Source organism: Acartia tonsa, chromosome 9, assembly GCF_053477335.1.
Source record: "Acartia tonsa isolate MP-2025a chromosome 9, ASM5347733v1, whole genome shotgun sequence".
In the NCBI taxonomy this organism is placed as follows: domain Eukaryota; kingdom Metazoa; phylum Arthropoda; class Copepoda; order Calanoida; family Acartiidae; genus Acartia; species Acartia tonsa.
The window spans coordinates 29,928,429-30,000,517 of NC_137268.1; positions in this window are offsets into that span (position 1 = coordinate 29,928,429).

Sequence of the window (72,089 nt, forward strand, 5' to 3'; positions counted from 1 at the left end):
GGTACCCAAAGTTTTTTAACACGTTCTTTCATTCGTTGAATTTTAAATTTGGGGTACTTTTATTAAATCTTGTTGTGTCAAACTTAGTGTCCAAACTTTTTGATTTAATTTTGTTAATTATCATTAACTTATACTGGTACCCAAAGTTTTATAAGTAAGTTCTTTCATTCGATGGGTTTTAACCTTTTATCAAATCTCAATTGGTTGTTTCAAACTAGCAGTAACCAAACTTTTTAACCAATACTTTTAATTTACAGAGAGGTTAATTTTGTTTATCATAATTGGGGATTTCCATCAATATTTCGCCCATTTTCTTATCCCATTACTCTAAACATTTAATACTTTACATAATAAGATAGACATTAACATCTTAATATATTGATTTATATTCCTATTAGCCCATTACTACATCCATGAAAATAAATTTGTTTAGAAATAGTATATCTTACTATCACAGAATATATAATTTAATCATTTATTTCTTTCAATGGGCGAAGTTATTCTTTATGACTTTTCTATATGTAAGTCTATCGGTCTATAGGTTTAACAAGAAGGGATAAGACAATCGACAAATTGATGCACATTTCTGAACATTATAAACAAAGTTAAAATTATGTTATAAAGTTTGATTCTGTTGGTTTTAACCAACCAATCAAAATTTGAAATGATTCCAAGGACTATAATTCTTAGGGACAGGGTAGTTGATATATTCTCCAGCTGAATAACCTAAAACCTTCATTATAAAACTCATTTGCTCAGTCGTTTTTGAGATCTTACCAGACAATTCCCTGCAAACATATTGCAGAGTTTCAAAGAAATAGTATATTCCATTTAAAATGGCGTTTTGGATATAATTTTTTGTTTTAGTTTAACAATAATAAATAATTTAATTCATATGTATAATATGTAATAATACAAAATATACATATATTAAACACACAGCTATACCTCCCCCCCCCCCCATTATTACAGGGTGTCACAAAAATATTATTTTTCTTCCTAAGTCTTACCCTCATCCAATATCATTAAAATCAATTTAGATTAGCCTTACTGTAATTTCTATATGATGATACTAGCGGTTACGCCTCTAGCATCAAGGGCTCTGTATTCAAAGAGACAGAGAGGGGCTAGAAAAATAACTTAAACCCATCCCAAGACTTATATGTGAAAATTGAATGGTCTAAAATCATTAAAGTAACTATTTGAAGTTTACATAAAAAAGATAATCCAATTGGTTCAGAAGTTATTAAGATCTAAGCTTCAGACAAAAAAAAACTTACTACTTTATTTTACAGGATATAGAATTTTTTTATCCAAAAATATTGTTGTTTATATCATCGTATATGAAATAAATTTTTAAAAATTCAGAATATCTTGGTTTTCTGTATGCCCCAACACTGCATAGAGCCCTAACTTACGAGTCCTATCCCAACCGGGATCTAGAAAAGTACTACCATGTACTCGACTTACCTAACCTAAGATAAAACACCTTTACGATTGCTTATACGAGCCCCTTAACAAATTATTTTTTAAAATTACAGTATACTAGTTAGCTTGTAGTTGCTGCGCTTTGATACAAATTTTTCCAATAATAACTAAGAAATACGTATTTTGATTTTCCATAAAACATTTAAAATGGAATACCCTGTATCCCCCCCCCCCCTCACTCCTGGCGGTGGGGTGTGTGTACCAGCATGAAGTTTTACGGATGTCAATCAAATCAACGAATAACTCTACCCCTCTGAGTTAAGGGGTTTTTCAAATACTACAAAAAAAGATTAGCCATAAAACTTATTAGGTTTTGATTGGATTAAGTAAGGGTTAGGTTAGGTGAGGCAAAGTAAGGCGTTAAGGTTGATCAATCTAGGAAGAGAGGTAACAATTGACTGTAAATTATACTAGTCCCCAAAGTTTTATAAACACATTCCCTCATTCTTTAGCTTAAAGATATTGAAGACTTTTATGCAAACAGAATATTGATTTTAATCTAGAGAGAGCTAGGGTAATTTGTTTAATATAATGAAGGGTGTACGCCAATTTATCGTCAATTGTCTTATCCCTTAGGGCCACTATTAGCATCATATTTGTTAAGAAACAGACTTTTCAAGTTTTAACTTTACATGATAAGTTTAAAATCATTAATGTAGTATGCTTGATTCTTAATATCTCTGAAACAGCCGAAATGCTAGAATAATATATACGTTGACAAGAAAGAACACTTTATAAGATCACGAATCCCTCTTTAATGCTCAATGTTTTTCAAATTCTACATTTCTACAAGAACACAGGGATTTATTCTTCAGAAAAATTATACCCTTTCCTCCAAATTGCCTAGTTAAACAAAGAAACACCCGAACCCCTTTCAATAAATGAAAATATAAAAAAGGGGGGAGGGAGTTTTTGTTCAGAGCTGGATCTTTAAATCATTTCAATGGTGCGCCAAATCGGGGTGAGCCAACTTTCCACCAATTAGAGCACAGCATTTTACAAAATGCCGCGCTGTGATTAGCTAAAATTCGGCGAACCCCGATTTGGCGCACTATAGAAATGATTGAAAGATCCAGCTTAGGTCTTTTTAGGTTGGGTTATATTTGGTATTGGACGTCGCAGGAATAGGTTCTGCAGAGTTCGGGCAAGCATGTATAGGCCCCGCAGGGTTAGGGCAAATAAATATTAACACTTTAAAGAGACATACATTTGTTAGCATTAAAAGCAAAAATTATCATTCAAATTTCAAGATGATAGAAAACGGACGTTCTGTTAATGATTATAAAGATGCTTTGCCATTTAGATTGTACCTTATTGTTACAAAACGCATCATGCAAAGTTTGCTATGAATAGGAAGATAGTAGAAAATTAAAGAGACAACATCCCTTTATAGTCTGAAAAATAATCAAATAGGGGGGGGGGGGCATAAAGCATAGATAATAAGAAAGACATATATATTAGATTATTAACATACGAGTGCCTAAGCCACTATCCTCAAGGGACTCTACTCTTAGAAAGGGGTTTGGTAAGCTCCCCCCTCCCCCCCTACAATTGATATTTTTACAGAAATTGGCGTTGAAAAAAAGCCCCCTAAAAAATAATTTTGTTTTACTTTTTCTATTTAAGAATCAGATTTAAAATATATAGAGTTGACTTATCCCACTCATTACCTTCTTGGGGATCGATCCTTATATTTGAGGCTAAAGACATAAGAACTAAAGTTTTTTGTGTTAGTGTTTTCCTTAGGTTAGGTTAAATTAGGTTATATAAGGTATAGTATAGTCCTCCATTATTAGGGCACCACAAAGTTAGGCCCCTCGGAGGAGTAAGGCATAAAGTATAAAATGTTAGATCATTTGTCCATTAGGTCTTTCCATTATTTCAATTATCAATTAGGTCTTTGTCCCCACGCCGGATTTAATAAAGAATGTAAATTTAAATTTGAACAAAATTGGTCAAAAGTGTTCTGTCTACTTCAATTTAAAGCATATTTTTCAACTTTTTGAAATATAAATGTTCAAAATCTAGCGCAGATACTCTACAATTAAGATATAAACGTCCGTTCAACAGTCTGTACGTCTGATTAAGACAGAAATGCAGACATACAACCAAACACACAGACAAAAGCAGCCCAAAACAGACGACCAGATTGACATACTGTTATTTTCTCTACTACTTCATTTTATGTAAAAATTACTTTTTTTAATAATATTTTAATTCACAAATTAAGTTTAAGAAAAGCTTCTCTAGTTGTTTTAAAAATTGATTAAAAGTCAGATTATTGTTATAGAGCTAAAAACTATGTGTGTGTGTGTGTGTGTGTGTGTGTAGATATAGGTGTGTGTTGGATAACTTAACAACTGAAAAAAATACGATAAATTTTTTTTATCTTTTATGTCTACTAGCGGCTTCGTCCTTAGTCTCTAGTGGGGGAGAAGGATATAATGATATTGATGTCCTAACCATTTAAGTATAAGCTTGAAACCAATTGTAAGCTTCCCTAGACAAAACAGAACAATCGGTCTAGCGGATCTTAAACCTTAATGAATTATATCTAACAATATCGAAAATATATATTAAATACATATATATGATAATGAGCCAGAATCGTTTAAAATTTAACCTGCTACTTCAATGCTTAGCTCATGGCATCACAACTAAGAGTAGGGGGGAATATCTTGCCCATAAACAAGTACATCTTTCATAGAAAGACAATCTAGATAAATTGAATCATAGAAAATTTACCCTTCCTGTTAATATAAATTGTTTGTGGAAAAATGTGAAAAATACTAGTCTTAAACCAACCAAGAATTAATTAAAGTACCCAAAGTTTTGTGCCAACTAATGAGATAATGTGTTTGTGAAATATATTGTAATTTACAGCTCAAAGTCCTCTTCCTTCCCGGGGAAAAGCACAATTATGGTATTTTGAACGTTGCTACTTTTCCTGTTACCATTATGTGGGGATTTATGTCAAATTTTGTGACATCCTATGAATAATCAGTTTAAACAATGTCATCACCGGATAAAGGATATATAATCTAAATAAGATATGATAATTTTTCTTTTTGATTATATAAAAACAAGGATGACAACATCCATAAAAGCGAAGCACTGAAACTGTAGGACAAACGGACATTAATACTTATATAGTGTCAGAACTGAATAATCCTATAATATAAAGTAATAAGCTTTTTTTTGTCTGTAGAGAAGGATTTGGCTAACCGCTGAACTGATATGGTTCTACTTTACAGTGAAGCCTCTTATAGACTCTGAGATGGTTTTAAGCTTTTTAATTTTAAAAAAAATCTGGGTATGGTTTTAGTCTATTTTTCTGCTCTTTGATTATAGAACCCCTAGATGCTAGGGGCGTAGCCGCTAGTCTATAATACAAAGTAGAACGATGTCTGTCTGTCCGTCTGACCGTCTGTCTGTCCGTCTGTCTGTCTGTCCCTTAAGATCTCGGTAACCACTGAACCGATCGGATTCTACTCTTCAGGGTATCTACCTATTGGTCCTGTGGTGGTTTTAAGCTATTTTCTCGGGGGGTGGGACACCCCCAACCCCCCCAAAAACCAAAAAATCCCCCCCCATTTTTTTTTTTTTTTTTTTTTTTTTTTTTTTTTTTAAGGAGTTTCCATGGTCCTTTATGGTCTCTCGCAATATTTTTTTTTTATCACCTCTTGGGCAAAGCCCCTAGAGGCTAGGGGCGAAGCCGCTAGTGTATTAAAAAGCATAATAAAAACTTCTACCTCAGTTTTTGTCATATAATAAAGAAGTTTCTGGAAACTTACACATGATGCAATATTAGCTTTTTATGTATTAAAAGTATGACAAAAACTTATTCATTGGCTTTTGCTTGTATAATTAAATTGTTTCTAAGAACATTCTAGTCAGAATATAAATGTATAAGAGTTGAAGCAAAATTGTAAGTGTAAATTTGTTGAAAAACTGCTTGATACAGGATAATGTTTATGGACATACTTACATTTTTAGGACTTAATTATAGAGTTGCTTTGCTTGAAACATTATACTTTGTTGTCCCAGGAATAAACATACCAAAAATCAGATCAATCGGATGATTAGATCACAAAAAAATTTGTTGTTAAAAAAGTAAAAAATTTCAATGTGTTTAAAATGGACGTTGCTACGCCTTCTAAATCGTACCTAAAGGGTGTTTAAAAAAAACAATCGTTTCACTCTTTTCAATATAAACCTTACAGTTTTGGTCAAAAACTAACAAAAAATGACCCAAACCATGTCCAAGCAATGACAATGAGAAAACACTTTTGAATTTTGATTTCTACTCATCTTTCCTGCAACCAATATATACTTTGACAAAACAGTACAGTTTTTGAAAAATCTAGAATTTAACAAAAACACAATGCTTAAAACATTAATTGCTTCTTCTTTTTGGGCAAAGGGGTTTACAAAAAATCAGATACAAATTTTAGCAGATAACTCACTTGTAACTTTGTTCGATTTACTTGAACACAGAATAATAGGAGATAGAATTATGCTTTTACCGACTATTCGTTCTGACATTCATACTTTAATACAAGATAGTAGACTAGTTAAAAAACTTCAATCTTATGTAGAAGTAATAAGTAGTAAACAAAATATATTATGCCTAGATACAATTGACCAAAAGAAATTAAGTAAGATAAGATTACCTCTTATAAATGTTAATGATTTTAAGCCTTCCATTTTATCATTGCATTTTAAATGGTTGCAGAGAGAAAAATACGATCAACATGCCCCAAGTATTAAAACAAGGAAAAGAGATGGTCTTTATTTTCCAGATATTGAAAGTTTTGAAAACAGTTTTAAAAAAGTAATGTCATTACCTTTAATTTTGCATTATAAATCTTTCTTAGTAGAACAGCTTATTAGAACCCTTGTAAGCAGAAAAAAGTTAATGCATTTTGGCTTACTTGACAATGCTATTTGTCCAAAATGCAATGCAGAATCAACAACCAAACATGGGATTTTTTATTGCTATTTTGCTAAGTATTTTATTCATGCATTGGCACTATTTCTAGACCAAAAATATAATGATGGGAATCCAGAATTCATTTTTTTTAAAAGAAAACTTTTTCCTTTTTAACATCATTTATCCTCAATTCAATGATAAAGATTTTCTTCAAATTTCAACAATCATTTTAGTAGCCAAAGACAGAGCATTGAAATCTAGCAAGGACGAAGCTATAAAAAAATGGACTGTTAATAATTGCTACTCTCAAACTCTTTTTGTTGCCCAATTTGCCATAAAAATTTTAGAAAAAACTTCTTCATTTATTAACATTGCATCTGAATTTTTGAATTTTCTTTTACAATATAAAGATAATATTACTTACTTTCAAACCTAAAAATGTTTTTTTTTCCAATGAAGTAAAATTTTAACTATTAATACAAACAAAATATTAAACATATTGTTTCATTAATGCGAAATATTTTACTGTATTTTTATTATAAAAAAAATCCAAAAATATTATAGTTTATTTCATGTTCTATGTAATTATATTGAAATAAATTAATTTATAAATTAAATTAAACAGCTCGAGTCCTAGCCATTGTGGAAATTTTTCTCTACGTGGAGAGTGCATATTTTATTACAAATTAAGACAGTTTTGACTTTTAAAAAAAAGAATAAACTGTCTAAAGTACTTGAAATCTTGTAGATAGACCCCTTAATGTTTAGATTTTTTGATGGGGTATATAAAGACCTTTCTATAGACGCCTTAACCAGATTTCTGACTCAATGCTTGCAAAATTGGCATCAAAAAGACAGACCAATCAAACATTGAGACATGACTGCTCTGTCTTAAAAAAAAAGAACAAATTGTCTTAAGTACTCAAAATTTTGTAAATAGAACCCATAATGTTTAGAATTTTTGATAGGACATGTAAATATTTTTTTATAGACACCTTAATCAGGTTTCTAACACAATCTGAGCCATTTTGACATCAAAAAGAAAGATATGTCAAACATCAAGAACTAGAGAGACTTGTCATGTCTAAATGATTGATGGGTTAGTCTTTTTCATGCCAAATTGGCTAGGATTGAGTTAGAAAGCTGGTTAAGGTGTCTATAGAAAGGTCTTTACATGCTCCATCAAAGATTCTAAGCATTATGGGGTCTAACTACAAGATTTTAAGTACTTAAGACGATTTGTTGTATTCTAATCTCCATGTAAGGAAAAATTCTCCACAAGGACTAGGACTCGATCTGTAGTGCTCAGGAGATGTGAGTAGAAATCAAAATACAATAGTTCTTTCTCATTGTCATTGCTTGGACATGATTTAGGTCATTTTTTGTTAGTTTTTGACCAAAACTGTAAGGTTTAAATTGAAAAGAGTGAAGCGATTGGTTTTTTTAAACACCCTTTAACTACTAAAGGAATCAACATGCAAAGTTTGAAAGTGATAGAACAATTCTAACATGCCTAAATTAACTAAAAAAGCTATCGGTTTGTGACGGACGTACAGACGGACGGACGTACGGACCGACCCTAATTATAGAAAAGCTTCGCTTTTAAAAATACATTTTTTAGTATCGCTTAGGAACCGATTAATATCCACTGGATTAGAGAGGGAGGAGACATTGTACTCTAATTTATGCTGGAACCTACGTTCTCTTAATCGTTGGCTCAAAAACTTTGATGATTTTTTAAGTGTCTAAGAGTAGTACAAACTAAAAGTGTTCATACTTTTTTGCCAATAATTTAAAGGAATAATTTTGTATATCATAAATCAAGTTTTGATCAGAGAATCCAAAGTAAATAAAACATGTGCTCATGAACATAGGGTACCAGTAAAATTTACAGTCCAATAATCCCACCCCTCCCTCTCTGTTTTGAGCTTCTGGCCACATTTATTTTCAGAAAACTTATTCATTACCCCTGGAACAAAGTAAACGAAAGAAAACTGACTGGTGAAAATAGCTAAATAAAAGTAAGGTGTTTTTATAATTGAGGTTCATTTTTGTCACATGATATTGAAGTTAGTTGTCCACGGTTAGGAAATTTAGTAATTTAACGGTAATTTTAGATAATAGTTTTCTTTTTTGTGGACAATTTCTAAATACAATACATGTGTTTTCTGCATGGTCAAGAACTGGCTATATGAAGCTTCTACATTGGATCTTCTGCAGTTGACGGTAAAATATTGCTGGTAAGCAATATTTTCAAAAGATCTATGAATTTTAAAGGCTGCTAGCTGCCAAACGGCTGAACGTACAGATTATACCCGCACATCATTTTAAGCGGCATAAGAAGGCCTACAAATAATCTGGAATTGTTAAGATCCAATTATGCACAGGGAAAGCTTCACTGAAGAAAAAACGCGGAAAATAGGTCTTTTTCGCGCATTTCTCTGCACTGCGAGATAATTATGCATTCTGGATTCATGGCTATTCCAGATTATTTGTAGGCCTTCTTATGCCGCTTAAAACAGTGTGCGGGCATTATCTGTACGTTCAGCCGTTTGGCAGCTAGCAGCCTTTAAAATTAATAGATTTTTGGAAATATTGCTTACCAGCAATATTTTACCGTGAAATGCAGTAGATCAAAATAAAGAACTCAAACTGTTCAGTGGTCAGCAATATCTTAACGGACAGACAAAAACTCTTACTGTAATATAATAGGATTCCATTTTAAACAATAATTTGCGTAAAAAAATAATCCTTTTTTAATTTTGCTTTTTTGCTAAAAATGTTAGGCAATTTTTTACTGTATTGTACAAATACTAGATGAAAAAAAATTTAAAGGGTTTCAAACATTTATTTATAATTTTTATCATGCTTAAGGTCTTTTGTTTTTCCTTCCTACCCTCCCCCTGCAAAATTTTCCCCTTTTGACATCTATCATATGTAATCTTATTAGGAGTAGTGTTGCTACTCTATACTTTACTTTTACTGTAAGTTAGATAATTTTTGAAAAATATTAATGGGTATAGAACTGAAAATAAATATTTAAAAAAAAAATAAGCTAGGCCTTCAGTTCAAGACAGTGACGTGCACAGGGTTTGCTTGGAGGGCCTAAGTGAAAAGGGAAGGGCAAGAAATCCAAATTTGGCTTTAAGGTGGGTGTTTAAACCCTACTACACAACTATTACAAAACTATTAAAATTAAATCTTATCATGTTCTAAATAGATCACCGGCTCTCATTGTCCTGTGTTTTTCATTAAAAATTTTGGATTTGTTCCTGCTTTCTTTACTATTTTATGTAGCAACCTTTGTCTGTATGTAATCTCTTTTTTAGATCATAGATCAACTAATCTACATATATCAGAGTTTCAAAACATAATATTTATTTAAACCTTTATTTGCTTGTTGTTGCTGCGCTACTTATGAACACAATTGTTCTTGTTTTTAAAACATTTAGAATTAAAATTAGCATAGCTAACTATGCATTATAAATAATAATCCACCCTTATTTAAATTATTTTAATATTCATAAGTTTTTTTTGCATTTAAATAATATTATAACAAGGATGACAACATCTCTAAAAGCGAAGCAAACATTGATAAGTGTACATTAATAATGCATTTAATATTCAACAATATCTTGAAGCTACTTGAACACATATTACAAGATGCTTAATATGGACATGAGGGTGGGTTCATATCGGAATTAGACAAAACGGGGATATGCAACAGATAAAATTAACCTTAAAAACATTTCTGACCGAAAATGAATTTTAAAAAATTTACTTTTAGAACACGACCACTTAAAAATATAATTCAATACTTATTAGTATGCAAAGACGACATTCAAAAAATTTTGAATCAGAACTATGGCTTCATGGTGCTCCCTGGAAAGGCCTTGAGGAGCTGAATCAGGAACTTTTGTCCGTTTCAAAATATCTCGTTCCTAGCCTTAGAAATCACTAAAAAAAAACAAAAATTTTTAAGGTTTATTGAGAATTGTCCAATTTGTAGAGGTTTTTTAGATTTTCTCAGGCCAGGAACGAGATTTTTTGAAACGGACAAAAGTTCCTGACTCAGCTCCTCAAGGCATTTCCAGGGAGCACCATGAAGCCATAGTTCTGATTCAATAAATTTTTGACTCCCATTTACAAATAGCTATACAATTGAATTTTTGGTCGTCAGCGGTTTTAAGACTTAGGATAAATTTTAAATCATCCAGAGGTGTATTATATCTATATAAATTGAGTGCAGATCTCGCTTTGGCCTCAGAAAAAAATGTCCAAAATCGACCCACCCTAATGAACATACTTTCATTTTTATACTTAATTTTAAAGACGCTCAGCTCATAACATTATTAAGAGTTTAGAACATCGCTTTTATGGATGTTGTTATCCTTGTTTTTAAAAAATGAATAGGATGAATGTAATGTAATGTAGCTTTTCTAAAAGTTTAAAACTAATGTATATACCTTTATATTAAGAATACAATATGTCTTAATTAATTTTATTTTTTGGCAGAAAATTTGGGTTTAAAATAGTTTTACAGACTGACTTATAACGAAATATGGATGATAGCATTCATAAAAGCAAACATCTAATGAAAATTAACAATTCTAGAGTGTCAGATCTTAATAAGCAGAATATAAATGTATGAGTCTAGACATCATATTTTAGGGCTAGATTATAGAGATGCTTTGCTTAAAATAAAATTTTACTCTTTTGTTCTAGTAATTAATGTTTCAAAATCTAATGAATAGAATAATATTTTATTTATAAAAAATCAGCTTGCTTAAAAGGACGTACTGAATTTCTGCTTCGCTAAATCGTACCTTACTCTTACAAATATCATCATGCAAAATTTAAAATCAATAGGACAATTTTAACATGCCTAAATCAACGATAGCTGCTATTGACCAGCAAGGATTTACCAACGGACTGACTTTAATTTTAGAAAATCTTAATTTTGATAGAAATTTGAAATCTGCTATATTGGATTTGAGATAAAGTAAATAAAATGTTAAAACTGGAAACCATTGAGATTTAGAGAAAGGATATCATTGCAACAATACAGTATTGCTCCTCTTAACTATTTTAGTAGCTAGTGGAGGTGTTGGGTACCCCCCCCCCCCCCCACATTATTTTTTTTGGGTGGTGGGGTCGGGGGTTATTTCTATTTTTTATTTTTTTCTCATTTTTTTCATGCTTAAAACTTAACCTAGACATTAACAACGAAATTTTCCTGAAAATTTAAAACAATCATTTAAGCTGTTTACGAGTCATTATTAGACAAGAACAAAACACACATTAACCTATACATCTCAGGGATATTAAGGAATAAGACAATGGACGATACATTGATATTCATCCCCAATGATAATACTACAAGATTACACCTTTTGTAGATTGAAATAATTGGTTAAAAAGTTTGAATACTAGGAGTTTTGAAGAGGACAATCAAAATTCAATTAAATTTGTAAGCTCATTAATAAGTTATCATGTAGTTATAAAACTTATGTAAAACTAATTTGGTTAGGCTAAAACAAAAGGTAAGGCCCCGCAGGGCTAAGGACTATTACATACTTATATCTATTGAATTGGAATTCCATGTGTTAGGAATTCCAATGGAACAGAAATTTTCAAATATAAATAAGAAAATACGTTTATTAGGCACAGGGGAGTGGTAGAAGAAAAAATAACAATGTAAAATAAAGGGGGGGGGGGGGGTATAGTGTATTTAAAGAAACTTTTTTCTTCAAAGGTTTAAAGAGTTGTAGTTTATCCATCCAAGTTAATTTTGCTAGGGGGTTGGATAAACCCCCTACATACACCCCCCCCCCCCCACCACTTCTGCATGCCTCTGGTTAAAATATTTAAGGTTTTGGTTAGAGCGACTTGGCTTGCAACTGCAAAATAACTAGTCGCGAAGGTTTTGAGTTCGAACCATAGCCCCCAAATCCTAATAAACATTTGACTAAAATATAAATGTCGTGTATTCAAGGGTTCGTTGTCCGCATTTGTGAGGATGATATAGAAAACCCTTCTTATCCCTATATGAAAGAAACATTCTGTTAGTCTTTCCGTCTCTCTGATAGTCTGTAGATTAAGATCTTGCTAACTGCTGGATCGTTAAGGCATTTATTAACAGTAAAGATTAATATAGGTCCCAGGATGGGTACCACCACCTTCCAAAAAAAATAGCTCTTTCAAAAACATTGTTCCCCTCCCCCCCTTAACAAAAGGTTTAAGAAATTGTAGGAGTCAACCTTTTTCCACCACCCCTATTTAAAGAGCCCCTTGAATAAGGGCGCAACCGCTAGTCATAAATAAAAATGCATGACACCTCACTGATCAGAGTGTAATAAAATTTTACAATCTTGAAGAATTCTTTTTTTTTAAATGTTCGAATTAGATATGGGAGTTTATTTCATCATTTGTAGAAGTGAAAATAGGACAATTTAATAAAGCATAGCAACCTTATAATCTAAATATATTTTCGAAAAGTGAAAAGGAAGAATATATTTTTTGTAAAGATTCCTCGGATCAAGAAGCATTATTTCTATGGGAATTTGTATTTTTAAATGCTGTTAGAGATTGCTTCCTGCAACTAAAAAGCAATTGCTGTATATTTTTTACAATATGTTTGTCCGTCAATTTGTCTGCAGTTAGTTAAAAATATATATAGTTAAAATTCAATTATAAAGCAAAATGTCACAATAAAGCAGAGTCTCTTTTGAAAAAAAAGAACACATCAATTTTTTTAACCTTGGTACTAATTTACACCCCCCCCCCCCTTTCTCATCTTAAATGGTAGCATATTTTCAACCAGTATGTTTCTTCAAAACAACTTAACATATTTAAAGGAAAACTAGGGGAGAAAGCGACAAATAGGCTGTTTATTATACTAGTCCCCAAAGTTTTTAATAAAGTTTTCTTAACATATTAGGGTACTTTTAATGAATTTTGTTTAGTTGGTTCATTAGGTTAAGTGTTCAAACGTTTCAACCACTAATTGAAATATACAGAAGGTGTATTGTTATCATTGGGGATGTACATTAATTTATCGGTCATTGTCTTTTCCCTTTATATCCCTATGGAAACAGCCAAAGAGACCCCCTTTATCATTATTATTTTTTTCTTGAGAGGGGTGAAGAGTGATTAATTGAAAACTAGCAAATGTTCCAACAAACGCATATATTACCACCCCCATACTTTTTTTAGCATGATTGCGTGCACGTAAATGTCACCTCTAGGCGCGTGATTTTGACCCTTGGAATGACGCAGGTATCGCGTCACATTGCTGCATTCCTAGGCGTCAAAACTTTTTTAAAAAATAGTAGCAAAGCTACTCTACATGTGTTATATGTTGTTGGTATGTATGTCTGTCTGTATTATACTGTTTTCCACACAAGATGAAATTTAGCTTATTGAAAAATATTTTTCTTTTTATTTCATTTTTTTGTCTCTATTCTCAACCGCCTCCACTAAATGGCTAAAAACCTATTTTTATAATTATCAAAATTTTCAAACGATTGCCACAGCCACTTACGAAATCTTAATTGCCATAAAAACATATCGAAATCCTATTACTTTATCAAATAAATTCATATTCTTTAAGTTTTCGTTAGAATGTTTCTCCTTCGAAAATAATTCTACTTGTTTTAAATATAATCCTTTAAAAAATCTACAAAATGCATTGAAGCAAGGACAAAAATAATTATAAGTAGCGCAACGCTATACCTTTTTAAAATGTAGTAAAATAGTAAATTGTTGTATAGAAAACCTTATCATAAGGTAACTGGATGTCTGTCTGTTTACCGCTGGATATCGCTTCTTAGATCCTAGGAAGGTTTATATCTATTTTTGGGGAGGTTTCAACCACCCTCCCAAGAAAAATCACCCCTAGAAAAAAATAACCCCTACCATTTTTTTTACTTTTCTTTGCAAAAAGTAAAAAAACATTGCAAAAAAACAAGCAAGCAAGAATTAAGAAATTAACATTATAAGTATTGTAAATAAATAACTTAACATGGCATATGTGCTAGATGATTTATATACTTTTGTGATATACAGACAATCATAATGATAGAGTAGCTCCGCTACTAAAAAAGATAAAAATCAAAAAAGAATTCATTAAGGTATTTCCAAAATTGTATACTAACCCTCTGAACTAGTGTTTCTTTAAATTAGGCAAAAATATGAAAATACTAAAAAAAAATATATTATACAAATATTCTATTTTGAACCAACCAATCAAGATTGAATAAATGTACCCAAAGATTCTTAGCCAACGAATGAGAAAGCACTTTTATTAAATGATTTTATGTTTTTTTTCTTCAAGATGTGACTTAATCTGGGAGGGTACACTCCGCAAAAATGATTTTATCCCAGACCTTTAAGAAGCTTCACTGTAAAGAAGAACAAAATCGATCCAGCGTTATGCATGATCCTTCGGTACAGACATCCTGTTACTTACTTTTAATAAAGGACTGTAACCTTCATGTCTTTATTATACTTTTCCTGAAGGCACTCTACGATTGCATGACCTTTGTCTGAAAGTTATTTTCTGTAAGGAGGGAGAGGACATTAGTCCCCAAAGTTTTCTTATCGTTGGTTTAACAACCTTGTGGACTTTTATTGAATTTAGATTAGTTGGTTCATTAGGTTGAGTTTTCAAATGTTTTAAAAACTAATTGTTGAATTGTAAGTTAACTTGTCACCCTTGGACCTATGGTTGTATTTTGACACGTGGAATGCGCTGCCACTGCACTCAGGAATATAGGGATAAGCCAATGGTAGATAAATTATTATTTACCCCTATTTATGATCAACAAATTATACCATTTTTGTAGATTGTCCTTAAGTTTTAGTACACGAACGTATTTTGGGGACCAAAATAATTCAATGTTATCTTTGTCCCTGGCTACTAATGCACAATGCTATGTAGGGATAAGATAATGGCAGATAAATTTTTGTTTGAACCCATTTATGATCAACAAATTTTACTCTTATTTAGTTTGTACTACTAAATCAAGATTTATTAAAAGTCCTCAAAGTTGTTATACTTTTGAGAACCATAATTTATAGTCCAATGTTTCCTTTTTCCCTGAGAGCCAAGACAGGTTATAGTTATTTCTCGTATCGTATTATAAACGGCTTTCCGCGGATATAGAATGTACAAATATAAGATTAAAACTAGTTTTTTTTAGCCCCGTGGTGCCGAAGGCTAAAAAAACTAGTTTTAATCTTATGATTGTACATTTCTATATTCGTAGAAAACTGGATATAATACGATGCTAGACATAGTTTTTTCGTATGGATGAGAACCGGTTCCTATCCACCGGATTCGAATGAATACGAGAAAATCTTTTCTCGTATTCATTCGAAATCGGTGGATTAGAACCGGTTCTCATCCATACGAAAAAATCTATATCCGCGGAAAGCCGTTTATAATACGATGCGAGAAATAACTATTCTCGTATTCATTCGAAACCGGTTGATTAGAACCGGTTCTCATCCATATGAAAAAACTATGTCAAGCATCGTATTATATCCAGTTTTCTACGAATATAGCAATGTACAATCATTCTGTATCTGCGGAAAACTGTTTATAATACGATGCGAGAAATAACTATTATGCCGAACCTAACAACGGCCCAGTGCTATAACAAGCTCTAATCGTATTCCCGTTTTCGAGATATTACTGGACATGGACGGACAAATATAAAAATTCTATGGTACTCAAGTTATTTCAATGTGATCATCTAAAGTGGATTTATTATTACTTGGATCTTAGGTCAAAGTGTTACTTTAATAAAGTGAAACTTGTAGCTGGCTAAAATAACGATTCCTCCATCCAATTATTTTACCCCTTCCTCTTCTTTCCTGCTGGATGAACGAACTGATTAATAAATGATATCCATGTTAGCAACCTAAATTGACGCCAATATTTATCATTTCATAATATCCATAATTTCCATTTAAATCTATCTAAGTTAATTTAAATTCCAGAAATTTGAATAAAATTTTAAAAATAATGTAAAGATGTTTTATATTTTTGCTTTTCCCTTATTTGGTAGAAATATTAAAAAATAAGAATATTATATATGTATATTTTTTATCAGTATTATTATTGCATATATTCATAAATATTTGTAGTAGAATAGCTACTCTAGGAATATAACTATGTCCGTCTGTCCGTACGTCTGTATGTCAGAAACACTTTGAGATAATATTATCATTACTAGGGATGGAGGGGACATTAAACTGTTTATTACACTAGTCCCCAACGTTTTATTATAACGTTTTCTTATTAGCTGGCTTCACAACTTTGGGGACTTTCATTCAATTTTTATTGGTTGGTTAATTAAGTTGAGTGTACAAACGCCTCAACCACTAATTGTAATCTAAAGAAGGGGTAATTTTGTATATAATCATTGGTGTTGTACATCAATTTTTTGGCCTTTGTCTTATCCCTTTATGAAGATAGATGTCTAAAGGCTTTCCAAATGTTTACTATATTCTTACTTTGACTGTACGTCCGCTAGATACAATATGAAGTTAATAGAAGATCTAAGATAGAAATAGAAATTTCTCGGTAGCTATTAAAGATAGATGTCTGAAATTTCTTATGAAGATTACCATGACTGTTAAGCATCTACTCACATTTGTTTTATTTACATATATGAGTATCGTTACTTATGGATGTTGTCATCCTTGTTTTATCATGATAGCATATATTTATATATTTTTTACTAAATATTCTATTAACGTTGTGTATAATGTTTTTACCAAAGAGATAAAAAGAATTATGTTAAAATAGCTAAATCTATGGAGGGTTAATTCATATTGCTAGTCTAAATGATTATTAAAGACAAAGTGTATTATCTTTTTCTTCTGCATATTATTGTAAAATGTTATATTATAATTCACGTTTCAATGGAGGAAAAGTTTGAGTACAACATTTCGATAAAAAGTAAGCTATGGTACAATATTTTTTAAACCGTGATGTACTAATGACTTCAGGATAGTAAAAAGTGAGACAAAAATTATGATAGGAATGCCTTAGCAAATGTTTATTCACTTATGTGGGACTTTTAGATAAATGTCATGCAATCTACAGAAAATGTAGTTTTGTTAATCGTAATTTGGGGTGTAAATTTTACCTCGATTTACCATCCATTGTCTTATCCCTTAAGATCCCTGTATAGTTTAGACAAAGAAGTAGTATGAGTTTTTACGAATTAGCGTTTTTTTATTGCAAAATAAAAATACAAAATTATTTGTTACACTGAATAATGTATGTGTGCAATGTATGACTGTGTGTGTGTGTGTGTGTGTGTGTGTGTGTGTGTGTGTGTGTGTGTGTGTGTGTGTGTATCATCAGTGTTCAATCAAATATTTGACAGGCTCTATCTTTATCAGCAGCTCAGATACCAGCTTACCATCCTCTTCAGGTTAGGTACATGTTTGGTCTTCTGTGGTTTGGATTAGTGAATGTACTTTCAGTTTGTTGAATAGGTAAAACTTTTGTATAATTTCTCAAATCAACAATTGCACTGTGTTTCATAAAATATTCAGGTTTATTTTTCTGAAACTTTATATTTTGATACTGACTACTGAACCTATTAAGTTCTCCATTTTATGGAAGCTTCACATAGGTCAATATCTAATACAAATAAATCAAATCATGTACCCAACTACATCAGTTTACCTTTTCAATCTAATACAATATATTTAAAAGTTTTTCAACCTATTTTTTAAAAAAATTCTAAGACAGGAAGATATATTTTGATTTTAGCAATCACTTTCAATTCATTTTGTCTCTTGTAGAAATTCAAACATGTACCTAACTACATAAGCTTACTAACCTAATATTTCTAATACACAGAAATCTATATATGTGCCTAACTGTATGAGCTTACTAACCTAATATTTCTAATACTCAGAAATCTATACATGTACCCAACTGTATGAGCTTACTAATCTAATCTTTCTAATACACAGAAATCTATACATGTGCCTAACTGTATGAGCTTACTAATCTAATCTTTCTAATACACAGAAATCTATACATGTGCCTAACTGTATGAGCTTACCAACCTAGTTCAGGAAATTATTTACAATATTAACATCCACAATACAGGGAAATTTATTCTCAAGATTATTCAATAGGGACCTAAGATATATGTTTATTAAACTAGTTCCCAAGTTTTGTGAGATAACAGTTTCTTATTCGTTGGCTTAACAAATTTGGGGACTTTTATTGAATTTTGATTAGTATGTTAAGTGTCCAAACGTTTCAACCACCAATTGTAATCTAGAGCAGGGGTAATTTGCATTATAGGGTAAAATTAGCTATAAAGTATACATTTATTTCAGCGACAGATTATATATTATGATGAGCTATACTGAAAGGGAGAACCGTATAGGTTCAGCGGTTAGAGAGATCCTGTAGTACATTCAGACAGAAACAGATCTTGTTACCTTTGTAGCGGAACAAAAATAAAAATCACCCATGTGACGTCATAAAAATGAGGGAGATGATAGGAGAAGTGTGAACGAAAACCCATAAAAGAGATGGATAATCCTTCATTTTTATGACGTCATAAGGCAGATTTTTTGAGACACTTTGTCCAGCTTCGTTACGTTAATAAAAGGATTAAAAGGAATATCCATCCCTAGATTGAAAAATTATCAGTAATTAACATATCCCTGTAACCAGGTTAATAATGAGCAAAATTCAGGGATCTTAAGGGATAAGACAATGAACTATGAATTAATTTACATCCTCAATTATCATAATTATTATTACCTCCTATTGGTGTAAAAGTAGGTTTGTACCAACTAATAAAAAAATTAAAGTCTCTAAAGTTAGCAAGCCTTTGCATGAAGAAAACGAGCTTACGAAAATTTGGATTCCAGTATAATTTATCCCTCCCTCCCTCGCAAAATAGAATGAATGACCATGAGTTTAATGGAATTTTGAATAAATTAGGTAAAAAGACAGGGATGTATATCTTCTCCTGTTGTTATACTTGGTCGTTTTATTGATTTTATTGATATTCGTGTAAAGTTGTCTGTAATACGATAAATATATGATGTTTAGGTATGAATGAGAACCGGTTTTAATCCAGCGGATATTAATCGGCTTCGAAGCCATCTTGGAAAAAAATATATAGTCTTATGTTGATTATGATAAAAGATCTAAAGTTTATTAGGAAATATTTACCCCTTTGATTAAGAAACTGGCCATATAGCCCCAAAATTGTGCCCTGCTGGCTTTTATAGGGTTAATTGAGCCAGTTTAAGGCAATATGATTTCAGGGAGGGAGGGAATCCTTGGACTTTAAATTATATTGGTACCAAAAGTTTTATAATTCGTTGGTCTAAAAACTTTGGTGACTTTAGTGTTCAATTCTAATATAATAATTATAATCTACAGAAGAAGTAACTTTGGTATTAAAATTTTAGGTTTTTACATCTATTTTAGTACCATTGTCTTATCCTTTAAGATCCTTGGGCTTATTATTCGACATTCTTTAAATTTACTCATTATTCGAATACTATATGCGAGTTCATGGTCAATCAAAAACTCAATATTCTCAAGAATACCTATTATTCATTTTTCATATACGATTTAAAATGTGTTCTGTCTGCAATGCAGTGCAGAATTTTGCGGGAATGCATAAAGAGTAATGTACTTTGTTATCATACATACTTATTTACTTACTCTGGCCCAGTTTGGGGGTTGAATTTTGGAATTATAGAATATCAAAAAAAATTAAGGGGGTTAATCAAACTTTACCCCCCTCCCCCCCATTCCTCTTGGACGTCCCTGGTCATGGGCCAAGAAAACAAGATTTAATCCTATGATTTACGTTTTATTTTTCATGGAAAACTAAGGAGGGAGATGACATTGGTCTGTTTATTACACTAGTCTCTAAAATTATAAAATAACATTTTCTTAGTGGTTGGCTTAACAACTTTAGGGACCTTTGTTACACTTTGATTGGTTGGTTCATTAAGTTAAGTGTCTAAATTTATCAACCACTAATTGCAATATACAGAAAGGGTAATATTGTATATAATCATTAGATATAAATCTATCACAATTGTCTTATGACTTTAGATCCCTGAGGAAAACTGTCGCTAATGTGATTTGGTTTAGAACAACCATATTGGAAAGAGATATTAGTGCGATTCTGAAACTGCCCTTTACCCTAGTTTGAAGCAATGTATGCAAATTAAATTTCTTGATTCATATTATAAGCATAATTATCAATTTATGTTAAACTAGCGGTTGCGCCCCTAGAGGCTACGAGATTCAAGTTAACATATGAGAGGGCTTGATATTACGACTACTTTAAAAATTTCTAGATAGTTAGTTGGATATCGAGATATATACAAATAAAGAGAAAGATTATAAGATATTAATAAAAAGATTGTTAGAAAAATAGATAGAAAGATAGATAGAAAGATAGATAGAAAGATTGATAGAAAAAAAGATAGAAAGATAGATAGAAAGATAGATAGAAAGATAGATAGAAATATAGATAGAAAGATAGATAGAAAGATTGATAGAAAAATAGATAGAAAGATAGATAGAAAGATAGATAGAAAGATAGATAAAAAGATAGATAGAAAGATTGATAGAAAGATAGATAAAAAGATAGAAAGATAGATAGAAAGATTGATTAGAAGATAGATGGAAATATAGAAAGATTGATAGAAAAATAGATAGAAAGATAGACAGAAAGATAAATAAACAAAAAGATAGAAAGACACAAACATAGATATATGTATAAATAGATATACTGATAGCTTAAAATATAAGTAAATAGTTGGATAGATATAGTAAAACATTTTTATATAGCTTTATATACAACTTTAAGTGTAACAGTAAGAGACAACAAGCTTAACCATTAGGTTTTTAGTCGGATTCTTAAACTGTTTTATTTTATATTACCAGTTTACTATTTATAATTAACTTTTACGTTCTTATGCTGTTATCATAGACAACTTTAAGCGTAACAATAAGAGAAAACAAGATTTTAAGAATCTGACTTATCTATAAAATGTTTAAAAAATCAATATTTTAAGTTTTAGGCTTTGTGGATAGCATTCAGTTGACTTCTAAAACCATTAGGGACATTTAAGAATTGGACCGATTTGTAATAAAAATAAAAGAATAAATCTAATTAATGTATTGGACTTATTAAAAATTATTAAGAACTTTTAATAATCTAACGGATATTTTTGGTTTTAGAAATTGTGGATAGTAGAGTAGCGTCCAGTTGATATAGAAATTATGAAGGACTTTTAAGAATCGAACCAACTTGTAAATAGTTAACAGAATAAATTTAATTATAATATGCAACTTTGAGGACTGTAAAGGAGGAGCATTATCGGAGTCAAAAGGAAAGACCTTTAAGAATCTGACTAATAAAAAAATTTGATTATGAAATTTTTAAGTATTGGACTTTGTGGATAGAAGAGGAAGCGTCCTGCTGGCTTTAAAACAATTTTTCATTTCTTTAACCAGACACTTAGCTACGTACATTTTATACTTCATATTTCTTTTAAAATACTAGCGGATGCGCTCCTAGCATAAAACCAGTCATATATAAAAAGATTAGATAGCTTAAAACCATCCGGGACCTATAGGAAGTTTGCACAAAATGAAGAACTCAATCTTAAGCTACAGACAAAAAAACTTTACTACTAGTACTTTATAAGACAAAAAAACTGTAGGGTTTTCCTATTTTTGTTCATCCCAATATATTTATTCTCGATAACCACTGAACCGATTGAGTTCTTCAATCAAGGGAAGCTTTACATTGGTCAAAGAGTGGATATAGGATATACGTGAATATATATTAACAGGGGAAAGTTTGTCGTCAATTGAGCTTAATAATATGGACATTATTTATTGGTCAGAAGGAGGAGAGGGGATGGTATACAATTAAAGAGGGTAGATTGAGAGGGGGTTTATCGTTCGTTTAGCCAGCTGTTATCACCACATTATCAGAGTGAATGAAATTCTGGTGAAACATCCAATTAATAATATATATTGATTGTAGTAGGACAACTAAATCACGTAAAAAGTTAATGTCAAGACGGACCGACCCTAGTTGCAGAAAAGCTTCGCTAATAAACAGCAGTTTACGTTAATGATTGCACAGCAAAAAATTCCTTCTTGATTTTTCCACCTTAATCTTTTCTACTTGATTGAAACATCACTGTAAATAACAAGGATGAAAAAAATCAAGGATAACAGCTGTTCTTTGTAAGCCTGTCTTACTGGTTTTACAAAAAGATCGCCTATAAAATTTATTTTGATTGCTTTCATTTGGCTGTAAACTATTCTGGCAACCAAAGTTATAGAAACATGATATTTTATTCGTGGGCTAAACTTTGAAAGTTTTAATTAAATCTTGATTGAGCTTATCAAATTAGCAGTGTTAATTTTTTTTCACCAATTATTTAATCTACCGAAGGGGTTGTTGTGTTTATCATAATATGGGTTGTGTATTAGTTTATCACCTTATGATTTTGGTAATGCAACCCTTAGAAAAGCTTTGCTTTAAAAAAATTCTTAGTTAAGATCTTCAAGTTATCCAGTATTCCAACTGAGAAATAATAATTCTTCATTTTTACCAGATGCGTTCCATTTATCATAAACTCTTGTAAATTTAAAATTATACTGGTACTCAAAGTTTTTATAACATGGCCTCTCATTCGTTATCAAAGAAACTTTGGGTACTTTTTATTAGATCATGACTGGTTGTTTCAAAATCATAGTGTCTAATCTTTTAAACCAATAGTTAAATCTCCAAAACTAATAACTTTGTTTAATATTATTCTTCATTTTTACCAGAGATGATCCATTTATCATAAATTCGCGTAAATTATACTGGTACCCAAACTTTTTATGGTACTTTTTCTCATTTGATATATGTATAGAAACTTTGGGTACTTTTATTAAATTGATACTGGTTCTTTCAAAATACCAGTGTCCAAACTTTTCAACCAATAGTTGTATTCTAAAAAAAGGGATAATTTTGTTTAAATATATAATCATTGGGATGCCTTAAACCTTTAACTTTTAGATACTAAATATTTCAGACAATTATCACTTTAAATGATTAAACATTTTTTTAAAGTTCCAAATATATTTAGATAAGCCTGTCTATAGTCCAAGAGCATTCTATGTACTCTTACCATGATTATCAACCGCCAGACATAACAGCATGGTTAATGGCTAGGGTTAAATATCGGATGATATTCGAATAAAAAAATTACATAACATCTATAATTAAAGCATTACAAAAGTAGCGTGTTAAATAGAACCCAGATTGACTGGTAGATATGTTCGAACGAATGAAAATTCGAACTATCATTACTTTAGATCGCTAAAAACACTGTTAGATTTTTATAAAATCTATGTACCATGGTAAGGAAAGGAATATTCGATTTTACATTGTTCTGGTACCCAGAACTTTATAAATACTGACTCTAATTCGTTGGCTCTTAAACTTTATTTTCCTTTACGCTTTTTTGACACCTTTTACTCCACCAATTACAAAACTTGGTATTTTTGTTCTACCGACCCTATACAAGATGTCAACGTAACTCTATTCTCATAGTGGTAATGAAGATGTAAATTTGGTCAATTAATCATCTCTTTTGTCAACCCTAATGCGCCTGTGTCAAATTTTTAACCTTTGTCGTCAGGAGTAAGGGATGGTTGTTCATTATCTTTATCATATTCATTCGAATCCGGTGGATAAGAACCGGTTCTCATCCATTCGAAAAAAACTATGTCTAGCATCGAATTATATCCAGCTTTCTACGAATATAAAAATGTACAATCATAAGAATAAAACCAGTTTTTTAGCCCGTGCCTTCGGCACCTTTGTATAAAAAAAAAACTAGTTTTAATCTTATGATTGTACATTCAATATCCGCGGAAAGCTGTTTATAATACGATGCGAGAAGTAACTATTATCGCATTGGGTCTTTGCATAAGAGTTTCTTGTTGAATATCTCCCCCCCCCCCCCCCCACCCTCCCTCAGGTTAGTTAGATTTATTCAGTTGGTCTGTAATGTGCACGTACTTTTACTTTTACCTTTAAAGGGATAGTTGCATGAAGTGCATTTCAGAAAAATTATTTCAAGCTAAAGTTACAATTATACCATCTCAAACATATATAATTTTGTATTACAATAAATAACGAATAATTAAGACTAAAATTATTCGTCATGCTGTTTTTATTAAAATAGCCAGCTATATAAATTGCATATATCACAAAAAATAAGATTTTTAAGACCTGATATTTTTAAAATTACCTGGTAGAAAATTAAAATTCTTTGAAATATATGTCCTGTAAATGTAGTTGAAACCATGGAACAGGAAAAATTTTGCAGTTTACTAAATTCAAGTTTAAATGCATTTCGTGAACTACCCCGGCCCTTATAATATCTCAACCTTATTTATCATATTATTCTTTAAACCTTTAAACAACCTTTGTCTTAATGTCCTAGCAAGAGGTACAAAAAATTCCTTATTTGCCAAGTATCTTCCTGGTCATTTTCCTATAAATCATACATTCTCATTTTTATTGGCCCAAAACCTTTAGGAAATTTAATTCAATCATGATTATTTGGTGCAAAGTATTCCACCAATAATTTCAATCTAAAAAAGGGTAATTTTGTTGATCATGAATGGGATGTGGGTTTATATCAATTTATCATCCAGTGTCTTATCCCTTAGGATCCATGCATCTAACACATAATCTAATCATCCACTACAAGATTTACTCCAAAAATATTCGTATTGCTATACCTATACCTATTTCTTGATTTTTATTTATCTTGTAATGTCCGCATGTAAATATGTAGATTTAAACAAATTACAGTAAGTATTTTCAAAAAGAATAAATATATTATTACTTGGATGTTACACTAGATTTTCATGTACTTTGATAAAGTAATACTTGCAGCTGGCTAAACCATCCTATATCCATTATGTAGATGTAGACAAATTAGAAAACACATTTATAAAAAGCTAATTTTCTGACAGGGATCTTAAGGGATAAGACAATGGAAGATAAATTGATGTATAGCATTACTTTTTTGAAATATAATACTATTGGTTGAAAAGTTAGAAACTGCTGAGTCTGACAAAAAAAAATAATTAAGATTCCAAAATTTTTTGCATTTTTGTTTTTCATGGTATCTATAATCAAATTATTTCAATAAAATTAATTAAAAATATAAAATCTCAATAATAAATGAGAAAATTTTAAAAATTTAGAATTTGAATTCTTTAAAATCTTGATTAAAAGTTAGAAGCTAATTAAGTCAAATTTTCTTATAATAAAATCAATTTTAAATTAACCCTACACTAGAGAGGTAAAGAGGGGGGGGGGAGTATTTAATTAACCCCCTGTCAGAATTAAGGTGTTGCATACACCTTCCTGCACTCCTTTGACAACGGTTTACACCCCCCCTAAAAGAGCCATTAAATTTATGAAGGTTGCATCAATTCACCAATCATATGAAAATCCTGTGCACGCCACTACCAAATGGTACCCAAAGTTTTATAACCAATATATGTTGTTTCATGTTTAAAAAAACTTTTACTGAATATTGACTAGTTGGTTGCAAACTGTCAACTATAATTCTAATTGGGGTTAGCCATTAATTCATTATCCATTGCCATATCCCTTAAAATCACTGGTAATAGGATAATAGTTATTTCTCGTATCGTATTATAAACGGCTTTCCGCGGATAAAGAATGTACAATTATAAGATTAAAACTAGTTTTTTAGCCCCGAGGTGCCGGAGGCACCGGCTAAAAAAACTGGTTTTAATCTTATGATTGTACATTTCTATATTCGTAGAAAACTGGATATAATACGATGCTAGACAGAGTTTTTTCGTATTCATGAGAACCGGTTCCTATCCACCGGATTCAAATGAATACGAAAAAATGTATTACATTAATATACCACCCCCCACCCCAAAGAAAAAAGTTTTTTTATATAAACGACGGTTCATAAAAGGACCGAAAAAGTTAATTATACAGTAGGCTTCAATTTAACTAAAATTATAAAATAAAAAGATTTTTTGCCCTTTTTTACACCTTTAAAGAATGTCATTCATTTGAGGGTATAAAAGATCTTGTTAAATTATAAAATGACCTAAAGTGAGAAAAAGAATTTATAAAATAACAGGATGTATGTCTTTCTATTTGTATGTCTATTAATATATCTTAAAAGACCTACAAAATTTTATGATAATTCAGTATTGGTATTGGTATTGTATTTTCTGATTATACAATAAGATTAAGCTAGTAAAGATGGCTGACGTCATAATCTGAGTCAGCCACTTTTACTAGCTTTCAATAAGATGATCGAATTTATTCAAATATTGTTGTCTTGTTATTGCTGCCCTTTATATGAACATAATTGTCCTCGTTACATAGGTCACTTTTTATAGGGGGGGGGGGGAATTTTTGCCCTAAGCAAATTACATTTCTTTGCCCATTCAAATTAAATGTTTGAGCTACTGTCAAAATTTACTGGACATTTTGGAATTTTGAAAGACAAAATGTTTCATACTAAAGTAAGTGGGGGTTTGTGTGTCCGTTATTACCTCGATTAATATATCCATTTTTTCAACAATTTACTAACAGAAGTTTCAGTTAGTTCTTTGAATGGTTTTAAGCTATTTTATTTAAGATTTAAGATCATGGATGGTTAGATGATAGGGGTGCAACCGCTTGTTTACTATAAAATACTGGAGGTTTGTGTGTAGCTTGACAGCGAAGCAAAAATAAAAAAAAAAAATAAGGAGACGGACAGACAAATTAAGTTTGCAATTGAAAATTTTCATTGGTTTTCAGTGAATCTTATATAGGCTGCACATTATACTGGTCCCTAAAATTTTATATTCTTATCAAACATGTTCTCTCATTCATTTGGGTTTGATTGGATTGTACAAACCATCAGTGTTAAAACTTTCTCACCAATAATTTCAATCTTAGTTTAATATCTATATATCGTCCATTGTACTATCCCCAAAGATCAATGATTTTAGGGAAAGGCAATTTCTTTAAAAAAGATAGAATTGAATATAAATTTAATTTAATTCAAGGCGCTATGTAAACTTACTGAAAATAGTGGATAGCATCGTATCACAAACAATTTTCTATGAATAAAAACTCTAAAGTAAATACCAGTTTTATTAGCCAGGGCCTTCGGGCCCTGGGAGCTAACAATATTTTAATTTTTCATTTAAGTATCCTTGGAAAGCTGTCTATAATACGATACACTATTTTTATTTCCATCTAAATTCTAAAGTGTTGGTTGGTCAATGTTCATGTCTTGATTATAATTGGGTGTTCTTGCAAGTCCACTGAAAATTATGGTCCCTAAAGTTTTGTTATAACGTCTTCTTATTCGTTTGCTTAAAAACTTTGGGGACTTTTATTGAAGTTTTCATTTTGTTCATCGTCCAAAAGTTTTGACTATTAATTATAATCTACAGAAAAGGTTATTTTGTGTGTCATCATTGAGGATGTATATCAATTTATTGGCTATTGACTTATCCCTTTAAATCCACGAGGTTAGTCCGACATTGATATGTAAGTGCGTGTTAGAATTACCCTATTTTGTCTCAACAATGCATTTTCATTCCAAATGCAGTTAGGTACAATTTAGATTAGGTTAGGTTGAAAAGGGCTTTAATAGTCAGTGGTTAAACTGTTGGTTCAATATTTTAAATCATTTTAGCTCATATTCTTTCCGTAAAGGGAAGGGGACATTGGACTGTAAATTATACTGGTACCCACAAAATTTTATAAATCCGTTCCTCACTATTTGTTCTAAAAACTTAAATTTTTATCTTGATTAGTTTTCTAAAACTAGGAGTGTCCAAACTTGTATGATCATTTGCTATTTTTTGCGGACATGAGGGGGCACCTATATAATTGTGTCCGTAATAGCACCTTTTAACCAGCTAATGTCTTTGTAAAATGGACCTTTTAGCTGATAATTTGCCCCCTCCCCCTTCATCTTTACCCACATTCTTAAAAGGAATGTGTGTGTGTGTGTGTTGTTTTCTTTCATTTGGTTTTTGATAGATAAATTTAATTTGAGTAGGGAAACAAAGCTACGGATGGAATCGCCTTAGCTTCTTTGGACTTTACCCCCACGGGATGGTGGATCCTCCCCCCCCCCCCAAAAAAAAAAAAATAATCATTTTGCCTTCCACTTCTGGCCATGACATCATCAAATGACTATTATTATGACGACTTCTTATCAGTATGGCACAGAATCGGTTTTAATCCAGCGAAAGTTTATCTGATTCGAAGCCCTACTCTACTCGAATGGCTGTTTATTGCATAACATTGAAGACAGTTTTTCCGCAGATATCAAGGTAAAAATTATGAGATTAATTTCACAAGGGACCGAAGGACCAGGTTTACAAAACTGGTATTGATTTTTTGAGTTTTATATCAACATTCGTGAAAAGTAGTACGATGCTATACATGATTTTTCAGTATTGTCGAGAACCAGTTCTAATTCAGCGGATATTAATCGGTTTCGAATCCATACTGGAAAGAAAAAAAGCAGCCTATAGTGACTTATAAAAATGACGTCATAGAATACCAATGAACAATAATGGGAATATCCATAAGTAGCAAAGTTCAAAATATTTTTGGTTAGACAAATTTACTTTTATAGCAGATGATAAGTTGTCATAAACAAAATAGAGTTAATATGAAATCACATTTACCAATAGTGTTACAGACTGATTGATGGACGGACAGACAAAGTGAATTATGAAAAAGCTTCGCATTGAAAAATAAGAGCGGAAAGGGGTATCAAAATAATGGTAGGAAAAGTAGAATAAAAAACAATGCATCATATGTTATTATATGCATTCATTTCATTAGAGTGTTTCTTCAAATACGCAAATTTTAAATTTAAAAACAGCGTCAGTTATAGCGTGCCTTCAGATCCTAAGAGATATGGCAATGGACATCACATTGATGTAAAATGTACATTGAACAATTGATCTAAACTTTTTAATTCTGTCTTATACTTGAGGTACTAGAACCCATTCAAATTTTCCTTTTTTTGGCTAATTTTAAAGACTATGGGGACCAAGGAAAAAAATGCCACGAAAAAAAATATTCGCAAAGCAGAACATAGTCAAATACTACATCAGCAGACTGTTTGAATAAAATTCAAAACAAGTTTATTTTGGTTTGTAAACAAAATAGTTTTATGTCTAAGTATGAACCTAGTAAAAGTGTCTGACTCTGATTATGACGTAAAAAAATAGCCTATGAGAGGCCAGTATACACTGTAATTGATCAATGGTAAAATTTATAGTGGGCTCTCATTGGCTAATTTTTTTACGTCATAATCAGAGTCAGACACTTTACTAGGTTCTCATAGTATGGATGGGATAAAATCTAAATTGTAAGGAAATACTACTTAATCATTTCATTATGCAATCTGAAATCTAGTCTGTCTCATCCGTGGCATGAGCCTAGATTCAAACCTTACCTCCCGACATCTAGAAAATTGGCGCAAATTTGCATGGATTTCATACCTATACAACCTTATATACAAGTAACAGAATGTTTTCTGTATGTATATTTGAACCTAAATATTTGGATATGACTTTCCATTATAGTGAAGCTTCAAATAGGTTCCAGAAAGGTTCCCAAAAAATTTTTTTGGATGGTGTATACACCCTCTTGAGATGAATCTACCATAACAAAATCTACTATCCTTAAATATTTTTAACAGCCCCCCCCCCCTTCCTTTTTAGAATCGTTCTTCTATATCACAAAATAGCTTAAAACCACTGCAGGACCAGTAGACATATCCACTAAATTTTTCACTTTCAAAATTGTAGTCCTTGATAGAAAGGAAATTTACCAACATTGTATTATGTTGATTTTTTTTTCATTCAAAGGAGCGAAGCTACTCTATAAGAAGGCAATTACGGACGTCCTTTTCTTCGTGAAAGCAAGCAACATAAAGTGCATTTATCATCTTTGTTACTTGACGAATATAAAAAAATTAATAGTCGTACTCCGTGATTTATTGGTATCAATTACAAAAAATGGTCATCTTTTCTTCACATAAAATGATGATAGATTTTTATTGCTTCGCTTTTCTAAGCATAATCATTTAAATTTTATATTTCTCTTTTTTTTGTTTATTTGATTTCTTCTTTTTCAATCCTTTTAATTCATTACATTTTTTTAGAAATAAGGGTGGGTGTTGGTCCCCTCCCCCTTTGAAAGACCTGTACAATACTTCCCGAAAATAGTCTACGAGATCTTAATCAACATACATAGAATTTCTTAATCTAATATACATTATAATAATTATCAATATTTAGTTCTGATCATTTAAAAACATGTTTACAATTCTTGCTTTATTTTAACCGGGGAGGGAGGGGACATTAGGCTGTTTATTGTAATAGTCCCCTAAGTTTTATAAGGCGATTTTCTTATAAGTTCGTTTAACAACTTTGGGAACTTTCATTGAATATTGATTGGTTGGTTCATTAAGTGTCCAAACGTTTTAACCACTAATTGTATTCTACAGAAGATGCAATTTTGTGTATCATCATGGGGGATGTATGTACATTGTACATCAATTTATCGACCATTGTCTAATCCCTTTAGATTCCTGATTTTAACTCTTTTTATTATTAAAATTCTTTCCATCTATCTAAATTTTGATATCTATCTATCTATGAATCGAACAGCTTTTTGACGCGCACAGTTTTTTTTTCTTTCTCCCTCATTCCCTTTTTTCTCTATATCTTTCTCTCTCTCTCTCTCTCTTTCTCTCGTTGGCGGCAAATTTGGCGCGCACACCTATCTCGAATGGACTACAGGCTTTAAATCTTTTTATAAACATTAAAGTAAACAATAGATGGGAAAGGGTTTTAATAACTGTATAAAACCCACCTCGTGGACCCTGGGCCGACTTTCTATTGGGTCGCCAACACTGGATCCAGGTAGTTAAATGGATTATTTATTTATATGTATATACTTATACATTTATTGCATGAACTACTACCAGTGAGCCTATTATAAAAAGTTTTTTTGTAGGTAGCAAAGGATCTCGCTAACTGCTAAACTGATATGGCCTGCTTTTACATTGAAGCTTCTTGTAGGTTCAGGGAAGATTTTTAACCTAAAATTTACTTACACAGCGCTATTTATAAATATGATTTTCCTTGTTTTTCTTTTTGTGGAATTTATATATATATTTCAATTTTTGGTTCAGAGCAATGGTGTTTTCAAGGTATTGCCACTAACCGCCAATTTATTTTAATGTGTGGTGTGTGTGTGTGTGGGTGTGACGTCAGAAGTTGTTGTTTTGGCGCAAATATATCAAATTTTTCTGTAAAACTTTTAAGGCAGTTATTATATTAACATAAAACTATAGTCACAATGACAGAATATGTTGTCAAAATGAATTATAAAAAGTAGTAGGATGTCTATCTGTGTGTGTGTCTATCTGTCTTTGTGTACTGAAGGATCTCGCTAACTGCTGAACCGATATGATAAACCTTTACAGTAAAAAAATCACTTTGATGTTACTCCTCTGATGAGGAGTAGACAGGTGGACTTTGCTGACAGCTCTGACTTGTTCACTTCCAGGTAGTTGAACCTCGGACCGGCTCCATCGCGACAACTTGAACTGAACAGAAAAGAAACTGTGATGACAATTCCTGCTGGAGGCTTATCAATCAATCAATCCTATATAGTAAAGCTTCTCATAGGTGCTAGGAAGTTTATAATTATTTTGTGGAATGGTACCTTCATCCTTCCAAGACAAATTGTACCTAGAACATTTTTTTTATTCTACGGCTATTATCTAAGGCATGTTACAATAAAATGCTCAGGCAACAGTTACGGCTTCAAGACAAAGTTTGTGCTATCAAAAGGTTGGTTAAGTGTTGTAAGTAAAGTTGATTATTCATTTTCGTTTAAGCTCGAACCTAAATACGGTTAAATAGGTCAGTAAATATTTAAAATATCAAAACTTTAAATGTTACCAAAATTGCATTTTATTCAGAGGGGAGAGAGGGGACATTTTTATATATCCGTTATCTTGTTCATTGTGCAAAACTTTTGGGGCTTTGAATGGTTCCAAACTTAACAACCAGTAGTTGTTATCTAGAGAAGGGTTAAATATCAATAATCATAACTGGTAATGTATATCAATTTATCGTCTATTGTCTTATCCCTTAAGATCCCTGGTCAAATATGGCATTTCATTACATAACTTAAACCACTTAAAATGTATAAAGGGGGGCGGGGTAAGGTGGCATTTTAATGGGAAAGTGATTTCAAAAGAGAAACTCCATGGTTTCGATCTATTTTCGGTAAATTTTGTTTTATACACGTTTTCTCATTCGTTAAATTAAAGACTTGGAGGTGACATTAGGCCATAGATTATGCTGGTACCCAAAGTTTTTAAACGTGTTCTCTCATTCCCACTCATCGGGTAATATTATTAAATCTTGATTGAGCTGTAAAAACTACAGTTTTCAAACTCATAGTTTTAATTTACAGAAGAGCATATTTTGTTTATCATCATTGGGGAATTAAATTTCTATTTAACAATCGTCCAGTGTCATAGCCCTGAAGATCCCCCCTAGTGTCCTCTTAAGCATCTCAGCAACCATATATATAAGTGGGCGGGGTTTAGGCCATTTCAATCCATTTGTTAATCTAACAGGTGGCTACAAATGACGTACTAACAAAACTGTAAAACGTAAAAATTTACCGTTCATTTAAGTTTACAAGAATATTTACTTAACAATCTTAGGATGAAATTAAAATAGCTTAAAACCATCCCGGGGTAATGACATGTTTACAAATCATTGTTTACATCAATCATGTTTACAATCAATGGCATATTTACAAATCAATTTGTTTAATAGTTTGTGAGATCTCAAACAGAAAACATAAAAACTAGGGATCAAAAGGGATAAGACAATGCACAATTAAACGATACACATCCCCAATGATGATAAATAAAATCATCCCTTCTGTTGATTAAGTCATTGATTGAAATGTTTAGACACTACTAAATTGGAACCAGTCAATCAAAGTTTTTAAGCCAAACAATAAGAAAATGTACTTCGAGTACCATTGTGATTTTCAGTCAATTGTCCCCCCCCCCCCTCCCTGTAAACTTTACTAGACAAACTTTATGAATAGAAACTTTGTTTGCAATTTATTTCATTAGCTAATAAAAAAAAATGTTGTAATGCATGAAGAAATATTTTAAGAGGCTCAAATGGGCAACAATTAGATTGAGCAGTGTCAGGGATAAGACATTGGATGTATATACCCCCAATTAAAATAAACAAAATTACTCATTCTGTTAATTGTAGAAAAGTTTAAAGTTTGGACACTGCTAGTTTGTTTAACCAAATAATGATATGAGCAAACAATTAAATTCAAGTACAATTTTTATTTTCTGATCTTTTCCATCAATAATTAAATCTACAGAACTTATAATTTTGTAAGACACTCATTTTGCCTAAAACAACCTTTTTAAAAATGTGTGGGTGGGGGGGGGGGGGGTCCTAACGTCATTTGGTGGGAAAAACATTCAATTTAATAAATCTTTCAAATCTTAAATTCTTTTATGACACCTCTTTAAATGTTAATTGAACAAGGATAATTGTGATAAAAACTAGCGCAACTAGTATTATAGATATATATAAATCATTGAGGGAGGTGACATAGGACAGTAATTTATAGTGGTACCCAAAGTTTTCAAACACGTTCTATAATCAATTTGTGTAAATCTTGATTGGTCGGTTTAGAATCACAGTGTCTAAAGTCCAAACTTTTCCGCAAATAATAACAAGAATTGCAATATTTTGTTTATTATGGCGGAGCATTTTGTTTCAATCATGATTACTTTGGCTGGAGGAAAGTTTATGCATAAATTAGGTTTTCTACAGGGGCAACATACCTTCTTCATCTAAATTGTTGTTATAACTTATTCTTTGTTAAAGCGAAGCTTATTTCAAAAGCTTTTGATCCGTTCATATTTCCGCCACTAACGGATAGGTCTTACGTTAATTTAAGAATATTTGAATTGTTCTATCGATTTCGAACTTGGTAATGTGATTTATGTAACAGTTCTGTACGCTTTAGTACGCGTAGCAACTCTATAATCGTTACTAGAATGTCCGTACGTCCATTTAAGACATGTCGATTGTTTCAGAGCTATGGATGTTGTAATCCTTAAATTAATCTTCCTTAAGCAGAGAGAAGTATCGTAATTAAACCGACATCTTGTATATAATAGTTATTTATCGCATCGTTTTATAGACAGCTTTCTGCGGATTGTAAAATATAAAAAAAAAATTGCATTAATTACAGCTTTGTTGCCCGGGACTTAGGCTTCTCGGCTATTCATTGTTAATATTTATTTTACTATTCATGGAAAGTTATCTATAAAAGGTATGATACATTGTTTTTCAGTATGGCTCTGAACCGGTTCTAATCCAGGCGATGTTAATCGGTTTTACAGCTTCACTGGAAATATATTTTAAATATATGTTAAAGAATTTGAAAGACCTTGAATTCAGGGATCTTAAGGGATAAGACATTAGACGATCAATTAATGTACATCCCCATTGATAATAAACAAAAGTAAACCCCATTAATGTGGTTGGTTAAATAGTTTTGATACATACAATCAAACCAACGAATGAACGAACATACTTGTAAAACTTAAGGTACCAGTATAATTTACAGTCCCATGTACCATCCATCCCTCTGGTTTTAATAGAAAGTTATAAAAGAATTTAGTGTCTAATTTAATACCTAAAACGTGGTGTGTGTTCACATTCGCAAAAAGAATGAGTTTTCATCATGAAAAACAAAAACCAGGGAGGTAGGGGACAATGGACTGTAAAATAATCTGCTCCGAAAAGTTTTACAAACGCGTTCTCACATTCATTGGTTTAAATTTTCTTCAAATTAAATTGGGTTTTACATTTTACAAACAAGCATTGTTAAAACTTTAAAAAAAATATTACTTTTCTAAAGAAGGGGAAATCAGTTTTGTTTTTCAAAATTGGGGGTGTACAATGTGCATTAATCTATCTGCTATTGTTTTATCCCCCAAGATCCCTAAAGTAATGCTAAAGGTACGTGTAAGTTCGTACTATAGTGATAATTCAATTATGTGATAAATTTGGGATGTGTATTTACACCAAATCTAATAACCAAAACGTAACTGTTTGATCCCAAACATGGAGTACCACAGGGATCTATTCTGGTACTATTATAAATGTGCGCAAGTGTATGCACCCTTGATCTAATACCCAAAACATAACTCTTTAATCCAAAACACCTATTCTTAAGGGAAAGATATAAGTATTCAATAAAATGTAGCCAGAGGCAGAGATAAAGGGAACATTGGGCTGTTTATTACACTAGTCTCAAAATATTTATAATAACGTTTTCTTATTCGTTGGCTTAACAACTTTTTTATTGAATTTAATTGGTTGGTATATCAGCCATTGTCTCATCCATTTCACTCCCTAGAATAATATCTCTATAAAAAACTAAATCCCTTAATACTCTCCTTATTACCAATTTTTGGGCAACCAACCCGCCCACACCCTTGAACAAGGGCTAAAAATACCCCAAAAAAATATTTTTTAAATAAGATTTCCCTGTCCCCCCTTAATACCTAAAACATAACTTTTTATAATCCAAAATACCTATTTTAAATATTTTTTATTAAAATAAGGATATTTAAGTTGAGAAAAAAATTAATTTTGATATTTTTTATTTCTTGTATGTGTATTATACATATTTTGTTTAAAAGATTCGTCATAAAAAATAATAATGAAATTGATCTACTATTACTTGAGTGTTGCAACAGATTTTCATGTACTCTGATAAAAGGATGCTCGCAGCTGGGTAAATCAACAATCCACCCCCTTTACCGCAACTTTGGTACCTGATTGGTTATTTTCAAACTGTTTAACTAATAATTTTAATCTGCAGAAAGATAATTTGGTTTATCATCATAGGGGATATATGTCAATTTATCGTCCATTGTCTTATCCCTTAATATCCCTGATGTCAACAGTAAAACAGAGTTTTTACTCAGGATAACCAGGTCAGAAATATCCAACAATCCAAGTAACTATCCTTTTTTTCACCGCGCCCAAGTCAAAAAGCCAAAGAGATTAACATTTTTTTCAATGAAACTTAATCTAACCACTAATTTGATTGGTATTCGTTTATATGTGCTAGTGCTTGGATAAGGGATCTTAAGGGATAAGACAATGGACAATAAATTGATGTCCACCCCTTCTGTGGATCAAAGTCATTGTTTTAAAAGATTGGATTCGTCAAGTTTGTACAACCAAATCACTATTAAGTTTCGAAGCCAACGAATGAAAAAACAAATTTGTAAGTATTTTATCATTTGTTGTCATAATTTCTACGGCCATTTTTCGCCAAAACTCAAAACTACCCGAGACCAAGGGACATACGAACTTTATGATAAAGATTATAGAGTTGTCACGCTTTCAAGATGCAAAGTTTGAAATCTATAAGACTATTCTAACATACCTAGATTTACGAGGATATCCATCCGTTCTTGGCCTAATTGTAGAAAAGATTCTCTGTGAAAAAAATATTTAAGAGGGTTCGTTAATATCAAGGGATAAAATCAATGATTAAATTCTAAAGGGTTATTCCATCATTCAGATTTTTAATTTTTTTTAATCGAATCTTTTTATTGTTATAAGTATTTATATACTAGGCTTTCCTAAAAAACAATAGCCAAATGAAATGATTAATCTTTTACAGGGCTCGGCAGCCGCTATTTAGTGCAAATTGACAGTTTATAATCGTGATAAATTTTAGCCGAAACTTCAGACTAAAGATATTAGTTAGCAGCAGCAAAATTTGTTTTACGACATCAGCCGCCAAAATCACAACTGCGCACCCTACCGCAAAATTCAGTAATTAAGCCACAGTCAAAAAAAAGTGCTGATACAGAACTTCTTTAACAGACAGATAGACATCTTGCCTCTTTAATATAAGAAAGAAAAATCTACGAGTTAGATTAAGTAAAAGAATAGAGGGGGCATGAGCTTTAAGTAACTCTGTCCACTGGGCGGAGGACCCTATCCCGATTTGTATTGGGCCTTTGAAATTTTTTAAAGTTTCTGAGCGTCCCTTTGACTAAAGGGTGAGAAAATGAATGACCTTTAAGAATTTCTTTTATAGGAAATATGTAAGTTTAAATCCTTAAGGTTTAGAAATAATAGCACTATTCTATCATAAATAACATATTACAAAGAATAGTTTCTATTAGAATCCAATAATCATAGACAATTAACCATTTGATTGCACGATCTTTGTCTAAAGGTTTTCCTTTAACAAACTTTTCTTATAACTCTTACTTTTGATTTTTTAACGTTTTTTGTATGAAGGGGCTTTGACTAGGAATTTAACTGCCTAACCTCTAAAGCGTGAAGAAAATTTACGGAATAACCCATGCGGGAGACACAATCCCAGTTTGTGTAGCAAACCTTGCTTAACCTAACCAAACAGAATACAAATTATAAAAGGGATAAGACAATGGAGATGAAATCATGTACACATCCATCATTATCATAAACGAAAACAGATTAAAACTATGGGTGGAAAAGTTTGGACCATAACCTAATTAGTATTTCATAAAAGTGACTAAAAATTTTTAAGTATAAAACTTTGGGTACTGGTATAATTTGCTGTCAAATGTTCTCTCCCTCCTTGAATACGGAATATTAAGCTTGGTTTGTCTATCGTCAAATCAATGAATTTTGCCCAATTCCAACTTTTTTTTCAACTTTATGTTAAAAAAATCTTGAATAAGGTGGACGGGGGGGGGGGGCCCGGGGGGGGGGGAGAAAAAATTTGACCTTAATTTGTAAAATTTCATTGAAAGTTGTAGTTAAATGAAAAAAGGATAAAAAGCCTTAAGATTTTCTATATAAGGGATGTTTAAAATATTTTGTATTGCTTTTGTTATAGTTTTTATGTTTTCTATTAAGTTTTAGTACATTTTTTGGCTTTATATCTTTTTAGTTTCTAGTACATTCCCAATGATGACAAGCAAATTTACCCTCTTTAGAATGAATTGGTTTTAAAGAGTGTACACTGTAAGTTTGGTCCAACCAATCAAGTTATAATTCAGTACTCAACGTTTTTAAGCCAACAATTGAGAGAATGTGTTAAAAAAAACTTAGGGTACCAACCAGTATCATTTGAGTCCTTATTGAAATTATTGCTGTATATCTGACCTAAAAAAACTCTTTCTATATAAAACTTTAATGTAAATAATTTCTTTAAGAATATTGTTTAAGAATCTTTGCTGCGATACTTATGAACGTAATTGTCTTTGTATGGTTATCATCAAGGAGGGAGGGGACATTGGATTGTAAATTATAATGGTACTCAAATTCATTTAATACGCTAACATATTTGGTTCCAGGACAAACGCAGGAGTCCCAAACGTCGGAGTGGACAAACACAGGAGTGTTAGAATATTAATTTAAGTAAGTATTTCTATACAGGTTAGGTTAGGTTATGATATGAATATACAAATAAGCTCCCCGCAGGGGTGAGGCAGCTAAACAACCTAAAATATGGTTTAAAATAGTCTAGGTTAGGTTAAATGTCCACCCCTGCGTTTGTCCACTCTGACGTTTGGGACTCCTGCGTTTGTCGTAGGACCACATATTTAACCTAAAAACTTGTTAAGAATAATTTTCATTTTTAACCTTCAGACGTTGAAATTTTGTGTATCATAATTGGGAAAGGTTTATATAAATTCGTTATTTATTGTCTTATCCCTTTAGGTCCCTGGTTATGATGGACCTATACATTAGAGAGAGAGAGGAGATAATGGGCATTTTATTACACTAGTCACCAAAGTTTTATAATAATGCTTTCTTATTCGTTAGCTTAACAACTTTGGGGACTTTAGTGAATTTTAATTAGTTGATTTATAAAGTTAAGTGTTTAAACGTTTCAACCACTAATTTTAATATCTAAAAGGGGTAATTTTGTGTTTTATCATTGGGGATGTACATCAGTTTATCGTGCATTGTCTTATCCCTTTAGAACCATGCCTATACATAGTTTAAAATGATGATTTTATAATATGTATGATGAACGCGTGGCTTATTGAAATATAATCATTACATTAAGATGATTAGATATCTGAATCATGTATTACATACCATTTAGGTTCTTACATTCAAGCAAAATCTCAGCATTATTAGTAGTTTCACTTATAGTGACTTTTAAGCACTAACTCCCCTTAATTTTGGATAAGATGAAAATAAGGGAGTAGATGGGGTAGTTTTTCGTTTGTTTGTTTTTTATTTTAGATCAGGTTAGGTTAGGTTAGGTTATAATGGGACTCTTAGAATAAGTATTTTAGTGGTTATTTGCCCTTTTAATTTTAAAACTTGCATAAATTTTCGGTACAATTGATTCATGTACTTTAACATTCTTATGATTGTTCTACCCCACCTCTAAAATAGCCTAAAACCTATCCAAGACAATCGACCCAGCTGTTTTACAGATCTTATTTATGTAGCATTGTTTGCACACAAGTGATCAATCAGTGGGAATAAGATTCCACATTTTAAATTGCATACCTTGCCCTGTTATTACCAGGGAAAATAATAGATAAGACAATGGAAGATAGATCCTTCATGATGATAAACAAAATTACCCCTTATTAGATTAGAATTATTTAATTCGCTGCTTGTTTAAACCAACCAGTCAAGATTTATTCAAAGTACCCAAAGTTTTTTTGTTGAAGCTTATGAGAAATTAGGGATCTTTAGGTATAAGACAATGGACTATATATTGATGAACAAACATCTCCAATGATAAAATCATTCTGGAATATTGCATGTGACCATCCTGAGAAGTATAAAAAGCTTCCTTGTAAAGAAGATCCCAATCGGTAGAATCACAGAGACATCATTAATCTCCTATAAAAGATTATCTTTTTATTTTTCGTTAAAGTTAATTAATTTAATAATTTAATGTGAGTCCATGAGTTTTTTGTTTGTGTGTCATTTTAATTCTTTTTTTTTTGTAAATGTGTTGTTTTTTAAGTTTTGCCACCTATAGATGTTGTCATTCTTGTTTATCCTTTAAACTTCTTTATATCAATTATTTTAAAAGATTTTAATTCAACGTAGCCTAAAAAATTAAATTTAAAAAAAGATATTTGCTGCAATTGAATTTAAATTGAAATCATGGGCAGGTATGTCCAAAATTAAATTTTGTATGTATCTTAAGGCAAAATATATTATTAGATTTTAAATATATTGTAAGAAAAAAATAAATATGTTTTTTTTGTTTTCGTTTCTTTACTTATTATTTATATTTCTCTCTCTTATTTTTCTTTGCTATCCTGTCTTTCTCTTTCTCTCACTCTCTCTCTATCTATATTTCTGTCTTTCTATCTCTTTCTCCCTCTCTCTCTCTCTTTCTAGTTTTCATACTTTTCAGTGTTCTAGCTTTTTACATCTTTATCTCTCTCTGTTCCTTTCTTTATATCTCTTTTTCCTATTTATCTAACTTTCTTTGTCTCACTTTTTCTATCTCTCTTATCCTTCTCTAACTTTCTCTCTCTCTCTATCTCCCCTTTTCTCTTCCTATTTATCTCTAAATCTCGCTTTCTACTCTATATTCATCCAACTATATCTCTTTCTATCTATATATTCTATTAATCTATTATTCATCTCTCTTTCTCTATCTATCTATATATATATATATAAATATATATCTTTCTTTTCCTCTTTCGCCATTAATCTCTCTATCTATTTCATTCTCTATTAGTTTTAACTAACTTTTTCTAACTTTTTTGGACATTGTCATCCTTGTTGAGATATCTAAATTTCTAAAAAGAAAATCTATCTATCATTTTTATATCCAACGCAGGAAGTTAAGGAATATAGGGTCTCAAATCAATCTAATTCCTTTTTCCAGTATGGCTTCGAACCGATTAATATCAGCTGGATTAGAACCGGATCACAGTCATTCTGAAAAATCAAGCTTAGCATCGTATTACAGACAACTGTCCACGAATATTGAAATAAAAATCATAAAACTATTTCTCGGGATTAACAAAACTGGATTTAATCTAATAATTTTTCGTTTTAATATCCGCGGAAAGCTGTCTATAATATGATGCAATGAATAACTATTTTCTTTTAATTAAGCTTCCTCACATTGAGGGGAGATAATATTTACTTACATTGTCTCATCCCTGCACTGCTAGATAGCCGCAAAAGATTTGTCTAAAAGTTAGAAAAATGCCAATAATATTTTTAGATAAATCAAAATAATAGATTTAAAACCATTGTTGTATAGAATGCTGATAATTAGCAAATAAGGTTCTATATGTCAATATGGAAAAAATTGGTTTCCAAATGCAAAATATCTCTATAAGTGTCTACTTCCCTCACTTACCCCTTTGTTATAGTAATATACCGCTATTAGAGTATAGTATATTCTATTATATAGGTCCTTATAGTAGATGTTATTAGACTATATATTAGATAACATCCAAATCCGTGTATTCAACTGAAATCTTTCTTTCCTCCTACTAGAGGTTGCGCTAATAGCATCTAGAAGCTATGTATTCGAAAGAGTAAGGAAAGAAACCTAAAACTAAACCTATAAATAATAATTTAATAGCCTAAAACCATCAAGGTACCTATAACCAGCTTCTATAAAATGGAGAACTCTATCGGTTTATTAGTTATTCAAATGTTTAAATAAAGACTAAAAAACATTACTTTCTTGTTTTTTCAAATTAAAATTATATGAAAAACGTAAAAAATAGTAATTTATTGTCAATATTAACAAAAAAATATGCTGTTTTCATCAGAAATGATGAGTGGAGAGGGGGTGTCTCGCCCTCTTTAAAAATTCTATTATTTGGATGTGTAAAATATTTATGAATTAATATATTTTCATTCAACCTATCAATACGCCGAGTTTATTAGGGTGAGAGGAGACATTGGTAAATTATAATGGTACCCATTATTTTATGATAAAATTTGAGGGCTTTATTGTCCAATTTTCTAATTTTTATCTACAGAATTGGGAAATAATCTAAAGCAATCCCAAAAATTAAATGTGGTAAAATCATTTATGATAATGCTTTTGTTATGTTATTTGTTTATGTTACTCATCATTGGTATGTTGTGCATGTGACAATGAATGGATGGAAAGCCAGAGCAGTTCATACATTCATAGGTCTTCATGTTTAAATATTAATTGATGGCCTGATATAAGTGAGTTCTGTTTTGTCTTCTGGTAATTGTAGCAGAGTGCACATTATCAGTTGGACATAAGAGCTCTCTAACTAATATCAGGTTAGCCCTCTTATTAATTCATATGCATTTATTATTATAATCAAATATATAATTTGCACTTAAGAAAGGTCATAACGTTATTATTTAAAGTAGTAAGGCTACTCTATAACTATATTACTAGTCGTTGGTAAAATAGGACTAAGGGTCGATTTTGCACATAAAATATAATTATAATAGCCTAAAACCATTCCCAAAAATGGAAAACTCATTTGGTTGATCAGTGGATAGCGAGATCTTAACGGACAAAAAAAACAAAAAAAAACCTTACTACTTTCTAATAAACTCGCCCCTTATGATTAAAAATACAAATGATATAAATTTATCACTCCGCTGTTCATATATGCCCTGCATATATGTACAGTGAGGAATTTCAATTTATTGTAGTAAACTAAAGTGGCTATTAATGGATATATTATCACTTGAATGCTGCTCCAGATTTTCAGTTACTCTGATAAAGTGATGCTGGCAGCTGTCTAAATAAGGATAACTCCCATCCACCCCCTCTATCCTTTCCCTTCCTTTCTACTGGATGAATGGCCAATAAATGAGGTCCACATTAGCAAGATATTTGTCAAAGAATATAATATCCACGTATGTTATATATCCATTGGCTAATATCAGGGATCTTAAGGGATAAGATAATGGACGATAAATTGATATACATTTCCAATAATAATAAACAAGAGTAACCCTTCTGTAGAATTAAATTTTTTGACACTGCTAGTTTTGAACTAAGCAATCAAAGTTCAGTAAAAGTACCCAAAGTTTCTTAGCCAACAAATAAGACAACGTTTTTATAAAACGTTGGGATACTGATATACGAAGGCACACTTAAACCAGGGAATGAGGGATGTGACTTTGTACTTAAAATTATACTGGTACCCTAAGTTTCACATAATTTTTTTTCCAATTAAAAAAATGTTGGCTACTTATTGATTGGTTGGTTCTAACAAAAAGTGTCCAAATTTTACGACTTAGAAATTCAGTCTACAGTAGGGATAATTTTGTTAATTATAATTTGGAGTGTAGACAAAATTATCATGCACTGTTTCATAACATAGTATCCCTTAATATATTTTGGCGGGTGACCCCCCCTCCCCGCCTAACCTCCAATGACTTTTTGATCAATTAAACTGTTTTCAATTTAAATTCCACACTGCTTAAGAAACATATAACCTATGTATGTTGTTTGCCCTTTAGGGGAAGCTACATTCCTATCATTTCATAGACACAGACTTTTATTATCATTTTATATTATTATCTTAATACTTATTCGTTGGCTTAATATCTTTGGTGGCTTTTATCAAATTTTGATTGGTTTGTTCATTAAGTTGCTTGTTTAAACGTTGCAACCACTAAGTAATTTTGTGTATTATCATTTGGGATGTACATCATATTATCAGCCATTGTCTTATCCTTTTAGGTTCCTCATATAAGTTATACTGGCCCCCAAAGTTTTATAAACACGTTTTCTTATTTGTTGACTTGAAATAGTTTGGGAACCTTAATGTTTATACAAACTTCCAGTGTCCAAACTTTTCCACTAATGGTTTTAATCTATAGAATAATAATTCAGTTTATCATCATTGGGGATGTAAATCCATTTATCGTAAATTTTCTTATCCCTTATGTTAAGATCCCTAATGTTTAATCTTTGAAAACTTATCCATATCTTAATTCAATTCATTTACATAAAAATTTTAATCTAGATAGCATAGATACTCTACATCTCTCTTAATAAATAAGTCTGTTAGTAAGTTAAAAAAAAGTTAAAAACGAAGTTGAATTGCAAAAAATATTTTGGCATACATTCTGTGCTCAAACTTTTTCCTCAATAAATTTAATCTACAACAAGGATAATTTTGTGTATCATAACTAAGGATGTACATCAATTTATCATCCATTGTCTTATTCCTTAAGATCCCTGTAGATTTTTATTTTAATTCAAAGATTTCTTATCCCTTGACCTTTGTTAAAAAATCACAACATTTTTTGTTGCTGGTGGGACAGGCCAAATGACAAAATGGCTTGTCCCTGACACGCCCACCTTCTCAACCTAAATGACAGCATGACGGACGGACGGACAGACAGATGACAAAGGGCAAAAAGTGACAGAAAGGTAGCTCCCGTAGCCCTAGGGTGGGTTAGTCAGATACAGGAAGAGGGAATTATGCTCTGAAGAAATAAATCACTATAAAAATTATGCCAACAAAAGTAGGTAGTTATAATATTGTTATGTTGATAGCATGTCAGCCATGATAACTTTCATTTAATACAAAATAGTCGACTTAAATATTTCTAAAAATTACTTGTTGCGATAATATGTGAGCTACGGCCATTATTTGATAAATCATATGGTCGTCAGATACATTATTTACCTCCTACTCCAAGTGCAAAACTCTACCTTTGATAGCTTAAATATGCATGTTGTCAAACTTCTTTTTATAAATTATAATACGACTGAATGTTAAAGGTTTTAAAGGGTTAATTTCAACGATTAATGTATGACCAATACTAAGCCAACCGTTAAAATGGTGGCCATTTATAAGACCCTATAGACACATTTTACCACCTATTTAAGATTATCAGAATATATTGCTCTGTCTTAAAGTTTAAGAAAGTAAAAAAGTAGCAAAAAATGGCTATACTCAAAAAACGCCTATCTCAGAAAACGCCTATCTCAAAAAACGCCCATCTCAGAAAACGCCTATCTCAAAAAACGCCCATCTCAGAATACGCCTATCTCAAAAAACGCCTTTTTCATAAAATGCCTACTACATTTTTAAAAATTGTCTTGTAGTAAAACATGTCAGTTTAAGAAGGTATTGTGAATAGTGTACAATATGTACATTATAAATCTTCTTATTGAAATATCTATCCCTGAAGTATAATGTCACTCTTGTACATTCCTTAGGCACTTTTTATTTTTTTAAGCATTTTGAGCAACAACATACTAAAGGTTTGCCTTTTGAAAATTGATCTTTATTTTTTATATCTACTGCAAACAACCAAGTTTACTTTTCAGATATTACAATAATATGAACAACTATTAGCTGTATAAAGCATACTTCTCATTTATCTTCTTTATCATTTGACCTTATATCATGAATTAACAGAATATCAAGTTGAAATATTGTAAACATGACTAAACCTAGTAAATTTGTTAAGAGATATTCATAAAGATAATGTGGAATTTGGGTTGGGTGAATTTCAAAATAGGGTTGTGAAATTTGGGTAGGGTGTAAGGAAAGGATAAATAGTTTGGAAAACACAAAATTTTGTTATAGTTTTTATTATGCTTAAAAGAAATTTTAGATTCATGTTATATAATTATTAACATACACAAATAATATACAAATTATTTATTGAGTATAATATGCTTTAATATTATCAGAATTATAAAGCTGTTCCTAAAAAAAAAAAGATTTGTTTAGAATAATTATTATAAATTATAAAGCAATTTAACATTTTTTTAGATTTTACTTTCCATAGTTGATGAATTTTGGGGAAAAAATAGGGTGAGGTTATTTTTATGTCTTATCCCTATATTCCATCATATTTTTATTAGATTCAAAAATGATGTACTTTTGAATAACCTTTAATAATCAAACCCTTTCCTCTAATAAGTTCTCCCTCCAATAATTTTCTCCCATCCCCCATTTACATTTATTTAAACCTTCCCTATTCTCTTAATATAGCAGCTACTCTTTAGTTTACCATTTCATCCTTCTTTTTACATAGTATATTGACTGGTTGATTTGGTAACTGTTTATTTGTGTTTTAAATAAGAGATCATGAATGACAAGTATTTTATTATTCTATTAAATGCTAGTTATAAATTAGGCTTTATTTTTTTTTAATGTAGTGATTTTATGAAAAAGGCGTTTTTTGAGATAGGCGTTTTCTGAGATGGGCGTTTTTTGAGATAGGCGTTTTTTGAGATGGGCGTTTTTTGAGATGGGCGTTTTTTGAGATAGGCGTTTTCTGAGATAGGCGTTTTTTGAGATGACCCCAAAAAATGTATTAAATATGTTAAATAATGAATGAACAGCGAGTCTACTCTTAAATCTACTCCTTTTGGTATGTTTGTCGGTCTATCTATCTATATATCTATTTATCTATCTATATTTCTAATTTTATGATTCATACTCTTAATAGTCTGTCTAATTAGTGCATATGTTGGTACATATAAACTTTATTATGTAACAAGGATGACAACATCCATAAAAGCGAAGCACTGAAACGGTAGGACAAACGGACATTAACACTTGTATAGTATCTGAACTGAAAAATCAGAACATAAATGTATAAATGTCGAATCAAAATTGTAGAAAAAACTGCTTAAAAACTGGACATACTTACATTTTGGACTTGATTATAGAGTTGCTTCGCTTATAATATTGTTCTTTGTTGTCCCAGGAATCAATATACCAAAAATCAGATCAAACGGATAATTAAAACACTTGAAAATTTGTTGTTAAAAAAGTAGAAAAATCAACATGTTTAAAATGGACGTACGGACATTCTGGTAATGATTATAGAGTTGCTACGCTTTCTAAATCGTACCCAACTACTACAGGAATCATCATGCAAAGTTTGAAATCGATAGGACAATTCTAACATGCCTAAATTAACGAATAAAAGCTATCTATCTCGGACGGACGGACGTACGGACGGACGTACGGACGGACCGACCCTAATTATAGAAAAGCTTCGCTTTTAAAAATGTCAGTAATTTTGAACATTATTATTACACATATTCACCAACTGTTATACTTTTAAGATATTTTTAGTAGGAGGTTCACTAAGTTCTTTAGTTTATTTACATGGATGGTAAGGGATAAGACAATAGCGATAATTTCAATGATGATACACAAAATTAACCCTTTTGAAGATTATGATTAGTAATTGGAATGTTTAGATAGAACCAATCAATCAAAATTCAATAAAAGTACCCGAAGTTTTAAGGCTAACGAATAAGAAAACGTTATTTTAAAAACTTTGGGAACTAGTGAAATATAGAGCCCAATGTCCCCTCCCCCCCCCCCCCACCTTCCTTGCTCATTCTTCTTTTTCAAAGCTAGAAATTTATTTTCCCGTTAGAACAAGGAAACGAAAATAACAGCCTAAAACCTTCCCAGTATTAATTAACGAAGCTTCCCTGTTAACTAAATAATTTTCAAATCAGCCATTTAAGGGATCATAAAGAACACAGATAGACATAATCGTCATGTTTTGCAATAATTTGCATTGGAAAATAAATGCAAATTTTTTTGCACATTTGCATAAAAAAGTATTATTTGCGACAAACGACAATTTTTTGCTCTTTTTTATTTCCTCTTTTCGCTCTCTCTTCCTCTCTCTCACTCTATCTATCTATCTCATTTGCTTACTCTCTCTATCTTATCTCTATCTATCTCTATCTTTCCCTCTCTCTCTCTGTCTATCTCTTTCTCGATTAAAAAATACTAACCTCTTTCTTTTATTGTCATTCATATATTCTTCTTTTTCTCCCTCTCTCCTTCTTTCTCAGTTTTTAAAATTCTCTCTTTTTCTCTCTCTCTTTCTCTATTCCTCCCTCTCCCTTACCTACCCTTTAATTTTTAAAATTAAGAAAAAGTAAAACCGACATTTTTTTGTATATGTGCATTATGCTTCTAACATTTCATTGGTTTACACCGCGGTTTTGCCATTAGGCAAAAAAAGTAATAGGTAGTTAACAAAGGGTGGTGGTGGGCTTGGCATAGAGGGGGGGGGGTGGTGTTGCAACATTTCGTGACGAACCCTAATTACTAAACAAAATTTTCACCCCCCCCCCCTCTAACTTCGCTAATAAACACCTTTTTTTGTAAATTAACCCCTTTTTTTGTTTGTTCGAATAAATTTCTTTTTTCTCTCACCTATCCTAATTTCTAATGGAGTTTTTACTACAAAATTGTGTAACTTCTTCCCCTTCCCTCTATTCTTCCAAAAGGTTTCATAATAAAAATCATAAGGGTTAAAAAAAACTATCTTACCTCCATCATTTTTGCCATAATAAAAATTTGAAAGCCCCACTGGGAATTTAGAATGGATATAGCAAATAATTCGTAAATTTAGGTTGTTCATATGGACTTCATTTATTGGTCACCTTGTTCATTCACTGGAAGGAGGGGATGATGTAGAAGGCGGTTCATTTGACTGCCAAACCCCCCCCCCCCCACCCTATGCAAAGTTTATGAACTGATTCTGCCATTTAAAGCTTTAAGATGAAACATTAATTGGGGTGTAGAAATTAGGAATGTCAAATCTTTTCCACCATTGATTTTAATTTTTGTAACTTAGTGTATCTTATTTGGGGGTAGATTGATTCATCGTTCATTGTTATATCCCTTAATTAAAACCTCTGTTTCTTTTTACCACATTTATTGAAGTGTAACTCTTTTTAATATCTAATTTCCGACATACAAGAAAAAAAAACAGATATAAAAATCTGGACATATTTTGAAAACTTTTTTATGTTCAGTTCGTCATTAATTTAGACAAATTTGAATTGTTCTATCGGCTCTAAACTTAACATGATTCATGTTGCAATTAGGTACAATCTAAAAAGCGTAGCAACTCCTTAATAATTAATACCAGAAACCCAGTATTTGAATATTTATAAAATAATGTTTTTTTAGTTTTTTGATAAACTTTTTGGTAAAATATATTCATCCTATTCACTTAATTTGATTTTAGAGACATTAGAATTTTAGTTACTACTAACATCATAAGTGATCTAATTAAAAGCATCTATTATAAAGAAAAAAGGGTCTACTTAAAAAGTAAGACTATACTTAAATTAAGTGAACCCCTCACTCCCAACCCCCCTCTAAAGAAACAAATTTTTTGCCCCGTTTTCGGTCCCCAATCTTATTGTCTTTTGCAGGGAAACAAGGATGACAACATCCATAAGTAGCGAAGCTCAAAAACTATGAATAGACATGTGGAAAAAAATATCTATAGAATATGTCATAAAAACCTTCAATAATAAAAATCACGAAACCTTTTAAAATATTGTATTGAAAACCGTTAAAATCTATAATTCGATTTAGCACCCCAACCAATAGTAAGTCTTTATTAAACTTGGTCAAAATATTTAGAATGTTGACTTAATTAATCACTAAAAAGTCCAATTGTTTATCTTGAACAGGAGTTGAGAAAATCACAAAAAACTTGAAAAACTAGGAATCGATCTAGCACCCCGACCAATAAGGGTATCTTTATAAAACTTAATGGAAATACGTAGAGTGTAAACTTATTCAATCCCTGAAAATCTCAACTGTCTATCCTGTAGTGTATAGGGATTGAAAAAATCATGAAAACTTAAAAATCTAGGAATCGATCTAGCACCCCCAACCAATGAAGCCATCTTAATAAAACTTAATGGAAATATGTAATATGTAAATTTATTTAATCCCTGAAAATTCCAGGTATTTAACTTGAACGGGAATCGAGAAAATTACAAAAACGTAAAAATCTAGGAATCGATCTAGCACCCCAATTAACAGACAGACGGACAAAACAGTGTATAGATTAGATGAGCATATGTCATAGGAGTTTTCACTAAAAATTTCAGCTGTCTATCTTTAATAGGAGCCGAGAAAATCACGTTTCCCCCACAGCGTTATGGACGGACTGACGGTCAAAGTGAATTATAGAGTAGATTCGCTACTAAAAAGATAATGTACATTAAATTGATATACATACATCCCTAATTATAATAAAACAACTTACCCCTTCTCTAGGACTATAGTAATTATTGCAAAAATTTTGATTCTGCTAGTTTGAACCAATTAATCTTTTTAAAAAGTAATAGTATCCATATATTTTAAAACAAAATTTATTTATAGGACTTTGGTCCCCATTAAAATCTACAGTCCTATGTCACCCTCCTTCATATAAAGAAAAAGTCTTTAACTCAATGATAGTTTTAGTTTATAGTATTTTTCAAAACATACTCAAAATCTTAAACGATGGGTGATTTCGTAGAGAAATGTTACTGTTTTCAATATTTTCAAAATACTAAAATAACCCTAACAATATACAAATTTCCCTATATATTCAAACGACAGGAAATTGAGACTTCACACCTTTGTTAACATTTTCATACGGATAGAAGGGGTCAACTTATGCTAGATTTGGGATGTATTTGTAAGATACTACATATGTTCACATATCTTTACGGTCAAACATTGTCAGAAAATCATAAAAATTCCGGAAAATATTATCATGCGAAGAAGGTTTATGGCCTCACTAGAATTTTATGACTTGGAATAATAAAGGTTTGGTGAATAGATTTTTTTTCTATCATCACGCAATCTCGTAGCAAGATTATCAAGATAGTTAATCTTAGTTCTTATTGCTAATTTCGCTTGTTTTTTTTATTTTCATTTTGGCAGCATTTCATGCTTAATAAACCAACCAATCACAATTAAAGAAAAAAAGTCTCCAAAGTTGTTATTGCTAATTTATCTTGCTTTTTTATCTAGCGGCAACTTTTGACCTTTCCAGTTACTTTATGTTCTGTTGTGTTTGTCAGTTCAAATAAAGAAATAGGATTTTGTAGATTTATTAATTATGTATTATTTTTTAAAAATGTTATGTAACCCCCCCCCCCCCCCCCAATCATATTTCTTAAAATATCTTATACGTGAGTCACACACAAAGTAGAGAAACAGGTGCATATATATTGTTAATGAATTCTGGCGTGGGGGGGGGGGGGGGGTTTACAATGATGCATCAGATTCAGAAGTAGCTATTTATTTATCTAATATACCAACCAAAGGTTTTTTTTATAATATCTATATGTGATACTTAATTTTTCAAAATATTGCTTGACTTTGATGTATCAATGATCAGAAATAGCTATTTATTTATCTAATATACCAAACAAAATTTTTTTTTATAATATCTATATCAGTTACTTAAGTTCTCAAATTTAAAATATAGCTTGAATTTTCTAAAGAATAATTCTTACAACATTTCTGTACGAACACCTTGGCTGACCGTAATATCATGTTACCAGTTACTTACCACCACCCCCCCCCCCCCCATATTCCGAGGGTTAATCCCCATAAATCATACATTTAAATAAATACAGGAGACTTTATAATAATAATACTCGAGTCCCCTCCCTCCTCTTTACTACTTTAGTAATATAAATAAAGACATCTTCTTAGCTTTAACTTTACCAATTCCGAGCCTAACCAAGGAGAGCGCAAAATCTGTCGGACGACACGAAACAAACAGACCAATGAGAGTTCGAGTTGGGTGGGTTAGCGTTGCAACTATATAATACTTACTTATAATTTTGATTATACTTATACATTTATGCTTATGTTAATGTTTGATTGTACTACCATTTCGCTTTTATGGATGTTGTGATCCTTGTTGATATAATTAAACCTTAAAAATATTCCTCACCCCCCCCCCCCTTCATATTCATATTTGACATGCAACTTTGGATGGAAGGAAATAATACCCTTTAGGATTTAACTTTCATTTGACCTATACTGAACTCCCCCCCCCCCCCATCTCTTTTAGCAAAAGTTGACCGATGATCATTCATCATATATCATGATTGAGTATAAAGAAATTCTAAATTGTGTTGGATATGTTGAAACCAGTTTATGATAATAACAATAATAAAAAGGAAATCTCATTATTCGCTCTTTTTTTAAGTGCAACTACAAATCCTAGCAATTTTAAAAGACTAAAAATGATAAAAAGATTTTAGAATAAAATAAGCATAATATTTGAATTGTAAACCTATATATTTAATTACATCCAAGAAAAGCCACAAGGCAAATAAATTAAAGAGTAACTGCACTGTTGATCAACAATTTTTTGGCTGGAAATCCATAGTTTGAAAATTCTAACATGCTTAAATTAATCAATTTATTGCATCATATTATAGACAGCTTTCCACGGTTATTTAGAATGAAAACATATACAAATAAAACCAGTTTTGTGGGCCCTGAGGTGCCTAAGGCCCGTGGTAAAAAAATTAGCATTAATTTTATGATTTTTATTTAAATAATTGTGGAAATTTGACTGTAATACCAAGTTAAACATTATTTTTTAGTATTGCATAGAGCCGGTTCTAATCCAGCGGATATAAATCGGTTTGGAAGCCATACTGGAATAGGTATTTATCGCATTGTATTATAGACAGCTTTCCGCAGTTATTTAGAATAAAAAAATATACAAATAAAACCAGTGTTGTTTGCCCTGAGGTGCCTAAGACCAATGCTAAAAAATTAAACATTATTTTATGATTTCTATTTTAATAATTGGAAATTTGACTGTAAAACGAAGCTAAACATGATATTTCAGTATTGCTTAGAGCCAGTTCTAATCCATCTGATATAAATCGGTTTGGAGCTATACTGAAATATATGTTTATTGCATTATTGTATTATAGACAGCTTTCCACAGTTATTTAAAATGAAAAAATATACAAATAAAACCAGTTTTGTGGGCCCTGATGTGCCTAAGGCCCGTGGTAAAAAATTAGCATTAATTTTATGATTTTTATTAAAATAATTGTGGAAATTTGACTGTAATACGAATATAAACATGATTTTTCAGTATTGCTTAGAGCCAGTTCTAATCCATCGGATATAAATCAGTTTGAAGCCATACTGGAATAGTTATTTATTGCATTGTATTATAGACAGCTGTCTGCGGATATTAGAATGGAAAATTATAAGATTAAAACCAGTTTTGTGATAAAGGCCTGTGATAAAAAAAACTGACATTATTATTTATGATTTTTATTTTAGTAATCGTGGGAAAATGTGGAAATTTGACTGTAATACAAAGCTAAACATGATTTTTCAGTATGGCTTAGAACCGGTTCTTATCCAGCGGATATAAATTGGTTTGGAAGTCATACTGGAATAGTTATTTATTGCATTGTATTATAGACAGCTGTCCACGGATATTAAAATGGAAAATTATACAATTAAAACCAGTTTTGTGGGCTCCAAATGGCCGAAGGCCTGTGCTAAAAAAACTGACATTATTCTTTAGGATTTTTATTTTAGTAATCATGGGAAAATGTCTGTAATACAATGCTATACATGACTTTTTCAGTATAGCTTAGAACAGGTTCTTATCCAGCGGATATAAATTGGTTTGGAGGCCATACTGGAATAGTTATTTATCACATCGTATTGTAGACAGCTGTCCACAGATATTAAAATAAAAATACAAGAGTTAAAAACTTAAAAACGAAGTGAAAAATGTTATTCTATAGCCATGAAATTACTAACAATATTTGTTAAAAAGTATTGTTAAATTGGATGGTTTGTAACATAAAAACAATGTAAAAAATTGATTAAAATAACGGTTATTCTATAGCCATTATATTGCTAAAAATATTTGTTAAAAAGTATTGTTAAATTGGATGGTTTTAACGTAAACATGATGTAAAAAACGATTTAAAAAAACCGTTATACTATAGTTATTAAATTACTAAAAATATTTTTATAAAAATTATCGTTAAATTGGACGGTTTTAACGTAAAGACAATGTAAAAAAGGATTAAAAAGACGTTATTCTAATAGCCATTAAATTACTAATAATATTTGTTGAAAAGTATTGTTAAATTGGACGATTTTTAACATAAAAACAACGTGAAAACGATTTTAAAAAACGTTATTCTAAAGCCATTAAATTACTTACAATATTTGTGCCAAATTGTCTGTAATATGATGCATTTCAGTATGGCTGAGAACCAATTCTAATCTAGCGGATATAGCCATATAGGTTTATAAAACTTTGGGTACCAAATGTAATTTACAGTCCAATGTTTACTAAAGGTTATGAAACTTTGGGTACCAAGTGTAATTTACAGTCCAATGTTTAAAAATGGTTATAAAACTTTGGGTACCAAATGTAATTTACAGACCAATTTTTACTAATGGTTATAAAAGTTTGGGTACCAATTAGTCCTGATTTAATATTATTTGCCTTATTTATTATAGGTTTATTAATTGAGAGAAAATTGCCTGTAATATGATGCTTTTCAGTATGACTGAGAACTGATTTTAATCTAGCGGATATTTATCGGTTGCAAAGCTGTACTGAAAAAATAAAAGATCCCTCATTCATGGAAAGGTAGAAAATGTTGTATAGTTAGGTTGCTAATATGGACCTTATTTATTGGTAAGTGGTAAGGGGTTGGGGGCAGACCCACATGGCAGGATTTATGCTAGTTTTCAAATACTAGGTTTAAATTTTGGATCAATTATTTTTTTCCTGTAACAAAATTTACATTAACTTTTCGTGCAAAAATAAGCCACTAAAAATAATGTTAACTTTTAGTGTAGATTCTTTAGACAAATGAGAATCGCAGTTTTTTCATGCTTCATGATCGATTTTTACGTTTAAATCCATTTAATTATGCAATCTTTGTCCGTAGGTACTACATTAAAAAAAAGTCTTTTTTTATACTATTAAATAAAAAATGTTGATTGTCTTTGAGTGTCGTTAACTCGTTTGCCTTTTAATGTAGATTGATGAAATTTTAAACATAGCTAGTTAAAGTAGTTGGTAGTCTCTGTATAAAATTTCATTAATATCACATGAATACAAAAAAACTTATTACAATCGTAAAAAACGACACTAAAAACCATAAACCCCAAATGAAAATAAAAAAACATTTTTAAAATAAATTATTTAAGACTGTTCACGTTATCGTCAGCTAAGGGGTTAATACGAGCCCACTTATTGAAACCATTTTTAAGATTTTTCATGAAAGCGAAAGTGTTCCCCATTTTCAGGCCACAAAGGGGGAGAGGGAAATGGCCACAAACCGGTTTCAACATATCCAACACAATTCAGAATTTCTTTATACTCAATCATATATCATACATCATAATAGGGGGAGGGGAGGGATCTTTTACTTACAACGAGACTTAAATAAATATAAGAAGAGTATTTGTAGTAATTGTAGTAAAAAAAGGGGTAAATTTGTGTATTAATATTAGCGATGTACATCAATTTATCGGCCATTGTCTTATCAATTTTGATCTCTGATCAATATCCTTGTCAACATGCAATTTTATTGGTTTATATCGACTACAAGAAGAGAAAAATTTAGGTTGCAATATTCCCTCACTTTTGTTGGTCGGGATGGAAGGGAAGGGGTAAAGAAGAGGAATGGGGGAGATATAAATTTTAGCCCGCCGAATAGTTCACTTTTTAATAGAACATAAAAATCTGATGTAATGTCCAAGTAATTATAAATCCATTTTAAAGTCGATACTATCCCAAAAAAGGACCACTGCACTGTTAAGGACATTTGATAATTAATGACACAAGTACTCAAAGTTTTATTAATAAGTTTTTTTACTCGTAGGTTAACAAAATTGAATTGTGATTGGTAGGGTCCGAACTTGTAGTGCCCAATCTTTTCAACCAATGTTTTATATTGTATAGATTTTTATTTATAATTTTTGGTGATGTACATCAATGCAAAGTCCATTTTCTAATCCCCTCAGATTCCTGGGTATGAACCATAGATTATTTGTGTGTGTGTCCATTCCATTTTAGAGGCGCTACTACAACGGAAATATTATTACTTGGATGCTGCATTATATTTTCATGTATTCTGATAAAGTGAAACTCATAGCTGGCTAAAATAACCATACCCCCCACCCCCCAATCTACCCACTCCCCTTCTACTAGATGAACTAATGAACAATAAACGAGTTCTATGTTAGCAAGCTAAATTAACTACAAATTTTCTTTCTCAATATATCCATGTATATTTCATATTATTTCATTGTTTGTCCATTTTTAAAAACCCGGAAGGCAAGTAGGGATTGAATGGACTGTAAAGTGTAAATTATACTGGTACCCAACCTTTTATAATCACGTTTTCTCATTCGTTTGATTGGACTTATAACTGTATTATTTTTGACAAAATCATACGTCATTTTTTTGTAAAATTGTTAAATACAGAATACTGTTTAAAGGACATACCTAACCGTAATTGACGGACATACCGACTCTAATCATAGAAAAGCTCTGCTTTATTAAAAGTAAGGTTTCCAGTTCGACCCCTTGCTCAAATAAAAACCTCAACTTCTTTTCTATTATAAGAGTCGGTCTGTACGTCTGTAACAGTTAGCTCTTTTCGTTATTAGAATGTCCGTATGTCCATTTCAAACATGTTGATTTTCAAGTTTTTCAACATCAAATTTTTATGCATTATAATTATCTGAATGATATGATTTTTGGAATACAGATTCCTAGAACAACAATGTATAATGTTATTCAGTTCTGACACTCTACAGGTGTTAATGTTTGTTTGTCCTACTATTTCAGAGCTTCCCTTTCATGGATGTTGTCATTCTGTTTTTATAACTTTTATAAATGCTCAAATTAAAATTAAAATTTAGAAAGCGTAACAACTCTGTAATGGTTACCAGAATGTCCGTACAACTATTTTAAACATGTTGATTTTTTTATTTTATTACATACAAAATGATATTTTATTTTTCTAAAAAAAAAGCTGTTTTAATGCATACAAAAATTATTGCATGAGAATACTGAAGGGGTTGGAAAGACAAAAGTATAAGTACAGATTCTATATATAACATATCTCCGCCCATTTCCCTATCCAATTTAAATTTTAGCTAACAAAAAATAGCTATTTGTTCTGAACGGACGGAACGATCCTAATCATAGAAAGCTTCGCTTAAAAAAAAGCTTATTATATAAGTTTTACAAGCAGAGAATCAATACAAAACAAACAGATTCTATTTAAAAAAAAAGATTAATTTTGCAGATTTGTAATTGATTGCTTTCTACCTATTCCCTAGAAAGGTCCAGGTCATGCTCTAACTAAGGATCTCACTAACCACTGAACCAATGAACAATAAAGCTTCTTAATTAAGTGAAAAGTTAAATTTTGTTTCTTTTAACTTTTAAAACTGCTCATATTTAAACATATCAAGTTCCTATTGTAAAGATTTATGGGAAGGGGTGTTAATTATATCTACTGCTGTTAAAAACAAAGCTTTTCTATAATTGGGGTTGGTTTCACGTCTGTCCGTCTGTACATCTAGAACCGATAGATTAAGAAAGTGGAACAACTTTATAATATTAACTTATAATTCTGTTTATACTTATACATTTATATTCTGATTATTCAGTTTTGACAATCTACAAGTGTTATTGTTTGTTTGTACTACTGATTCGCTTTTATGGATGTTGTCATCCTTGTTGATAAACCCTCCGATTTCCTTTATTTGGCTAAAGTTAAACAGAGTTGCCCCCCCCCCCCATATCCAATTGAATATGATTTACTACTATTTTCTGCCAAAATAAAAGTAAAAGGTAAAACATGGACAATAATAGTTATTTCTTTCATTGTATTATAAACGGCTTTCTGCGGATATAGAATGTACAATTATAAGATTAAAACCAGTTTTTTTAGCCCCGAGGTGCCGAAGAAAAAAACTAATTCTATATTCTAATCTCCCTCCCCCTCCCTATAAAAAAAGTTGCTCTTAAAAATTCATTTGTAGTTCAGGAAGGGAGCAGAGAAAATAAGAACGGCTTGTTTTTTTCCTATGCCTTGTAAAGTAAATCATATTCAATTGAATATGGGGGGGGGGGGTTAAAAAACCCTGTGAACACACCCCACCCCCCATAATCCTATACAATAGGAAGTTTAAATATGAGCATTTATAGAAACAACAAGGATGACAACATCCATAAAAGCGAAGCGCTGAACTGGTAGGACAAACGGACATTAACACTTGTATAGTGTCAAAATTGAATAATCAGATTATAAATGTATAAGAGTCGATGCAAAATTGATTATAGAGTTGCTACGCTTTCTAAATCTTACCTAATTACTGCAGGAATCATCATGCAAAGTTTGTAATCGATAGGACAATTCTAACATGCCTAAATTAACAAAAAAAAGCTATCCGTTACGGACGGACGTACGGAGTGACGGACGGACGTATGGACGGACCGACCCTAATTATAGAAAAGCTTCGCTTTTAAAAATTAACTTTTATGTGAGACAATGTTAGATATACCTTTGTAAGAATGTGTTTCTAAGGACTAATTTTTAAAAGCGAAGCTTTTCTATAAGCAAGGCCGCTCCGTCCTTTACTGATATCTCTTATCATAATTTTCTTTTCTATAATTGAGGTTGGTTGCACGTCCGTCCGTCTGTACATCTGGAACAGATAGATTTTTTAGAATTTAGGCATGTTAGTATTGTTCTATTGTACAATTTAGAAAGCATAGCAACTCTATAATATTCACTTATAATTTAGTTTTCACTTAAACATTTATATTCTGATTATTCAGTTATAACAACAGACAAAATACAAGTGTTAATGTTTGTTTGTACTACTATTTTGCTTTTAACCCTTACAGATCGGGCCCCAATTCCCACCTTAATAGATCGGGGGGGGGGGGTCATATTGACCCCCCCCTCTATCTCGGCTTCTGTTACAGATAAAGACGTAAAATTTTTTTTTGGTGGTTCATGTGTATTTTTAGAGAAAATTACTTTTTCTAGTCATAGCGGTCAGGCCGCTCCTTAGCCGCTTTTTAGCGGCCAGCCGCTAAATTTTAAAACAGCTGTAGAGCGGCCAATTTTGCAGCTAGGATGATCAAATTTTAGGACGAACTTTTATTTTTCATAACAAAAAAATTACTTTTTCTGATCATCGCCAAAAAACGGCAAATAACGGAAACCGTTATTTTCGGCGGTTACGGCGGTAAAACGGCGGTTGGCGGCGCCAATTAATATTTTTATCTGTTTATTGTTGCTCAAGAATTTACCAAAAAAAATTATAGGTCTCTAGCTGTAATAGAAGCCACGATATTCATGATATATGTCTGTAGTAAAAGCCGGACAAAAATCGGCCATAAAGTCGGTCAGGGTGCGGTCAAACGGTCATAACACCACTTTTCTCATAAGGTCATTGATATCTTAGTATTCACCAAAAAAAATTTAGGTTTCAAAAGTCATAATGTAGAAATTAAGATTTATTTAGAATTTTTTTAAAATTTTGGTGCTACCCAACCGACTTTGACCGGACACCACGACCGACACAGACCAGATATCCTAATAAAATCAACTCTTGCCGACGCATAATTACTAAACTTAAAAAGTCATGAAGTCACAGCTCTCCATCTTACCTACAAAAAAAATGACGTTGAAAAAACTAGAGGGGGGGGGTCAATATGACCCCCCCCCCGATCTGTAAGGGTTAAGGAAGTTGTCATACTTGTTTTTTATCTCTCATTTGATTCTTAATCCTCTCCCTCTCCCATATGTTGACCCGTTTATTAAGATGAACTGTTAAAGAGGGGGGGGGGGGGTGGAGTATTATCATAAGAACCTCATAAAAAGGAGGGAAATTTTAACTGAAGATAAATTTTTTTCTGCAGTGCCGTTACTTTACAAATACGAACTGTAAAATTACAAGTCAAACAAGATAAAGTGGTTCTTTGACAATCACTATTTAATCTGGACAACATTTTGCTTCAGTAAACAATGTTTATACTTTATAATGACGTGCATATTAAGTAAATATTAAGTAAAAAAACCTTTCAGTGTTAAAAATCTTATCTATTATACAAATTTTATATCTATTTAAATTTTTTTCATGTATATTTCAACAAAAAAAAAAATTTGCTAGAAATTTTTTTTTGTAATATGCGAAGGTTCCGTGATCATATGAACATGCTATTTTATTTGAGAAATCCAATACTTTTTTAAAAACTCAAATTGCCCAGTAAAATTAAACGGTCTAGCTAAGTTTTTGAAAGGGATAATTAGTGATTTACAACGATATCCTGGCCGTATGAAAATGTATAGCTATTTCAATATTTATCATATACCAATTTAACCCCTTTCTTTCACACGTTTAACCCCAGTATGAAAATTAGGGAATTTAGCAATATTTGGCACCAATTTTAATATTTTGAAGCCTTAAATTAGTTTTTGAAACTAACGATATGACTGCTTTAACTTTTAGAATATTCAACAGCACTTTATTTCAACCCCTGAAAGTTCCTAAAATTTTAAAATAACAAATAAAAGGTTTAATCATTAAACTTTGGATACAAGTTTAATTTTCAGTCCAATGTCCACTTCCTCCTTGCCTTTTACAGATATTATACAAATAAAATAGTTTTCATAATTTCCATAGTTTTTAAATCACCCTAAATTATTTTCTTATTTTCCATTAATAAATCAGGGATCTAAAGGAATAAGACAAAGACCGATAATTTAATGTACAATGTACATCACAATGATGATACACAAAAATACCTCTTCTTTAGATTTTGGTGGTTGAAACCTTAAGACTTTCCAACCAAACAAAATTCAATAAAAGTCCCCAAAGTTATTAAGTTAGTGAAAAAGAAAACTTTATTTTAAAACTTTGGGGACTTGTTTAATAAACAGCTGAATGTCCCCTCCCTCCCTGAATTGTCTATCAATACCTACTTTATATATTTCTGACCATTATCAGTTAAATCCGCGAACGAAATTCTGTTTACAGCCTTAAACAATCTTATATTCTTGATTTTTTATATTTTTTGAATAAAAACAAGAAAGAAGAGAGACATTTTACCGTAAATTATACTGATATCTAAAGTTTTACAAATATATTTTCTCCAACGTTTTCGAGGTCAATTAATAATTATCTTTGATACGAATCGATACATAATTTTTCAATATGTCATTTATCGGATTCGAAATACTGGAAATATTATTATGTTCTTGTAGTTATGAGCAATACAATTATAGATCTTACTAATTATCTAATTATATTTTTTACAAATTATTCTATTTTATTTTCCGCGAACAACTGTTTATTATACGCTAATATGTATTTTTATATTCTCGTAGTGATGAGCTTTACGATTATGGATCTAACTAATTATCTAATAATTTTCCTTTTTTCATAACTAATACGAAATAATCGATCAATATAAGCGAAATTATTGAATAGTAATCTATCATACTCACAGTTTTAGGAATAGGTTATTGGAAGATAATTTAGTCGGTGATTAAAGTAAAAGAATGAAGGGGATATATAACTCTGCCATCATGGCGGTGACCCTGTCTTTGAAATTAGCTAAGAGCGTCATAGATATAATCACAGCTGAGTTCCTACAAAAGTAATTTGCTAGCAGATAAAATGGTTCTCCACCACTTGAGCCAGGTAGTTGTTTGGATTACACATCTTTACTTATATACTTATTAATCGGTTGGAAGATTTTTTTCCTTTACCTTATCACTATACCTGCGAGGCCCCAACCCGATGGGGATACTAAGCACCTAATATAACCCAACCTTACATAACCTAAAGTAATAAACAAACAAAAAACAACTATAGCCCCCATCCACCCTATTATCAATCTATTTTAAAAATAGAGAGTGATTATTTAAGTAAAAGAATAATTTAATTAATCTCATTATGTACGATAAAGGGCCAATTTGCATTCAAATTTTCCATTGGTCAATAGTTTTAGTTCCAAGTGTAATATACAAATTTTGTATTCTTTTCTTTTTTGGCAACATTACAGCATCAAAATACTGATAAAGAAAGTATTTTAAAATTATAATTAATCTTTCATTGGCCTTCTCTGTATTCCTGGATATTTATGATCAAGCATTTAGAGTGAAGCTTCTTTGTAAGCCTTACTTGATTGTCCGTATGTTTGACTTTTCTGTATTTATCATGGACATAAATGGTATAAAATATATGTGGATTTTATGACAGGGGAAAATTGTCGTTAGGTTGCTACCATAGAAGTAATTGGTCAGTTTGTTCATCAAGTTGGAGGGGAGGGGATGGGGTATAGTGGGTGGATGGTTTGTATTGTTATTTAGCCCGCTAGGAGTTTCATTTTATTAAAGAAAGTGAAAATCTGGTGTAATATCCAAGTAAAAATAACATATCCATTTGTACATAGGATTTTTTAAAATTATGTCATGGTCAAAGCTTATAAAAAGTAATAAGAATTTTTCCTTTATCTGTAAAGATCTTACTATCCTATGATCCGATTGAGTTCACATAGGTCCTAGGATTGTTTAGACTTTTTTTTATTTTCAAATATAACTCTATAGAGGGTTTTAGGCTATATTTATGCCATATTCAAAAATGAGTGAAAAGTTTCAACAACTGTTTTATCGTTTTAACTTTAGCTGATTATTTTTTTTCACTGTTTTATCACACGTCAATCTGGTTAGTTTATATGAACACTAGTTTTTGATTATATTTTGTAGTGACCTGTCACGGACATATTGCATATACCCATCCAAGCTCAGGGATTGGGGGAATATTAATCTAAACACCAAAAAACTCATTTGCTAAATGACTTTGGGGCTTTAATTAAAACTTGATTGGGTAGTACAAACTATAAAAGTCTAAATTTTTTCACAATTTGTGTATCATAATTGGGTGATTACATCAATTTAATGTCCATTGTATTTTCCCTTACAAACGATGTTTTTAGCTGAGAATATAATGTTTTCATCCAAGAATATTTTTTCTCGTATTCATTCGAATCCGGTGGATAGGAACCGGTTCTCATCCATACGAAAAAACTATGTCTAGCATCGTATTTTATCCAGCTTTCTACGAATATAGAAATGTACAATCATAAGATTAAAACCAGTTTTTTTAGCTGGCGCCTTCGGCACCTCGGGGCTAAAAAAACTAGTTTTAATCTCATAATTGTACTTTCTATATCCGCGGAAAGCCGTTTATAATACGATGCGAGAAATAACTATTCTCGTATTCATTCGAATCCGGTGGATAGGAACCGGTTCTCATCCATAGGAAAAAACTATGTCTAGCATCGAATTATATCCAGCTTTCTACGAATATAAAAATGTACAATTATGAGATTAAAACCAGTTTTTTTAGCCGGTGCCTTCGGCACCTCGGGGCTTAAAAAAAATGGTTTTAATCTCATAATTGTACATTCTATATCCGCGGAAAGCCGTTTATAATACGATGCGAGAAATAACTATTAAATAACACTTCAAAATCATATCTGTCTATCTATCTATGATTAAGTTTAAAGCAGAAGGTTTTTTTGTTTGTAGCTAAGATTTCGATAACTATTGAACAGATTGAGTCCTCCTTTTTAAAAAGATTCATGTGGCTCCTGTGATGGTTTTTTGGTCATTTTGTTTCAAATTTAAGTCTTAGGGTGGGTTAAAGCTATATTTCTAGTCTCTCTTCGCCTCTACGAATACAGAGCCGCTAGTTAAACAAAAAGAAATAGTGATTAATAAATTTTGTCTTACCTTTTATCCTACCTTCACATACATATATTTCAAAAATTCAATGTTTAGTATCGCACAAGAGAGAGGGAGGGGACATTAGGCTGTTTAATACATAAGACCCCAAAGTTTTCTTATCCATTTCCTGAACAGCTTTGGGGACTTCAATAAAATTTTGATTGGTTGGTTCATAAAATTGAGTGTTGTTTATCATTATTGGGGATGTACCTCAATTTTTTGGCCATTGTTTTATCCCTTTAACACAAACTTAACATAATTAAAATACTTTCTCCGTGTTAAACCTCGAGGAATTCCATTGACGTACTTACATAATTCTTGTAAAATATTAAAGACAATAATTTTTATTTGATTAGATTTGATTAAAATGCTGTTTTTCGTCTTTTTATCTTTGTCGACAAATGATGCATGTTACCATATATTTATGTCGATATAATATAGGCACATATAGTTAGCAGAGCAGCTAGGTACAATAATGGATAAAGAATACATGGATATATTAACAGGAAAAAATTTGTCTTCAATTTAGGTTGCTAATGTGTACTTCATTTACTGGTCAGTTAATTCATAGGTAAGAGGGGAGGGTATGAGTAAATGGGGTGGATGGTAGGTATCTAAGTTTAGCCAGCTGGGAGTATCACTTTAACAAAGTACATACAAATCTGGTGCACCATCCAAGTAATTATATATCAATTGGTACAATTCCCCCCATTTCCCCATTTGTATGTGAAACTAATTTGATTGTGTTTCTCTGCGCATAACAAATCAAAAATGGTTGTGGGATTATTTCAACAAATTTGCTTGTAGCAAATCTAATCGTGATTTTCCCTAAAATGCCTTGCGCACACAAACCTCCCCCCCCTTTCCTTTAGTATTTAAATATATTGAAATTAATAGGAGGGGGTTTTATTTATCTAAGTCCCTCAGAGCTTATACCTGAGAAACTAATACCCAAAGTAACCTAATGTAACCTAATTTATTGTTATAGTAACTTTAATTGTATCTTAATTTAGTTTTAATAATCATTTGCCCTTTGCATTCATTTAAAAACGTATCTTTTTTTTGTATAATAAAGTTAGCTAAAATAAATTTGTTAGAAAAGAACCCACACTCCTATAGGGACAGATATATAGAAGAGGGCAAGAGTCAATGAAAAGTTGCACAGATAGAAAGGATATTGAATTGGAAGAAAAAATATTTTCCAGCATGTCTTCGAAACCGATTAATATAAGCAGGATTAGAACTATTTTCAGGCACACTAAAAATCATGTTAAGCATCGTAGTACAGACAATTTTCCACAAATATCAAAATAAAAATCATAATATTACTACCAGTTTTGTAAGAACTGGTTTTAATCTTATATTTTTCCATAACCGCGAAAAGCTGTCTATAATACGATACGATAAATAACTATTCCGATAGAAATTGACCAATTACACCAGCAAAGTTTTCTATCTTTTCATCATTAATTTTTAAAAGCGAAGCTTTTCTATAATAAGGGTCGGTCCGTCCGTCCGAGATAGATAGCTTTTATTCGTTAATTTAGGCATGTTAGAATTGTCCTATCGATTTCAAACTTTGCATGATGATTCTTGTAGTAGTTGGGTACGATTTAGAAAGCGTAGCAACTGTATAATCATTACCAGAATGTCCGTACGTCCATTTTAAACATGTTGATTTTTCTACTTTTTTAACAACAAATTTTCAAGTGTTTTAATTATCCGTTTGATCTGATTTTTGGTATAATGATTCCTGGGACAACAAAGAACAATATTATAAGCGAAGCAACTCTATAATCAAGTCCAAAAATGTAAGTATGTCCATAAACATTATCTTGTTTTTCAGCAGTTTTTCAACAAATTTACCCAAAATTTTGATTCGACATTTATACATTTATGTTCCGATTTTTCAGTTCAGTTACTATACAAGTGTTAATGTCCGTTTGTCCTACCGTTTCAGTGCTTCGCTTTTATGGATGTTGTCATCCTTGTTTTATTAATATCATAGTTGTAATCAAGTAATAGTTTTCACTTAGAATCCCCGTTATTAATGTCTGTTCATATGTAATGTAAGATATCTAAAACTGCTAATAGAAGATACATATGTCCATTTCTAAATTAAAAAGTAATTGTAATTTTTCTTTTCTGCCAGCCAAAACAACAGTATCCTTGCTATGATTATTGGCATCTTTTATACAGTATATAACATTAAAGGCATGCTAACCTTACATAAAAGTAACTGGATGTCTGTCCATTTGTCTTAACCAAAATAATTCGCTAACTGTTGAACTGATTATAAGTCCTGGATAGGTCTTGAACTAGACGGACTTACGGACAATTCCTAAAAATAAAGTAGCTGCGCTTCTTGAAGTAAGGTTTGTCATTAAAGTTTGTATTTTCTGTTACTCTAACTTTTTGACCACGGACTAAATCTATTTTCAAACAATGATGACAACATCCATAGGTAGCAAAGAACGTAAAAAAAGCAAAAGCATAATAGCATTACAGACGGATCGACAGTCCAAATGTTTCAAAGGGGATATATTAATTAGTCATTTGAATAGATATGGTATATCTAGATGGTCAAACTAATCCCAAAATCAGTCAAACTGAAAAAGAAAATTCACCATTGTTTATTTTTGTTGTATACGATTTTTTCTAATTATGCGAGCGTTGAATTTTTTCGTGGGTATCTGAAAAAATGGAAAATACGATGATTTAAGTGATTTTTCAGTATTGCTGAGAACCGGTTCAAATCCATCGGATATCAATCGGTTTCAAAGCCAAACTGTAAAATAGTTTTAAAAGTAGGTTATAGAGCATCTACAAATTAAACCAATTGAAACTTTAATTGTACATGTACATATCCCAAGAATATTGGATATAGAATACGTGGTTATATTGACAGGCGAAATTTGTCATCAATTTAGATTGCTAACATGCACCTCATTTAAGAATCAGTTCATTAATCCAATAGAAGGGGACGGAAGGGGGTAAAGGAGGTGTTAGGGGACTGTATTGCTATATTAGCAAGCTGCGAGTATCACTTTATCAGAGTACATGGTGCAACATTAAAGTAATAATATATCGATTCACAGAAGTAAAAAATGTTTTATAATCACATCATCTTATACGTTGGTTCAAGAACTATATAGTGTCAAAACTTTTCAACCAATAACATAAACTACAGAAGGAATAATTTTGATCATCCCTTTTGGGGATATTGTACATCAATTTAAAGTTTATTGTCTTGTCCCTGAAGATCCCTGATATTCTTATAGTCCCTAAACCCTGTCAAACATAGATGTCCTAACTTTCATGTGATTTCAATTTAACTTTTAATTTGTCAATCTAAATCCCCTAGTTCTACTCTATATAATTAATTATAAACAAAACGAGAATGACAACATCCATAAGTGGCGAAGAAAATCATGGACGGTCAAACGTACATAGAGCAGATGTTTAGTTGTTATGAAAAAAAGATAGAAAGATAAAATGAAACAATTTATCATTGGTCAATCACAATGTATAGTTAGTGGCCTATCATTGGTCATTTGTATTGTATGACGTCATTTTTAGTGGACACTATACAGATAGAATAAAATATGCATATTGTAAATGCATGACCGACAAACCAGGGAACAAGAGATACGACTATGGCCGATAATGTTACACAAAATTAACCTTTGTGTAAATTACAATGGTGTTTGATACGTTTGAACACTCAACTTACTGTACAATTCAAAATTTAAGAAAACTCCCCAAAGTTGTTAAGCCAACAAATAAGAAAACGTTATTATACAACTTTGGGGGACTGGTGTAATAAATAGCCCTGCCGACAAACAGATGAATCAAATAAGTTGTATACTGGAAGTTTTTTTAAAAGGGGGCATTTACAATAAAAAAGAGAGATGTCGTAGATATTAAACTTTTGGGACAAGTTGAATTTACAGTACAATGTCCCCTCTCTCCCTGAATAGGTAATCACAAAAAGTATACAATCTTTGTCTGCCCAGGTTAATAACAAATATGAAAATTAAGGAAAATTAAATTTTTTGTGTATATTTATAAAATTAGTCTCGGGGACTTTTTAGGTCTTGGGATCCCTAGAAATCTCCCAAAACAAAGATTTATGTTCCATTAAACAGCAATGGATTTCTTAGAGGAATTTCTTGGTCAATGAACAGGCCAAATGCATCACCGTGCACAAAAAGGACTTAATGACAAAGATCTTTCAATGAATGGGTTAATTATTGTTAATAGCTGGTATAAATTGAGCAACTAATTCTAAGGTTTGTTAATATTATACAGGCAAAACTCCTAATCTCTAAAAAGAGGAACCTATGACAAAAGTTTTGCAATCAATGGAATGATTGTATAAATCAAAATTAGACAAAATTAGAAGTTTTGTAGACAAATCAGTTATTTTTGGAAATACAGGATCTGAGGCTCTGATTTACATTGGGAAGGAAGAAGGTAGAAAAATAGCCTATAACATACCCAAGGCTAATATAGCACAGGATTCTATTAAATTAATTTGTAAGTAGTTTGTTGGGGAGCCTCATATTTGTTCTTAATTAAAGAAAAGGGTTGATATTCAGGGAGGGAGTGGACATTGGACTGTTTATTACACTAGTCCCAAAAGTTTTATAATCAAATTTTCTTGTTAATTGGTTCAACAACTTTTGGGACTTTAAATGAATTCTGATTGTTTGGCTCATTAAGTTGAGTGTCTAAGCGTTTCAACCACTATTTGTAATCTTCCAAAGGAATAATTTTGTGTATCATTATTGCTGGATATTCTTGCTTTCCAGGAAAGTGGTCATTAAAAAAAAAAGACGATTAAAAGGATAAGACAATGGTTGATTGATATACAAGCCAAAGAATAATAAAACATCATCATAAAACTTTTGGGACTAGTGTAATAAACAGCACATTGTCCCCTCCCTCCCTGATATACTTGTATATCTAATCAAAGGATATCGAATTTTCAATAACACCAGAAATGTTCAGGGATAAGACATGGATAGATAAAATGTTGCACACTCCAGATTATAACAAACAAAATCGGTGTAAATTTAGGATTCTGCTAGTTTGTATTAATGGATTAAAGCCAACGAAAGAGAGAACGTGTTATGAAAATCCCCCCCATTCTTTAAAAAGAGTAAAAAAAATTAGGCTAAAATGCCCCCTCTCCTCCACAAAAAAGTATTAAACCAATTATATAATTATACTATATAAATTGATTAAATTAACCTAAAGCCCTTTCTTTACCTAATGGAAAATTTATCTTCCATTTTCCCATCCCTGAAATGTTACAAATACGGAATATTAAAGTAAGGATAATTAAACATTATCAAGAGTTGTCATACAAAACAAAAACAGATTTTATCATGGATCTAAAGGGATAAAAAATGGCCTATATAAATTGATTTACATCTCCCTTTTCTTCCTCGATTTTATGATTTTAACAAGGATTTTCAGGGATAAGACAACTGACGATAATTTTATATACACTCTCAAATAATCTAAAAAAATACCCCATCTGCAGATCAAAATTACTGTAAAAAAATGTTGTACATTGCAAGTTTTTATCAACCAATCAAGACTTATTTAAAAGTACCCAAGGTTTGTAAGCCAACAATTGATAGACTATGTATATAAAAAATTGGATACCAGTATGAATTGCAGTTCAACGTCCCTTGCTCCTGCTAGCTATCGTATAATTTAATTATTGAAAATTTATTAAGCCAAACACCAATTTCCTAAATGTAGTATAAAAAACAATCTTTTGATTGCAAGACCTTGTCTGTAAAGTCCTAAGTGTAAATAAATTATACCTATTCATTTCATTTCTGTAAAGTGCCTAACATAGCAGCAGCTGGTACCATATTAACTTATTTTGTTATCCTATGATATTCAGTGATCAAAATGGCCGATAAATTGATGTACATCCCTAATGATGATACACAAAATTACCCTTCTGTAAATACAATTAGTGGTTCAAACATTTGAACACTCTACTAAATGAACTAACAAATCAAAATGTAATAAAAGTCCCCAAAGTAGCAAATGAATAAGAAAACTTAGGGCACTAGTGTAATATCTCCTTCCTCCCTAATGATATTATACAAATACTTGTAACAGCGAATTTATTTACGAGTTTTTGAAAACACCCAGCAACTGGGGAAATTTTGGGGGAAATTAATACCTAAAGGGTTTAAGAAGTGAACGTATATATGTTTATGTTTGTCTCTATATATTGACACTTTGGTAATAGAGTCAATGCTATTAGATTCATGCAAAAGGGGGATACCGGGTTGATCTATCCCTGACCAACATGTTACGACCTCTAGAGGCACTTGAAGAAGCTTAGAGGAGGGAGGGTTGAGTTGTAAGTCGTTCCAAAATAGATATAACCTACCTTGGACCTATAAATAGCTTCAGTTTAAAGAAAAACAATTTCGATTCAGCTGTTAGCGAGACTTAACCAAAACTTATTCGTTATTGATTTAAAATGAATCGCTTCTAAAATATTAAATTTGATTTGCTTGTTGTAATTTTATACAGCAAGATGATTCATGTAAAAATTAGGTATAATTTAGATGGTTTAATAACTCGTTGATGGTCCGTCTGCGCTTTGATAATATTATTCTAGTTTTTCTACGTGATTTGAGTGTTTCAGGGGTTGCTATATTTCTAATCAGCGTAGCTCTATTATAATTATGTAGCATATGTCCATCTGTACAGTAATATTGTTTCCTTAATCAAAAGTCAATGTGTTTCTAACATGTTTATTAGGGATCCCACGGATTTTGCCGGTTGAATCGCATAAACCAGATGATTTCATTGTTTCTGTGTGTCCATAAGACATCGAACCTTCCATTTTAGTACTGAAAAGAAAAAGGAGAAAAATATTTTGCTTAGTATTTTTTCCAGTGGTGATTTCTGTTGGGAGGATGGATATATCACCAATATGATTATAAACCTTCATAGCACCTATAAGAAGCTTCATATTAAAGGAGAACAATAGCAGTCCTGTTGTTTACGAATTCTTAAGCTACTCACACACACACTTTTAATTGAGGAATAGACTTCCATCTTAGGGGCTTCTTAGCTAAGGGGAATATATCTAATGTTTTAAACATTTTATTTGTGGTCAGTTATCTCTACTACATTAAGTTGAACTCCGTGGAACCCCTTACGTTTATTATGTAAGGATTTCCAATATATTCAATCAATTTGGATATAAAGATATGGCACCTGAAGGAAAAACTATATTGTTCCAATTTTTAAATTGAATGTATCATTTCAATTCAATCGATTTACAATGATTCCATCATTTCAAAAAAAGAAAAAAAATTACATTTGAAAACAGCGTAAAGTACCACCAAAAATATGACGTCAAACAATAAAATGACCAATAAGAGGCCAGTATGAATTTTAACATTGGTCAATTACAATGTATACTGGCCTATCATCGGTCATTTAATTCTATGACGTTATTTTTTGGAGGTCTTTTACGGACACATTACAAACTTTCCCGATTTTGTATTACTTTTGAGGAACATGATTCTAGTTACGTCATATTTTTCTTTCCCGAAAAAGGGAAGGGGGGGAAGAAAATCTCCTCAAAAGAGATGGGGAAAACCCTCTTTTCTCCCATCTCTTTTTTCTCCCCCCCCCCTTCCCTTTTTTTCTTTCCCCCTTCCCTTTTTCGGGAAAGAAAAATATGACGTAACTGGAATCATGTTCCTCAAAAGTAATACAAAATCGGGAAAGTTTGTAATGTGTCTCTTTTACGCTGTTTCATTTTTAGAGAATAATAATTATTCGAGTCAAAA